This window comes from Lithobates pipiens, unplaced genomic scaffold, assembly GCF_037356315.1.
Source record: "Lithobates pipiens isolate NorthernLeopardFrog02 unplaced genomic scaffold, aLitPip1_a1.2 Scaffold_16, whole genome shotgun sequence".
Classification (NCBI taxonomy): Eukaryota; Metazoa; Chordata; class Amphibia; order Anura; family Ranidae; genus Lithobates; species Lithobates pipiens.
This window is the reverse complement of record NW_027507748.1, coordinates 525,595,096-525,667,184: the sequence shown is the minus strand read 5'-3', so window position 1 is coordinate 525,667,184 and position 72,089 is coordinate 525,595,096.

Here is a 72,089-nt window from a genome sequence, read left to right as displayed (position 1 = left end):
ATAATGTCCTACTGTTTGTAGATTAATATTTTAAGGAATATACTCTGTATCCCTTCATGTAATCCATGATTTTTACCCTTATCCTGTACAATTAGATAGCTTGATGTGTATTAGTCTAGGCCTACTTTACTATATACCAATAAATGTTTGTTATTGTGTTAAAGCTTTCAGTTATGGTCAAAGAATTCTCATTTAACCCAAATCATATCTGAGAGATATTAAATCTCAAATATACTGTAGTAACAGTTGCATGATTGCGCAATTGTTGGTTAAGGTAATGTAGTGCCATATTGCAAAAAAATAAAGGGGGGTAAATCTTCCAGAGTTCAAGTGGTTAAAGTATTTTTATCATTTAAGGCAGGGGTAGGCAACCTTGGGTCCTCCAGCTGTTGTGGAACTACATTTCCCATGAGACATTGCAAGGCGGACAATGTTAATATCAAAGAGCGAAAATCCAAAAGCTTGCTTATGTCTCTAACAAAGTAAGAACAAGTTGACAGAATCTACTGTAAAAGGGTGATGCTATTATTTTATCTACTGTTTCTTGAAATCTATTTTTCAGTAGAACTCAGTACTTATGGAATCCCATGTACTGATTATGGACCCCATTTACAATCCTTTCCCACAAGTTGTACATAAAAGTTTCTAGTGATACAATCACAGTGTAGTTAATAAACTGAGCAATGAACATCCGTAATAACAACTTAGGCAGCAAGTATTGAACCTTAAAAGAAATGCTGTTAGCTGTTTAGCTATCCTAAAAAAACATACTCTACCAAAACAAATTGCATTTTGTAATCAGATAAGCATCTGATTGGTGGTTTCCCCATGATTCTGGTTTTCTTGAGAGAAATTGAAGTTATTATCCTTCCAAAAAGTTCTAATTTCAGGTAGTAGAAAATCAATTTCTATCAAAGACAGCTATTGCCTTAATTCTATTGTATTAGAATAGTTTAGAATTGGATCACAGTATTCAAGTTGTTTTATGTTCCACAGCAAACTGCATTCCCTGGGCTGCTCATTAAGGCACAACTTTCTAAATAAACAATGATGCAGATCAGGGAGCAGTCAGTAGGGGAAAATCAATAGATATGGCTTATAAAAATATGTAATCACTTGCAGTAGAGCACACGGCATGAGCAGTAGATTCACTATTATAATCAATTATATTGGCACCTCTCTCATCTGTGGACAAATGCAGTTTATTTCCCCTGCTGGGAAGCTTCCCAGGTACTAACTCTTTCTCATCCAGAGACATCTACATAGAATTAATTTGACGCTTGCTTCCCATTCCTTAATACATAGTAAATAAAGAAAGACATGTTTATATTTGCTTCGCAGCATGAACAGCATTACCAAAAATCATTAGCCTAGTTGTAAGTCCTGAATTACGAAAGAGAGGTACAATTTTTCATGTCGGCCTATTAATAAAATTATGTTATTGCTACTTGTGATAGTGATATTACAATTTCAAGCTGGATTATGCCATTGGGGAAGTATAGGAATGGCTTGGTGGCACACTTAGACCTGCTGCAGTCCTGGTATCTTACTTTTTTTCCAGTTACTACTGTAGCTATAAAAGGTTTGTATGTACTCCTCCGTGTGCATTGGCTTCTTCCTGGAAACTGGCTGCTGATCATTAAACCTGGACATTGAGGATGTGTATTTTATGATTAGTAAGCTCCACCAGATTAGAGAATAGCATACACGATTTAATACTCTCAGTGCAGTGCATTACGTTGGCACCATAAAAAACTTAACATCAATCTGAAATAAATGTTATCACAGTAAAACCCCAACAAGGTGATATTTGCATGCATTTGAAAATAAATATAAGTGTATATTGTATATATAGCAAATTCTAGAAATCTGTGAAACTGTGAGAAAGGTTTAACATAATGATTTGTTTTCAAGGATAGGGAGACATTTATGTGCTCATTACAATCCTTATCAATGTCAGTTGAGGGTATGGTGTGGGGCAAATCTGGCACCTTGCTTAGGGCCCCATTCTACATTCATTTTTCACTGCTTCTGACTCTGTTTTGTGTCAAGACTGCAGATCTAAAGTTCCAATATCACTCTTTTTGCTTGTACATTAAAGTAAACCCTCCTATCATTTTCAGCCAAGGAAGCTGCCATCTTGGCCTCCCTTTAATCTTTAACTGACATGAAGCTGCACATGTGATCAGTTATGACACCAGCCATTGGATGGTTTGACAGTTTGGTTGAGAGCACAACCAATGTGACAGCTAACATTTCCGGCATGCCGGGAATGTAACTGTTTTTCCAAACTGTTAGATCGATGGGTTTACTTCCGCTTTAAGCATGATAGCCTGTGTAGCTTACAGAAGGGAAAAAAAAACGATTTCTTTGTTCATAATTACAGTCAGAAAATGTGAGAGTGTGGGACATGCTCCTTCACAAACCATCTCCGCAGCACCTGTCTCTGCCTCTTTTGAACTTTACAGCCCATCACTCTCTATTCCAAGTCTACGAGCATAAGCACCTTCTCTGCTCTCATTGGACAGTGGTGGCTCTACCCTATAGGCAATGCCCTCATTCCTAGAAAGCAGTCAGCTTGCCCTGCTCTACCTCCTCTGTCCTGATTAGCTGCAGTGCTGTAGCACTCTTTTTGAGCATAAAAGACCCAGGGCTGTAGGCTTGTGATAATGTTCTGCTTCTTGGCTCCTCTACCTGTGCCTTGTCTTGTCTTGGATCACTATTGACTGTCACTTGACCTGAACTCTTGTCTAAATGTTAATCAATTATTAAATGTATATAGCACCGCTAAAGGACTACATCCCCTGCCCTGCTTCTCCGCAATCTTTACACATAGATGGGTGCAAGCCCTGCTGAAATCAGGAACCTAGAAGAAAAAATGGATGGATGGCTGCACTCCATTGCAATCTCTTTTATTAGTAGATAAAAACATAGACCATACAGCAATGAGGGGGGAACTACAAGGATCAGCTGACGCATTTCACACCTAAAACTCGTGCTTAATCATAGCTTCAAGAGCTATGATTAAGCATGAGTTTTAGGTGTGAAACGCCCCAGTGATCCTTGTGACTCACCACCATTGCTCTAGAGTTATGATTAACCACTTCCCGTGCAACCGCAGCACAATGGAACTCCTGCACGAATCACCATAGCTGTACGGCAGGTGCTTTAAGGAGTATAGGGGGCGTGTGACATAGGAGCCAATGCTTCTCTGTGATTGCTCCTGAGAAAGACAAAATGGAGATCTATTAATGTAAACAGACAGATTTCCGTTCTGTCAGTGGTGAGACTGATCTGTTGTTCCCACAGCTTAGGAATAACGATCAGTCTTCTCCCCCAGTCTGTCCCATTCCCCCACAGTGAGAAACACTCAATAGGGAACACATTTAACCCCTTGATCGCCCCCTAGTGTTTACCCCCTTCCCTGCCAGTGACATTTACACAGTAATCAGTGGCTATTTTTAGCACTGATCACTGTATACATGTCAATGGTCCCAAAATAGTGTCAAAAGTGTCCGATCTGTCCGCCACAATGTCAGAGTCCCAATAAAAATTGCAGATTGCTTCCATTACTAGTAAAAATATTAAAAATGGCATAAATCTATCCCATATTTTGTAGACACTATAGCTTTTTATGCAAAACAAACAGTATGCACTTATTGTGTTTTTTTTTTTTAGCAAAAATATGTAGAAGAATACATATCAGCCTAAACTGAGGAAGAAATGTATATATGTATATTTTTGTATATTTTTTAGGAATATATATTATAGCCAAAAATATTGCTTTTGTTTCAAAATTGTCCGAATTGTTTTGTTTATAGTGTAAAAAATAAAAACTGAAGAGGTGATCAAATACCACCAAAAGAAGGCTCTATTTATGGGGAAAAGGGATGTCAATTTTGTTTGGGTACAATGTCGCATGACCGTGCAATTGCCAGTTAAAGCGACTCAGTGCTGTATCGCAAAAAAAGGCCTGGTCAGGAAGTGGGTAAATCTTTCCGGGGCTGAAGTGATTAAGCCCAGTTTTAGGTTTGAAACTCTTCAACTGATCCTTGTAGTTCACCACCATTGCTGTATGGTATATGTTTTTATCTATGAATAAAAGAGATTGCATTGGAGTGTGGCCATGCAGCATATTTTTTCTTCCTACGAATCAATTATTACTCTACTGTTTGCCATCTGCCCTGATCCTTGCCTGGATAACAGATACACAACTACTCACAGGTGGAATCAGATGTGAGTAGGACAGGAAGGGTAATTAGTGCGGTGGGTAGGGAAATTACAGGTACAATGCCCTGTGCAGCTCTCTGCAGCAGCTGCAAGACAGTTTTCAGCTGCTTCAGGGAGAGACACACAGGGTATTGTTCCTGTGATTCCCCTCCCTGACCTGTCCACATCTGATACCCCCTACTGTCCGAGTCCTCCTGTGTACCCCCCTGCATCACTGCTGGCTTCCCTTGGGGGGGGGGGGTGTTCAGGATGGAGAGTAAGGTATTGATTGCGCCTGTATCCATTCATAACTGAATCACAGTAAATTTTGTTTATGAATGAACATGAGTCTCTAGTTACTGTTCATTAGTCTTCAGCGTAGCTGTGGCTGCAGCAAAAGGAATTAAATAATTTGTGCCCTCAATTTCTTTCTATGTCTCAAAGGTGAGATGTCACTACCAATGCCAGAAGAAAAAGGAAGGTGTCATATGTAATAATGGTAAAAAAAAAAAATGCCATATATGACGCTTGTGTTCCATCAAATAGACTAAAAGTCCAGGAATGAAACACCCAAGAAAGCAAAGTGTTCAGACCAAGCTGTAAGCACGCCTTTTTTTTCTAGACAATATGACAGAATTTACCAAAATGTGAAACGAACATGCACTTTTTTTTTATCTTATGGAGAATCTATTGTCATAATTTCAAGAAAGCATTTGCCTGCAAAGAAAAGAGATTTTTGTTTTCCTTTGCCAAGGGGTGATAAGACTTGTTTTTTCTACATTATAGAACATCCATCAGGCAAGCAATATTTGCCTTTTCATTGACCACAGGAGAATTATAAAGTCCCTGAAAAATAAAATACATTTCCCAACAAGCATACTTTAGGTGACTGTTGGGCATTAGTTCACCTGCAACAAAATCAATTGAGCATTGTCTGTGATACTTCAATTTGCACCAACATCCAGATTTTAAATGCAAGCTTTCAGGATGCACCTCCTTCTTCAAGGTCAAAGCAGTATTAATACAGAAAGTTTTAGCAGAATGTAAATAGGACAATCTCTGAGGGACAAGAGCACAAACAAACATACGCAGTAATGGTAATTAAACTTGGATAGTTAATGAGATAAAGCAGGCAGACTAATATGGACTGGAGAGTGAGTAAACAAAGGTGAAATAAGTCAACAATTTAGAAAACTGAGGTCCACATTTAGTCCATTATTTTTGTGTCAAACAGAATTATCATTCTTAGTTTAAAAGTTTCCTTTTCCTGAGTAGTTTTGAAGTTCTCTTTAGGAAACAAAAACATTCATGTTTCAAGCATACAGAGCTGAATGGGAGCTGAATTTAGTGTATTATGTATGACTGTTTTAGAGTAGTTTATTTGACTCTGAGGGATCATAGACAACATAAACTTTCTGCCATCAGAAGATATGAACTATAGCACGTTAATATAAATGAACCACATTTTAGATGCAATTGTCTAATCACATATTAGACTGTTCCTGATGCTGCAATGTTAGGATAGTCAGCCGTCACCTCAATTTTATATATCAGAAGATGAAAGTGTGGATAAATGGTGACTCATCAGTAACTACTGATGAATCAATCAACCATAGCACATGAAACGTCTTGTCCCCGAAGCAGTAAATCACCGTCACACTCATATACAATTAGCATTGAAATATCCCTCCTTGATATTCTGACTTTTCTGCATACAGGCTGCAATATGGGACTGATGTTACATGATAGATTTCTTTGCAAGGTCTTGGTTTACAGAAAGATCAATTAGACCTGCTGTAGATATTCACATGCATATTTATATATAGTTATGTTAGGTTATACCTTAATCAGCTTTATTTGCTGCTATCTAGCTTTGTCTGTTTTTTCTCATTGCAGACTCTTATTTATGGGCAAAGCTAGAGTAGAAATTAAATATGATTTGTTACAGCTGTTTTTAAAGGGTAGGTTTATCTAAAAAAAAAAATACGATCTCATTATAGGTGGAGACCAGTGGGCTGAGACTCTGGCTCCTTTGGTATTTCAATCAACAGCAAGAGCTTTCTGACTCTGTTTCTGGCCATCTGTTTTTGATATTAATGCCCAACTTTGCTTAGTGACATCCAGCTATATATATATATATATATATATATATATATATAACGTTATATATACAGTATATATTTATAACAGTATAAAGCCCCATACACACTATTATTACTATCCGATTTTCTGCTGATTTTTGTCTTGAGATTTACCAAGACCATATACCGTATATACTCGAGTATAAGCCGAGATTTTCAGCCTCTTTTTTGAGGCTGAAAGTGCCCCCCTCGGCTTATACTCGAGTCACCGCTGTCTGACTGCCCGAACAGCGTGTCGAGCAGACAGACAGCGGCCATTCTACCTTTCAAAAGCCGCGCCTCCGCCTCCGCCTCCGCCTGTGATAGGCGGAACACTCAATTTCCCAGCAGTCAGTGTTCCGCCTATCACGGACATCGGCTCATCCTCGGATGAGCCGATGTCCGTGATAGGCGGAACACTGACTGCTGGGAAATTGAGTGTTCCGCCTATCACAGGCGGAGGCGGGGCTTTTGAACAGGGGAATGGCCGCCAGGGCGCCGACGAAGAGCGGCGATCCTGGCATGGGACGACACGGAGGCTCGGGACGGGACGACACGGAGGCTCGGGACGGGACGACATGGAGGCTCGGGACGGGACGACACGGAGGCTCGGGACGGGACCGGACGGGACCGCTCGGGACACAGGTAGGCTGGACACACAAGGCTGCACGGACACACACACACACACACACACACACACACACACACACACACACACACACGGATGGATGGATGGACACACACACACACACAGGGATGGATGGATGGATGGACACACACACACACACACACACACAGGGATGGATGGATGGATGGACGCACACACACACAGGGATGGATGGATGGACACACACACAGGGATGGATGGATGGACACACACACAGGGATGGATGGATGGACACACACACAGGGATGGACGGACACACAGGGATGGACGGACACACAGGGATGGACGGACACACAGGGATGGACGGACACACACAGGGATGGACAGGCATATCTCACCCTCGGCTTATACACGAGTCAATAGGTTTCCCAGTTTTTTGGGGGTAAATTGGGGGCCTCGGCTTATACTCGGGTCGGCCTATACTCGAGTATATACGGTAGTACAATGGCCTGCCTGAGTGCATACAAATTGAAACTCCTATTATATGGTTTTGGTAAATCTGAAGGAAAAATCTGCAGAAAATCTGATAGTGTGTATGGGGCTGTAGCTTAAAACCAGGCCAATAATTATTACTTTGTCAGGTTTTTTACTAGGGTATATATTTGTGCGTGAGACCACATTTTTTAATATCATACAACAAATATTAACTGCTATTCACTGGCAACAGCAACCAAAAATCTGAAATAAGGCAACAACAACAACAACAAACAAAAAAAAAAATCAACTGAAGGCGTTCTCTGCTAGCTAATATTATCCACAACAGATGGCTTCTTGTAAGGCTACTTCCCTCCTTCATTTGCAACAAGAGACATAAAACAACATAATGCTGTCATAATTAAATATATATTCTGTAATATTTATTTAATTTGTTTGTTTTGCCAAACCTTCTGATGAACTTCCACAAACTGAGCAATAACCACATTTATAAATGCTTGCTGAAAATGAGAATATGGAAACATACAGGCAAATGGCATAGCCATGAGCAAAATAATAATACATCGTAGCATGCTGATTAAAACAGGTGCATATAATGGAAGAGGCACTTAACTGTGTTCTCGCCAAGAAACCACACTTGGATTGAGAAGATTGTATCTGCCATACTGTAGTAGCAAAAACAATTATGTTGCGATAATTGATTCTGCATTGTATCTAGACTACGTGTCACTATCACACTCTCAACAGATCTCAGTCTGCAGCAAAGCATATGCTCAGTGAGTAAAAAGGACAGGTTTATGTGCAACAAATAATTAAGCATTTGCATAATGACATTTTATTCAATTGCTATACATACATGTGGAGCAAGTTTCCTTTTAAAGGAAAAATATCCATTTGTAGATTTCATTAGTAAGTGGCATAATTGTATCTCTGCTGTTACATTAGACTGTTTTATTCAGCAGTGACATTGAAAACTGAGCAGATGAATTTTCGGAGACCAAATATTTTGGAGATGATAACAATTTCATGCTAGGAATAAAGAAAAAACAAAAACAGCCATTTTGTATCAGAATGCAACCCAGCTTGCATTATTTCCATTATGAGGTCAAACCACAATCTTTTAGGCCCATGCCAAAACATTTAAGGCATTTTTAAATTGTGTTGAGCTTTTGACAGTTCTGACGTGCTGCCTTGGATGTCCTCCTATCCTTTTTTAAAATTCAAAACCTATATTAAAGTCCAATATGAAGACCCTTATGCTGTTCCTGGCAAGCCTGTGCTTTAAATTCCTTTACGACCCCCAGGTGTTTTGCACTGGTATGACGTACAAAAAAATTACAAGAAAGGATGCAAGAAATGTTTATTATTTCAGAGCAAACAGGAGTACAAGTATGAGATTTTATGTGTCTTTCTGTTAATTAAAGCGGGATAAAAACCCAGTTTCAAAAAACACTTACATTCCCGGCATGCCGGAAATGCTAACTTTCACATTGGTTGTGCTCTCAACCAAACTTTCAAACCATCCAATTGCTGGTTTCATAACTGATCATATGTGCAGCATTATGGCAGTTGAAGAATCATTAGAGGCCAAGATGGCGGCTTCAATGACTGAAAATTATAGAAGGGTTTACTTCCACTTTAATATAAATTCCCTGTATCCCATTATGCAGTACCCATATTGCAGGAGCACTGCAGTCTCTAATTGTATTGGAGATGGATATTTATTCTCAGTACTACTACTGCTGTTATGTGTCAGACAAATCCACAGTCTACTCGGGAAGGCCCTTTGGTTTGTGTGAGGACACAACACTAGGTAGTTGTTGGTGAAACATTTTCAGTACTAAAAGCAAGTGTTAAAGAGGAAGTAAACCCTGATGGGTTTACTTCCTCTTTTTTTCCCTGCAAAGGTAAAGCATAATGGACTACTATGCATCGCATAGTAGCTCATTATGTGTCACTTACCTGACACAGGAGCCAGCGAAGTCGCCGCTGATCCCTGTAGTCCGCCGCGTCCATCTTGCTGGTGGCGTCTCGCAGCTCCGACCAATGACAGCGGCGCAACCGCGATGACGTCACTCCCGCGCATGCGCACGGGAGTCGCGCCTCGCAGCTCCGTTGCTGTCATACGGCGAAGCCGCGATGACGTCACTCCCGCGCATGCGCACGGGAGTCGACAAATTTGGCAAATCCATTCTTGGATTTGCCGCATTTAGTGCGCCTGCGCGCCGCTGTCTACGGCGCATGCGCCGTAGACAGCGGTGCCCATTTTTGGGCAAATATCTCCTAAACCATATAGGTTTAGGAGATATTGCTTGGACCTACAGGTAAGCCTTAATCTAGGCTTACCTATAGGTCCAAGTTGTTTGGAAGGGTTTACTTCCCTTTTAAGTAAAGAGACCCAGCACTTCCTAATCTCTAACTTGACTCCCCTGCTGACTCTAATCTTAATTCTATCCCTAAAGTAACCTTAAAATGCCAAACTTGCACCTTGCCCCTAAAACTTAAAATTAAGGAGGAATGTAACTCCCTTTTTATTTTAACTTCTCTCTTGAATTGTCCTCAATTCACATATTCACTTCCTCAATGAATCCAGCAGATCTGCTGCCAAAGCCCTGGACTCATGCCACCACCTCGGTCCTTCTCTTTGATCAGGATTCTTGAAGCCAGCTTCCAATGATGCATGTCAAATCCATCCACTGGCATCTGTGAGTCCCTGTTTCTGCAGCCTTCTGGGATATTCTTCATGATGATCATGAAAATTATGAACACATCATTCTGGCCTAGTTAAGAATGGAAGCTGTGGAAGGGGGCTGGAGTAAACAATGTTTAAAAAAGGTAAATAAGCAGGATAAAGAAACCCTGGAGTTTTTTCTTCAAAGGGTGGAGAGGGATGAGTGCAGGAGGTTAAGTTGGTTAGTAGTGTAAATGTCCTCGTTAATGTGTATCCAAAGCCAACACTCTTTTTTGGGGATTTTGGAAAGAGTAGTGGGGGTTAGATACTCTGTCAAATTTTTATTACTGAGTGTATCTGTGGTTGCAATACACATGACAATCTAATCAAATTATTCTTCACAGAACTGGGCAATATGATATGAATCTAAGTGTAGCCCCCTTGTCTTAAACAGGGGCAACTAGTAAAGCTGTGCTAGGTGGCAATTAACCTGGCTGATATGTAGTCTTTGTGATCATTTGGGTTTTTACTAAGCCTGGTTTAGCTCTGGTTCCTCTCTTCTGTTAATAACGTGGCACTGTTGTCTTTCCCATTAGTATGATGAGCTGCAGTGAAGCTAAGTTATGATTATGTATATTTCTCTCCAGGATGAGCTGTATGGCCACTGAGCATGTTGGGAGATAGTATATATTTGGAGGAAGTCAAGTGATCTGGGTCTTCCCACCCAGACCTTGGCATGTTATGGATATGTGAGGAACAGCTGCGTTAGGTGTGGCCTGGATCTTAAGGCCTAGCCATGTGCTTGATGCTCAGACAGAGAGCCTGTTTGTTGCCTGAAGGCATGAAGAAAAGTATGGAGTTCTGAGATGAAGTACCAGAGGTTACTCTTCCATGAGTCAGGTACCATGGAGAGGCTGGGAAAGCATCAAGAGGTACTCATCCAGAACTTTAGGTACAGGCTTAAGGTCCTAGTTCTGTATTGCTGTCTACGTGACTGGTTTATGTCTTTGGAGTCTGCGGGTCTGTTTGCCTACTGTCCTTAGGTGCCCTGTGCCCTAACCCTCTCTCCCCTCATTTCTTGTTGTTGTAAGCAATAAACTCACTTTTGTTCAACATAAAAGTGACTGGCAACCATTTTTCCTGCAACTTTCCACACCCACCAAGCCTAGGAACCAGCACTCTCAGGTGAAATGTCAGCCCTCCCTGATGCCTTGGGTCAGGGGGCACTATATATGAATTTTCAAAATGACACAAACATACTGTGTCATCAATCGATTATAGGCAAAAATGAATGATTTCATTGAAATTATTCTGATAGGTCTGGACAGAAAATATAATGATAGTAAAGTAAATTGATTGATATGGTAATTAAGTGTATAGTGCGCCAAATTATATTTTCAATCTGCCAGTTATAGTTTTTTTCCAGACAGTAAATCAATCAGATTGCATATAAAATGGTTCCATATTTGCCCATCATTGGGAAGATTTACTATTTTTATTTAGTAGTGACCATAGCGGTCAATGTACTAAAACAACAAAATCTGGTGCAGCTGCATGGCAGGCAATGCAACTTGTTTGATTAAGCTTTGACAACAACAACAAAAAAAAACGCAAGCTGATTGGTTTCTATGCAGAGTTGCACCAGATTCTGCATTCTCCAGTTCTAGTTTTAGTAAAAAAATGAAAATAAAAAAACTTGAGTTGTGATCAGAACAAAAATAGAGCAACAATCTTCTAATGGGGATACCTGTTTGGGTGGCAGCTTCTCAAAGGGCATTTCCATTACTTTCCCTAATAGAATGCAGAGGGCAAGAACAAAAAATAAATAAATAAAAAGGGTCTTTAACCATCCCCTACTCCAAAATTTTTAAATATGAAGTTTTGGCTTTAGGCATACTCTAACCCTTAACCTAGTCCTGAAACGTTATGCATAACATTTATGCTGCGTACAGACGGTCAGACTTTCCGACTGGAAATGTGAGCTTGTTGTCGGAAAGTCCGATTGTGTGTATGCTCCATGGAGCATTTGCTGTTGGAAATGCCGGCCACAAATGTTTGAGAGCAGGTTCTTTAACTTCACCCTTTGCCAGAAAGTCTGACCGTGTGTACACAAGTCTGTCACACAAAAGCTCACGCATGCTCGGAATCAAGCAGAAGGAGCCGCACTTGCTATTGAACTTCCTTTTTATCGGTTCCTCGTATGTCTTTTATGTCACTGGGTTCTTGGCGTTCGGGATTTCCGACAACATTTGTTTGACCATGTGTATGCAAGACAAGTTTGAGCCAACATCCTTCTGAAAAAAATCCACGGTTTGGTGTCGGAAAATCAGATCGTGTGTACGTGGCATAAAAGTATATGCATATTCATACATTACAATCTCATTGATGTATTATCGTGCTAATCAAAAATCATTTCCATTATCTCTACATCTGCAACTTTTTTATTTGAATAATGCCTGGTGAAAGTTCTGTGAAGGTCCTGGATATGGCACTTCCTGTTATAGTGTGTCAGCTCTCTGTCCATGAGTCTCAAATTGTGCCCTTGTACATGTAAACAATATGTTTTACTTTCTGCTATAAAACATACCCAATAAAAAAATTTAAAAAATCGAATTTCTTCATTAATTTAGGCCAATATGTATTCTGTTACATATTTTTGGTAAAAAAAAAAAACAATAAGCACATATTGATTGGTTTTCGCAAAAGTTATAGCGTCTATAAAATAGGAGATAGATTAATGGCATTTGTATTATTATTTTTTTACTAGTAATGGCAGTGATCAGTACTTTTTAGCAGGATTACGACATTGCGGTGGACAGATCGGACACCTTACACTTTTTTGGGAACCAGTGACATTATTACAGTGATCAGTGCTAAAAATATGCACTGATATTGTACTAATGACACTGGCAGGGAAGGGGTTGACACCAGGGGTGATTAAAGGGTTAACTGTGTTCCTCAGTGTGTTTACTAACTGTATGGGGGATGGGCTGCTTGGGACTGCAACACACAGATCCATCTTCCTGCATAGCAGAAAGACGGGATCTGTGTGTGATCCCCTGTCAGAACAGAGATCTGAATTGTTTACACAGCAGATCCCCGTTCTGTCTCTGCGGGGAACAATCACAGGTGACGGTGGACATCGAGTTCACCAGACCCAATGATTGGCTCCCTCGCTGGCCAATGGACCCACGGTGATTTGCGAAGCTGGGCCAACCTGCTACAGTATGACTGCAGCGGCTGGTTGGCAAGTGGTTAAACAACTAAGAAGCACCTCCTTGTGATGTTGCCAGCCAGGGACATTTAGTGACGATGATGACACAAGGGAACAGTTATTTAAGAACTGTCAGACGGCCGAGCATTTTTCTTTTTTCAGGTTGTTGAGCACTGTGAATCACGATAGACTTACTTTGGGAGGGCATTGTTTTTGTTTTTTGATTGAATTTTAAATATAGGAATTGTCAAAAACTGCCTATTGTAATTTTTTTATACTACACTTTTTGTTGTGAATGAGTAGGATTTGTAAAGTGGGCTTCCAGATTTCATTAAGCCCCCAGCATGCAGACTCTCACAACCACCGGCCAGGGTTGCAGGGGAGAGGCCTTTGTCCCCATCAACATGGTGACAAGGTGCTTTGAGAGGAGCCCCCCCGCCCCAAAGCAACCCCTCATGTTGAGGGCATGTGTCTTGGCATGGTTCAGGAGGTGGGGGCTCACTTGTCCCCTCTCTTTCCTGTCAGGCTGCATGCTTGGATAAGGGTCTGGGTATGGTTTGTGGGGGGACTCCCACATCAATATTTTTTATTTTGGTGTCGGGTTCGCCTTAAATTCATACCAGACCCAAAGGGTCTAATATAGATTGGGGGGACCCCACACAGTATTATCTCTTATTTTTCCTTTGCTGGCAATTCTTTTTTTTACATTCAGCTGTCAGTGGGGAACCCTGCTGACAGCTGATGACTCAACGGTTGTTAAGGATGTAGCAGCCACCCACTCCTTAACAACTGGCTTTTAACAGTTTGTTATGCAGGGGGAAAAATGCAAAATGCAAACACATTAAAAGTGCAACACTTGCGATTTTTGTGCGGATCCATTGAAGTCTATTCCATGCAAAACACAATCTGCTACTGGAAAAAAAAAGTCCCTGACCTTTTCCAAAAACACAGCAGCTGAAAAATGCATTGAGGTGAACGTGTATTAGGGAAACCATTTTAAATGGACTGTACTGCGTTTCTGCAAAACGCACTAAAAACACATAAGTGTGAACCTAGTCTAAAACCATAAAATGCACATCCAGCTAAAAATGTTTGTTCTTGGTTTTGGATAGAGTTGGAACGAACCCATATCAGGTTTTTTACTGCTCTTCAGGACTTTGTTAAAGAAATGTATCCTCTCCTCCTTACCTGCTGACAATTTGTACAAGATAGAAATTAATGAGAACTTTCCAACAGCAACACAGACAAAGACTTTGCAAGAAAAATAGGACAAAGACTAGAACCCCTGTTGGATTTTTATTTTTGCTTGTGTCACTTTTGAAATTTTTTAACACAATTCATATCTGGTTAACAGCTCTCAGCAGGACATGAATTGAGGGGAAATCTATCTAATGGAGGTCTGTACTGAAAATTTTTAATAACTATCTCTAAATGGGGCACAGTAAAAATGTACCTTACAAAGGATAAAGCTTTTCCCAACTCTGTCACTCAAAACTGCGAAAAAGGTTTAGTCTCGAGTTCCAGTTAAAGGACTGCTGCAAGCTGCACTCGGGGATGAACTGAAAACTTATATTTGGAGACCTTTAAAAAAAAATGTATGTATAGTAAATTCAGATTGTGAGTTGAGTAGGGAAGGGTTAGAAACCCTGTTTTTATTGCTGTCTATGACCTCACTGGAGAAATTCACTATTTGTCCCCAGAATAGAAATAGAGGGAAACTCCACTGAGGACACCTGTCCTAGGGACAACTGTCTAAAAGGGGAATATCCCTGACTTTGTAGAGATTTCCCCTTTGCCTCCCATTCCATATCTATGATAGGAAACCTTGGAAAGTTTACCCAGTCAATAAAAAATACTCAATCCAAAACTCAAAACTGGAAAAAAGTTTCAGGTATGCATAAACTTTAAATGTGATTTTTAGGGAAATAATCTGTAAGGATTTGAACACCATTTTTTTTAATAATAGAACCAGTATGGAAGGAAAAATAACTTTACTGTCAACAAGAGCAGATGAGATCGTTTTTTTTGACAATATTCACTATATTATTAAAAGCATTGGGACGCCTGTCTTTACACGCACATGAACTTTAATGGCATTCCAGTCTTAGTCCGTAGGGTTCAATATTGGGTTGACTCACCGTTTGCAGCTATAATAGCTTCTGAAGCTGTTATAACTGCAAAGGGTGGGACAACTCAATATTGAACCCTACCGACTAAGACTGGAATGCTTTTAAAGTTCATGTGTGTGTAAAGGCAGGTGTCTCAATACTTTTGGCAATATCGTGTGTGGTGCCCAACAGCATTAAAACATTTAGGCTTCATTCACACTAGTGCGATTTAACCACTTGCCGACCGCCGCACGACGATGTACGTCCATTTTTTGAAGAGGGATATCTCGGCAGCTGCTGCCACAACCGAGGTGTCCATCTCTTCAGGCGGCGGTCGGCTGTACGATAACGGTGGTCTCCGCGGCGGATTCGCCGCGAGATCACCGCTATCGGCGGCGGGAGAGGTGCCACCCCCCCTCCCGCCGCCCTCCCGCACCTTCCGCCGCTTACCGGAGCCGTCGGTAGCGGCGGAGGCGATCGGGTCCTTCAGTCTGCTGGGCATAGAGACAAGTGAGGCTAAGATGGCCCCCACTCGTCTCTATACCATAGGAGGGCGGAAGCGACGTCAAAACGTCACTTCCGCCCATACCTCTTAAAGGTATATATTTTTTTTTAAATGTCAGATTTTCTTTTTTTTTTTTTTTTTTTGCATTTTAGCCCAAATATGAGATCTGAGGACCTTTTGACCCCAGATCTCATATTTAAGAGGACCTGTCATGCTTTTTTCTATTACAAGGAATGTTTACATTCCTTGTAATAGGAATAAAAGTGATCCATTTTATTTTTTTATTTTTAAAAAGTGTAAAAATAAATAAAATAAATTAAAATAAATAAGAAAAAAAAAAAAAATTTTTAAAACACCCCGTTACGACGAGCTTGCGCACAGAAGCGAGTGCATACGTGAGTAGCGCCCGCATATGAAAACGGTGGTCAAACCACATATGTGAGGTATTGCCGCGATCGGTAGAGCGAGAGCAATAATTCTAGCCCTAGACCTCCTCTGTAACGCAAAAAATGCAACCTGTAGAATTTTTTAAATGTCGCTTATGGAGATTTTTGAGGCTAAAAGTTTGACACCATTCCACGAGCGGGTGCAATTTTGAAGCGTGACATGTTGGGTATCAATTTACTCGGCATACCATTATCTTTCACAGTATAAAAAAAAATTGGGCTCATTTTACTGTTGTCTTATTTTTTTATTCAAAAAAGTGAATTTTTTCCAAAAAAAGTGCGCTTCTAAGACCGCTGCGCAAATACGGTGTGAAAAAAAGTATTTCAATGACCGCCATTTTATTCTCTAGGGTGTTAGAAAAAAAACAATATAAAATGTTTGGGGGTTCTAAGTAATTTTCTAGCAAAAAAAACAGTTTTAAACATGGAAACACCAAGTCCGAAAAAGAGGCCTGGTCCTTAAGTGGTTAAGATGCAACTTCACACAGAATCTCATGACAATGGAAATCACATTGCTTTCAATGGTGTCCATTCACACCAATACAACTCAACACAGAGGGATTTTGGAAAAGGTTCCTGTACTACTTTGGTGCGATTTCAGCATAGTTTTGACCCCATAGAATATGAAAATCAAATCCAAGTTGCATCAAAGTTTCACTAATGAAGTAAATGGTATAATGAATATTGTTGTACCTATGTATTAATTGTCTAAACCTATAGTTAGCTAGTCTATAGAAACTCTGACCACGTTACTGTTGATATCACAATAATACAAGGTTAGCTATGAAACCAAGCACATGGTTTATAAGTAATAAAGTCTTATTTATTTCCCAAGGAAATAAGAAAGCTAACATGAAATACTAGAGAAAGATATTACAATATTACAAAGCTTACAATCAGAACATATAATACAAGAATATCAAGGATACTTATCACAAGGCTCTCCACGAGGCTTTATATCATCAGCTATGCTCAGATGTTGAAGAGAGGGCCAGAGCCATAAGGCTTAGGCCCAAGCCATGATCCAAAGGGAAAGGGAAAGAGAGGGCTCTTGGACTCGTTCAGTCCTTTTTACAAACCTCAATCACACCTCATCCAAACCCCCTGCCATTGCCAGCCCAACTTTGAAGTTTGCTTGCAGAGTAGTTAATCAGGAATTCTCATAGACAGATCAGAGTCAGTATCCTCAGTATTGTCATGCAGAGTTAGGCTTAACTGGCTACATTCCAACCTAGGCCACCTAGCTGTATTAACCAGGAAGTAAACCTCCAGAAATATGATATTAATTCATGTTGAATTCCAACAAATACATAATAACACTGAAAATTCAAGATCAAAATTGGATCATCAAAATGATCCGATCATTATCATTGTTGGATTATTAAATTGAGTGATGTTTTGCTTGCATCAGAGCTATATATATATATATATATATATATATATATATATATATATATATATATATATATATATATATATATATATATTTTGTTTTTTATATTTTTTTACGCAGCGGCAATTCTATAGAGCTGAGCAATAAAACTGCCGCTTGTAAAAGCTCTTTATTTAAGTTGGAATTCTACATGCATGAATGTGGTAATGGAATAGTTCAGCATTTTCCAGTTCTGTTTTATAACACAGTTTCTTTGTCCGTATTTAGATTTGCCCTCTCTTTATGAGAAAACCTTCAGTACTACGTGCAGTTGTGGATAATTACGTTTGCAATCAAAAGAGGTTCCAGTTGAGTTATTATAATTTTGCAGCCTATCTACCATACATACTGTAAGATGATGACATTTAAATCTTCTTGCTTGGCTTTTTATCATACCATCATTTTTATGGATAACTTACGGCTTTTTCACTACTATTAGGGAAATGTCTCCCTGCACTCTCATCACAACCCTATCAAAAAAGTTTGTGTGCTCTTCTGTTACTATATATCTGACAAGAGCAATTTGCCTCTAAATAGTTGGCCTAGTTTTGTTTGAACATTTTTTTAGGTGTTCTTTGATCTTATGAAAAAATAGTATTAAAAAGATATTTTTTTATAGTTTATTTAAACTGTACTTCTAGCTATTAGCGCTCCCTTTGGACCCAAGAGACTTAACCTAATTTAAGTAATATGCAGTGAAAACATGGACTTTATAATCACCAAATGTTAAAACCATTATTTCTATTTAGAATACATAAATCCATAGAAAAACACCTATAAAGTTAAAGATAACATTGAATAATCAAATAAAGCTACTAATATGGCCAAATGACCCACACCAATCCCATGGAGATATCACAGAGCCAGCTGCTAGGCTTCAAGGTGGTTGCAGTCCAAAAGGGATTGGCAAAGGTCAGTGTAGCTTGTAGGAGCTCAACATTTTTCATGACAAATCACTTCCTCAGGAGCTTAGGTAAGTTTTCTGAATAAATACAAACATATAATAAGAATTTCCAACAAAATATTAATTCACATTTAACATACTATTAAGCATTATTTAGAAAAACCTTTTATTTAAAGGAGTTGTAAAGGCAGAAGGTTTTTTTTTTTTTTTTTAAAGCGAAGTTCCACCTCGGAAAAAAAAATGAAAAGTCAGCAGCTACAAATACTGTAGCTGCTGACTTTTAATATATGGACACTTACCTGTCCAGGGAGCCCACGATGTCGACATCCAACGCCAATGTTCGACTCATGAGTGCTGCCGCCACCATTCCTGGCAAGGGAATCAGGCAGTGAAGACTTCCAATTTCTCTTCTAGTTTCTTACTGCGCATGTGTGAGTCACGCTGCACATTCTGAATAGTCCCTGCTGTCTTCTGGGACCTGTGGGGGGAAGAAGGAAGGGCTGGACATAGCGTAGTTCGCCGCACAATGTGCAGCGCTCTTTTGCCGGATGTAGGATTTGACAGGTATCTGCTCCCCCTTCCCCCTTGAAAGGTGCCAAATGTGACACTGGAGTGGGGGAGGAATTCGATCAGCAGAAGTTCCATTTCTGGGTGGAACTCCGCTTTAATGCATTGTATGCATTAAAATAAAATATCTTCCATGTGTGACAGCCTCCCTAGATCCCCCTTAATACCTACCTGAGCCCCTTCTGTCTCCAGCGATGTCTGCGATCCCCTCAGCCATCCAGGACACTCTGCCTGATTGACTGAGACAGAGTAGGTTTGGCTGCCATGGCTGTCAAACAAAGTCAGTCAGCCAAAAAGGGGAGAGAGGTGCCCCCTGTAGCAAGCTGCTGGTTATGGGGCACTCAAAGGAGGGAGGAGCCAGGAGCTGTAAAGAGGGATCCAAGAAGAGGAGGTGCACAGAGGCGGTAAGTACAACATGTTTGTTATTTTAAAAAAAAAGAAAATTAGCCTTTACAATTACTTTAAATGCAAGTAACAGCAGAGTGATATAATAATAATAAAATTATTATTATTAATAATAATAATATTATTATCATCATCATATTTGGTATTGTCATTATTAATTCATATTATTATTTTACATCGACTGTGTTTGTGTATCAGAGAATCATAGGGGTAGAAGGTCTCACAGACACATATATAAAATTATCTACACCACGGCTCTGCAAACCAAAACAAAGGGCCAGTTTACTTTCCTTCAGACTTTAGGGGGACGGACTGTGGCCACATTGTTTGTAATTGTGCCCCTTAGTTGCTGTCATTTGGAGGAATTGTGCCCCATCGTTGGTGTCATTGGTAGGTTTTGTGTCCCTTCATTAGTGTCCGAGGGGGAGAATCCATTGTTGGTATCATTGGATTAAATAGGGCTCCAAAGGTCAGATGAATGCAAGCAAAGGGCCACATCTGGCCCTCCGGGCTACAGTTTGGGGGTCACTGATCTACATAATAAATATGCTAATATTTTTTATTTTGTTAGGATGATCATGTAGATCTTGTAAACCAAATTTTCAGTTTTATATACTGTAAACGGTATAGGATTACTTTCTAATTATTCAGATAAAATTATCCCTTCAATTGTGCTCTGAATGATTTAAAGCGGCTGTATAGTCTTTTTATTACTTTTACCTACAGGTAAGCCTATAATAACTGCAGCGGCACATGCGCAAAGGGGATTCTCGGCTGGAAGCCCGGCAGACGCCGGACCCTGCCGGAAAGAAATCTCCCTCGTGCGAATGCGCGGGAGTGAAGATATAGCTGCTCCGGCCACTCACAGCCTGGAGCCACGATACCCGGAAGACATGTCAACTCCCTTGGAGTGTATCGGGTGAGATGTCGGGGCCTCGTTCTAAGGTGCATACTAGCTCATTATGCCTTTTCCCTTGCAGGTCTGAAAAAAAAATGTCAGCGGGTTTACTCGCTACAAAAAGACTCTACAACACTACAGATTCCAGGCTTGTATGTTTTTTAAGGGCATACAAACAGCGCTTTGTACTAGCGTTTATTTTTTATTTTTTGCCACATCAGTGAACACTTTCGGGAGACTTACCGTATATACTCGAGTATAGGCCGACCCGAATATAAGCCGAGGCCCCCAATTTACCCCAAAAAAACTGGAAAACTTATTGACTCGTGTATAAGCCGAGGGTGAGACATGCCTGTCCATCCCTGTGTGTCCGTCCATCCCTGTGTGTGTGTCCATCCATCCCTGTGTGTGTGTCCATCCATCCCTGTGTGTGTGTCCATCCATGCCTGTGTGTTGTGTGTCCATCCATGCCTATGTGTGTGTCCGTGCAGCCGTGTGTGTCCGTGCAGCCTTGTGTGTCCAGCCTACCTGTGTCCCGAGCCTCTGTCCCGTCCCGAGCCTCCGTCCCGTCCCGAGCCGAGCCTCCGTCCCGTCCCGAGCCGAGCCTCCGTTCCGTCCCGTCCCGAGCCTCCGTCCTTCTGCCATGCCAGGATCGCCGCTCTTCGTCGGCGCCTCGGCGGCCATTCCACTATTCAAAAGCCGCGCCTCCGTCTGTGATAGGCGGAACACTCAATTTCCCAGCAGTCTGTGTTCCGCCTATCACGGACATCCTCTCATCCTCGTCCGTAGTATGAGGATGAGCGGATGTCCGTGATAGGCGGACCACTGACTGCTGGGAAATTGAGTGTTCCGCCTATCACAGACGGAGGCGCGGCTTTTGAATAGTAGAATGGCCGCCGTCTGTCTGCTCGACACGCTGATCGAGCAGGCAGACGGCGATGACTCGAGTATAAGCCGAGGGGGGCACTTTCAGCCTCAAAAAAGAGGCTGAAAATCTCGGCTTATACTCGAGTATATACGGTAAATCAACTCTATGAATCTTCGTAGTCCCAACTCGTTTTGACATCATTGTAGCAATTATCTCTTATATATATGTGGGGTTTTTTTTTTTGCCCTTTAGGCTACAAATACATCTTCTCACAATTTACCTGTGTTTACAAATTATTAACCCACCCACCCTAGGGCTCTCCATTTATCTAGTGTCCTGCCCATTCGGCCCAGAATCGTGTTATAATACTTCTGCCATCCTTTCAGCGTATCTCAATGTTTGTTGGTATTTTTCCCAATCTTTCCATCTCTTTACACACCCCGTTTCACCTATTTCTCCGCTGTACTTTAAATACTCCAAATTATATATTTTATTAATTTTACTAAACCAGCCTTTCAAAGAGGGACTCTCTGGATCTTTCCACTAGTGGGGAATTAAACTTTTTGCTGCATTTAATAGACATGGTGTCAATGATTTCTTATATTGTTTGATGGACATAGTGGTCCCATGAAGCAGGCACACTCTTGGATATTCTGAGATTTTTAACCCTGTTGTTTCTTCAATAGTTAACAAAACTTTCTTCCAGAATACTTTCATTTTAGGGCATGTCCACCAAATATGGAGCATAGGGCCTATTTCTGAGCACCCCCTGCAGCATAGGTTAGAGAGCCCTCCTTGAAACTGATATATTCTGTCTGGGATTATGTACCACCGGGCCATGCACTTGTAGTTCATTACCAGTAAACTACAGTCTGGAGAAATTGCATGTGGCATCCTTAATATTTTATATAGCTCTGCCTCCTTGCTTCCTGTCCCAATCTCTTCGTCCCATTTTTTAATTTATACGGGGGGCTCCGATATTTTGAATCCGTTCAGAATTTTATATATCTTCGCTATCCCTCTCTTTCCTTCAGTCACCACACACAGCCGCTCTAATGGAAGCAGGCTGTCTGCTGGTCTAGTCGGATGTGGAAGGGATTTCACAAAGTGTTTTAGCTGGGCATACCTCCACCAGTTTATTAACAACTCTTTTTTCATCTTAAGTTCCTGAAACGTACAAATTTTGCCTTTATTAGTAATATATTTTAATTGTGCACCCTTATTCTTGAACGACCCTCCTTATATCCCTTCTTTCCCTGGTGCAAAATAATTAGTGTTACAAAGTGGTATTAGTGGAGAATTATAATCCCATTTTTGTTTTTTGTGAACCCTATCCCATATAGCCATTGCTGTCCGTGTAATCGCGTGTGTGTATTGATCTAAATCTCTTAATTGTGGTGGGATCCATACCTAGCTTTACCTAAAGAAACGTGACTAATCCCCTTTTCTAACTTAACCCAGCTTTTCTCTTTAATATCTGTTACCCATTCCACCACTCGTCCCAATAAAATTTAATTATAATACATTTTAATATCATGGACCCCCAAGCCCCCTTGAGTCTTATCTCTAGAGAGTATTGCCAAGCTTATTTGTGGCTTTTTATACCTCCAGATAAACCTGCAAAATAACAAATTTAATTTATTAAAGTATGTTTCATGGATCTGGATTGGTAGCATTTGTATTTTATATAATATTTTAGGGAGTATTATCATCTTTAGGCAGTTTATCCTGTTAATCCAAGATCTCTGTCTAGAGGCAACGATGTTTAATTCTGTTTTAATGTCATTTATTAACGGATGAAATTTTGTTAGTACAACATATCATGTGTAGATGTTATTTTAACTCCTAGATACTTAATCTCATTGTCCCTCCAGATGAAAGGATAGTTCTGTTTAAGCATTTGAGATTCCTGTGGGGCCAAACTTATATTTAGAATTTCGGATTTTGAGGGGTTCATCTTGAAGTTTGAGACTTCGCCATACTTTTTTAGGGTGTTCAATAGAATCGGGAGGGTTGTCCTAGGGCTAGTAACATAAAACAAAACATCGGCATAGGCCGCTATTTTATGTACTTCATTGTCAACCTGTAATCCCATAATATCGGGATTCGATCTTATCCTAGCCAATAATGGTTCCATTGATAAAATAAATAATAAAGGAGAAATGGGACAACCCTGCCACATCCCGTTGAACATCTCAAACGGCCACGAAAAGGACCCATTTATTTTGACCTTTGCTGTGGGTTGCTTATATAGGGCCCTTATCCGGCCTAACATCCTGGGGCCAACTCCAAAAACCTCCATAGAGTTTTGCATGAATCACCAGTCTACTCTGTCAAATGCTTTCTGAGCGTCTATAGACAGTAGTAGCCCTGGGGATCCACTCTCTTTCAGTTTATGAATAACCAGAAGGCTTCTAACACCATTATCTCTACTCTCCCTCCCCGGAATAAACCCCACTTGATCAGTGTGTACCAAATCATTCATTACCGTCTTCATTTGGTTAGCTAAAATCTTTGCTTACAGTTTTAAATCAGCATTCAGTAAAGAAATGAGCCGATAACTGGAACACAAAGAAGGGTCTTTTCCTTCCTTAGGGATAATAGTGATCTCCGCCTCGAGCGCTTCCCGTCGTATCTCCCAATCTACGCCTATACCGTTCATGTAAGATACCATTTTAGGCACCAGGATATCACAACATTTTTTGTAATAAGCAATCGTGAACCCGTCTGGGCCTGGGCTTTTCCCGGAGGCTGACTCTTTTAGCATTCTGGACATTTCTAATTCAGTTATAGGATCCTCCAGGGGGCCGGCTTTGTCAGGGCACATTTTTTTTCCAGGCCACATCCTTCTAAAAAAAACTCTGGTGTTATCTATTCTATTTTTAACAATATCTGCTTTTTTTATTTTTATTTATTGAGTATAAATTCTCATAATACTCTTGGAAGGCCCGGGCGATCTCTGGCGTAGAGAAGACCTTTCCCCCTTTCCCTGTTTGTATACTTTCAATAAAGTTGGCATTCTTCCTCTTTTTTAGCATATTGCAAGGTATTTACTCCCCCCACTGGCACCTCTCTTTCTTATACCGATGATAGATAGCTCTATTTTCTTGTTCAATGACCTCTTTTAAGCGCTCTTTCTTTATAATAATTTCCTGTTCTACCCTTTTCTCGCCACTATTTATTTATTTATTTCTCTGCTCAAGGGCATAGATTTCCTTATATAACCCTTCCCTCTTCTGTCTGTTCGTCTTTTTTTTTTTTTTTGCAGTTTCAATTGAGATCAGGATCCCCCTGATATATGCCTTGTGTACCTCCCATACCGTAGCTTCCGATGTAATGCTACCACTATTTGTTGAAAAAAAAATTCCAATTCTGTTTTTATCTTTTCTACGACCTCTCTATCTTGCAGGAGTATGCCTATTAGTCCTCTTTCGTTCCCCTTCTATCTTTAATTTTATTGATACTGGGGCATGATCTGAGAAGACCCCGATCTCGATATTTGAACTCTTCACTGCATTTAGCATCCTATATTCAACTAAAAAAGAGGTCAATCCTTGAAAACATCCCGTGCACAGCGGAGTGGAATGAGTAGTCCCATAATTTTGCATGTTGTGTTCTTCACTCATCCATCAATTGATATTGGTGCAGTTCCTTTTTAGTAGTTTCCGCTGTTCCTTTTCCGTCCGCTGCATCTGGGATATACTATCTACCCCCAGTTCCAAGCTAAAATTAAAATCTCCAGCCAATAAAGCCCAGCCACTTCCCCCCCATTTACCACCCCCACCCAAGCCCACATCCAATATAGGAAATTGCCATGCCAAAGGCTCTGGGATCCATGGTCACCCTAGACCTTCCTGTTCTCTGGACCCCCCCCCCCCCCCAGAGGTTGAGTTCCAACTGTGATGCCCTCAGCAAGTCACTGCTTCCCCAATTGGGGTGACCCTACCCATCCCACCCCCCCTCAAGCGGCATCCCCCCTGCTCACCCCCCCATCTACCCTCCCCCTCCTCCGATCCGATCATCCCCTTCCCCTCTACTTTAGGCTTATTTCTTCTTAGGGATTTTCTTCCTCCTGTCCATCAAATGCCATTGTTGTTGGGCCATGGTATTTGGTGTTTTCTCTTGTACTTCCCACCAGTCCGGAATCTCTACTGGCGCTATGTCCAGTTTATTACAGAAAGCCTCCATGTCTTCTGGAAATCTCAGTGTTGCTGATCGCCCCTCTTTCTTGCCAATGAGAAAGGTGGGGAAACCCCAGAAATACTGTATATAACTTTCTTTTAGTGCTTCTAATAGGGGCTTCAGCAGTTTTTTCCTTCTAAGGCCGCGTACACACGGGCGGACTGTTCGCCCAACTTTGTCCGCTGAACAGTGTTTGGGCGGACAGTCCGCTCGTGTGTGGGCTTTCAGCGGACAGTTTCAGCGGACAGTTGGACGGACAAGGTTTTTCGGAATTTCCGAAAAACTGTCCGCTGAAACCTTGTTTCAGCGAACAGCCCGCTCGTGTGTAGGCTTGTTCGTCAAACAAAGTTGCGCGCATGCTCAGAAAGGATTTTCACGCCGAAAGCTATAATGCAGTGTATAGGACGTCGTATTTTTCGTCCCGTCGTACGTGCTGTTCACGTCATCGCGCACGGTTTCAGCAAACTGTTCGTTCGTCGTGTGTGGGCATGTCCGTCCATGCTAATTTTGAGCGGACTGTTTGCTGAAACTGTTGGACGGACAAAGTTGGGCGAACAGTCCGCGCGTGTGTACGCGGCCTAAGTGTTGCTGGTGCTAAATCAGACCGGTTTCCCCCTCATCTTGGGGGTTCCTTCACCTCACCTAGCTTTAGCGGAATATTTTACTAATTTTATTCACCCCTGGTTCTTCACACTTTAGCTGTTCTATACTGTCCACTATGGGCAAAACTTTAATATCGTGTGAGACCCATTTATTCAGTTAGGGCTACTAGGAGGGATATACGAGCGACTGAACGGAATGTCGGGCAACCGAGCAGGTTGCCAGTAAATTACAAACATGCTGCGATTCAATTACCACAATTGTCTCGCAGAACCCTGATTGAGCCGAAGCCCTACACCAGTGCTGTGTCTCGTACCTTCTAAATCCTTCTGGAAGTCTGTATACAATATGATAGAGTACTATGTCTGCTTCAGTGACTTAAATTTCATTAGGTGCTGAATGAGCATATATGACCTTATATTACCAGCAACCGCTATGACAATAATAAATAGACACTGATGTAAAAATATTATATGACCCTTTTTTTTTTTTAACCAACTCTTATGCAGTTCATTTTTGAAACTTTCTCCACTTGCTCCACTAGAAATCCCGGTAGTATTGACACACGCCACTAGGGGGAGCCTGGATTCATCCTACGGCTTTACACACACTTCAGTTTATCTGTTATGTATCTTACCCCTCTGAAGTCTTCAAAATATACCAGCATTCCAACTACTCACCCCGTCCTGGTAAGAATAATAATACTAATGTTATCATGTAGTTTGCTCTGCTGTAATCGGGGGAGCCAGAGAGAGAGGGAAGGTGTCCTCTATCATCCCGTATACTCTAGGACTCTGTGGCCGAGAATCCGACACTCCACTACTCCTGCCGCACACCATGCTGTACATGGCCACCTCCTCAGACGCATCACGCTCCTTGGCCGGATCTCCAACGCTGTAAGACGCTATTTCCTTTGTCCTGCACTCGGGGGTGGTACCGCCCGTTGTCACAACTGCATTATCTACCGCTCAGCCATCTGCTGCTTACCACCGGGGGCCTCCGCTGAGCCCTTGAACTATCTCAGGCGTGGGCTAACGATACGGCCGCGAGCAGGAGGAGGATGGGGGGGAGATTTGGTGTGCCCTGGGCTTAGCAGCACCTGCGTAACACCCACATCCGGCTCCTCCCTCCGCGACTACTAGCGTTTATGAGCGTTTTTTGTGTTAGCGTTTATGGGCGTTTTTAATAAAAATACATAGAGGACACTCCAAAAATCCCACAATGCAGTCCAAGCTCCCACAATGCATTGAAAAAATAGAACGCCGAACACGAGTTTATGAGAGTTTATGCACATTTATCGGCGTTTGTCTTTTTTGGCAGTGAAAAGCAGCAGTTTGAGCGCAAATTTCTGACGTTAAGACCCCTTTCACACCAGGGCGTTTTGCAGGCGCTATAGCGTTAGAAATAGCGCCTGCAAAACGCCCTAAAGAAGCTGCACCATTGTGTGTAGTGTGAAAGCCCTGAGGGCTTTCACACTACAGCGGTGCGCTGGCAGGACGTCAGAAAAAAGTCCTGCCAGCAGCTTCTTTGGAGCGGTGAAGGAGCGGTGTGTTTACCGCTCCTCCACCGCTGCTGCCCATTGAAATCAATGGGGCAGCACTGTAATGCCGCCGGCAAAACGCCGCTATTGCGGTGTATTGTCGGCGGTTTTAACCCTTTCGCGGCCGCTAGCGGGGGGTAAAAGCGCCCCGCTAGCGTCTGAAATGCGCCGCAAATCCGGCGGTAAAATAGCGGCGTTTTACCGCCGACGCAAGGTGCGGTGTGGTGTGAAAGGGGTCTTAGAAAAAAGCCCATAAACTCCACTGTTCATTAAAGCTAAAAAACTTCCATGTGTGCATGGACACATAGGCTAACATAGAGTGGAGTTTATGAGCTTTTAAAAAAAAAACACCCCAACCATCCAATAAACTGCAATTTACGAGCTCCAGTGTGCATAGAGCCTAAAGTGTATGTCCAGGCAAAACTTTTTTCTTAGCCTTTGCTACAGTGAGGAAATGCAAACCCCAGTTAGGTTTTTACTAATACCCACAGGTTCCCTTCAAGAAATCCCCCCCCCCCTTTTCCCTTTCCTGCTGACAACATTTTGCCAGATGGGACGTAATGGGAACTCTTCATCAACAGCACTGACAGAGATAAAAGCTTTATTTTAGGAAAGCAGGGAAAGGCTAGAGTCCTTGTCATAATTTTATTTCAATCTTTGTCTCTGATGCATATTTTTTTCATATCCTGCCTGATAAAACTGTATAGTAATTGAACAGAACATTGTGAGTCGGAGCCCAATATAGCAGTATTTTGTTTTGTTTTCTTTCAAGTAATATGTCACCTTTCTCCTTACAGAGCAATCTTTAGGTTTGAAAGCTCCAGATGTTTTTCATCTACTCCGATGGAGCGACAGAGAGATGTGGGTACGTGGGAAAGCTGAGTATAACTGGTTTGGTGGTGAGCTTTCATACTGCTCTGGGACATCATGCCGGCTTTCCAGGGATAACAACCGATGAGGCTAAAAGCTGCTTGATTGTTATCCCGGAGGAGCAGGAGGGGACATCTCCCCCTCCCGCTGCCACCTCCCGCCGCTCTGACCGGGATTACCGTCCCACGAGAGACCTGATCCGCGATCTGACACATTTGGCGTCCAGCCACAGACTGGAACAAAGTTGTAGCTTTGTTTCAGTCTCCTGAATGTAAACACGGAAGCAATGTCACAACATCACTTCCGTTTTTTTCGTGTGCCAATGGCGCCAGATTAAAAAAATTATACAGTATTCAGAATCACCGCTTTTGGTGTTCTAAATACTTTAAAGTGCAAATGAGGGATAGGAGGTCATCCAGTCCCCCGATCCCTCCATAAAGAGTACCTGTCATCACCTATTACTGTCACAAGCGATGTCTACATTCCTTGTGACACCAATAAAATGTATCTTTTTTTTTTAAACACAATTTAATAATATAAAATAAATAAAAAAAAATTTTTTAACCAGTTCCCGACCGGCGCACGCCGATGTATGTCGGCAGAATGGCACGGGCAGGCATATTGGCATACAGGTACGTCCATTTTAATATGCCGCCCTGCCATTGCGTGCGCGCCGGCGGCGATGCACTCCCATGCCAGTCGGGAGCCCCGTGAGTCCGGTCGCGGGTCCTGCGGACTCGATCGTGGTGGAGATACCCGCGATCACCTCACTGGGCGGCTGAACGGGGAGATGCTGTTGTAAACAGCATCTCCCCGTTCTGCCTAGCAACAAGTGACGCTGATCTCTGCTCCATGTGATTGGAGCAGAGATCAGTGTTCACTAACACAAAGCAGAGCCCCCACAGTTAGTAACACACCCCTAGGAACACTTAACCCCTACACTGCCACCCCCTGATTAACCCCTTCACTGCCAGTGTCATTTACACAGGAATCACTGCATTTGTTTAGCACTGATTGCTGTATAAATGACAATGGTCCCAAAAATGTGTCAAAAATGTCCGATGTGTCTGCCATAATGTAGCAGTCACAATAAAAATCGCTGATCGTCGCCATTACTAGTAAAAAAAAAAAATTATAAAAATGCCATAAAACTATCCCCTATTTTGTAAACGCTATAACTTTTGTGAAAATCAATGAATAATCGCTTATTGTGATTTTTTTTACCAAAAATATGTAGAAGAATACGCATCGGCCTAAACTAAGGAAAAAAAAGTTTTTTTTATATATTTTTGGGGGATATTTATTATAGCAAAAAGTTAAAAATAATGCGTTGTTTTTCAAAATTGTCGCTCTATTTTTGTTTATAGCGCAAAAAATAAAAACCGCAGGGGTGATCAAATACCACCAAAAGAAAGCTCTATTTGTGGGGAAAAAAAGAACATCAATTTTGTTTGGGAGCCACGTCGCACGACTGCGCAATTGTCAGTTAGAGCTACGCAGTGCCGAAAAAGTGGTCTGGTCTTAAGCCAGCAAAGTGGTCCGGTCTTAAAGTGGTTAAAGGGCCCTCATCCCTGTGAGTGTATGGAGCAAAAAAAATGCAAACAGAAGTCACACGTGCATACGTAAACGGTGTTCAAATCACACATGTGAGTCATCACCGCAATCATCAGAGCGGGAGCAATAAGCACTACCGTAGTTTGTTGCCATTCCAGGAGTGCGTGCAATTATAAAACATGACATTTTTGGTATATATTTACTCGGCGTAACGTCATCTTTCACATTATACAAACAAATTGGGCTAACTTTACTGTTTAATTTTTTTAAATTCATGAAAGTGTCTCTTTTCCCAAAAAGTCTCCTCCTCTCCATCTCCTGTAGTCACATTCGCAGTCTGGTCATCTCCTGTAGTATGTTGCATTTGCAGTCTGGTCATCTCCTGTAGTATGTCGCATTTGCAGTCTGGTCATCTCCTGTAGTATGTCGCATTTGCAGTCTGGTCATCTCCTGTAGTCGCATTCGCAGTCTGGTCATCTCCTGTAGTATGTCGCATTTGCAGTCTTGTCATCTCCTGTAGTCGCATTCGCAGTCTGGTCATCTCCTGTAGCATGTAGCATTTGCAGTCACTGTATTTTCTGTGAAATATATATATATGCATATGAACATATCTTTTTTTTTTGGTGGGGGAGTGGATCTTGGGTGGGAGTTCCCACACTTTTTTCCCCAGGACTTGACCCCTGGTGAGCCCAGATTTTGGGTGGGCAAACCAGCCAAATATGGCTGGTTTGTTCAGTGCTTCATTGAACTGTGAGCAGGCTGGGTTCGGGTCACAAGTCAGTCTAAATGTTATCACTAGTTTACATGACAATGATCCAATAAACTATAATAGCTGTCACAGTGCTCTCTATTTTGTAATTGCCATAGAAATATATATGTATATAAATGAATTAAACAATCTCTGCATCCAAAAAAGTGCTCAGTATTAAGTGCAATAGGTGTCACCGTCTCTCTATATCTATCATAAAGTTCTCTGTGCTCAAATGTGTAAAACTTACACAGATAAAACGCTTCCTCTTACACTTTCAGAAGTGAAGGTATGTGCCCCCCTCAAGTGTTCTCACACTTACCGGAGAGATATGACTTTCTGCTGTACAGCTAGAGGACTCTATCAGGCTTGTGAATCATCCAAATGGCTTGGAAAGATGTTCTCCTCTTTAGTCTCTGCACAGATATTTTCCTTCCTATGCTCTCTACACAGATATCTGCTGCTCCTCTCCTTCCTATCTCATGTACCTTATGGGATTCACAGCTCTGCACATATATGGGCAAAGAAATGGATTCCATCATCATTCCTCAATCTGCTGGTTAAGCTCTCTGGACAGTTCAGGTTCACCTGTCCTCCTCTCTAATTGGAGAAGGTAAAAAAAAAAGGGAGAGGGAGCCCACACAAGTATCCTCATAGCAAATGGCTTCCTACAGTGGGCACTTGGTGGGTCGGAGTAGCCAAGTGCAATGGCGGGGACCTGAGGAGAGAAGGATCAGGGATGCTCTGTGCAAAACCATTACAGTATATACCTTAACCCCCCTGACGGTAGTCCCGAGTCTGGCTCCGGGTGGAATTTTTATACCAAAAGCGGTATCCCCGAGCCAGACTCGGGACCGCATCGCTGGATCCAGGAGGATGTTTACTTACCTTCTCCCTCGGATCCAGCGCTGTCTCCCCGCTGTACGAGTGAGCCGTGTCTAGCTCGATCTATCACGGACCCGATCTCTGTTCCCTGCGAGCGTTGCGACGCACGGGGACAGAGATTGGCGCCAAATTCAAAAAGTGAAACACACAGTATACATACAGTATAATGTAATCTTACAGATTACATTGCTGTATGGAAATATTTCACCTCCCTTTTGTCCCTAGTGGTCTGTCCAGTGTCCTGCATGCAGTTTTATATAATAAAAACTATTCTTTCTGCCTGGAAACTGGAGATTGTCCATAGCAACCAAACTGTCACTTTACATCAAAAATGGTTTTAGACCAGCTAGAAAACAGCGATAATAAATTGGAATCACTTGCAGAATTGAGCGATAGCGATTTGTGGGGAGATCCGTCATCAAATACTGAAAAGTAATGACAGTGACAATTCTGCAACTGAGCAAATTTCAGTGTTTTTGATTTGATTACATTATTGAATAATTTTTATTATTGTTATATTATTATTTGGTACAATTATTTATAGTTATTTATTATATTATAATTTATGATTTCATTTTTCAAACTTTATCATACCCGGGATGTCTGCTAGACTCTGGTTTGGACAGATTTAAGAGAGTTATTCCTAAGAATTATAGGACTACAATATAAAACGCCAAATTTTCATGCAAAATAATGGTACCGCTTTTAACACCTAAAACCTGAAATAATCGTACCGCCAGGGAGGTTAGCACAGCTTTATCCTTATGATCCAATACAGTCAACAATTGGAGTTATCACATATGATTGAATGTTGCATTAACACTTGCACCAAACCATGTGAATTTAACAAAAAGAAGGAAAGAAATAGAAAACGAACTTAGAGAAAATGGATGTGACATTCATACCGCAATCTGCTCCCAGGGTACAAAGAGAGATTACAGCAAGAGCCTGTTACTTTCATACCAATCCGTCCATGGTTTCCATATTTTATGTTTAGACCCTAGTTTATTTTGGGACATGACATAACATGTTTGTTATAAATAAAAATAATATGGGTTTACAATCACCTTATTACCGCTTTAACAAGGACAATATGAGTTTCGTAAAGCTTTTTCCACTCAGATGTAACGCTTTTTCTTCTTCCATATAAAAGTGCTTGACATACAGTGCTCTTCTTTAAGATGTCTCACTTTGGAGAAATACATAATTAAATGAAGGACATAGTTTACAAAGGTTAAACAAGATTAAGTTGTTGTGCTAAAGAGATGTGAGCATTTGGAACATGTTATTGCATTGAGAGTTCTTCTAATCATTACATTTCTTTTATGTGAGCGCCACTTGAAGAGAGTTCTGGGTGAAACGCCTTTTCAATGACTTGCAAAGCCCCAATGAACTAATCAAAAGGAAAAAAAAGAAAAAAATCAAGGTGGCATCGTCACAGGACTTTTGATCAAGATGAAGCTGGACTGGCAGAAAATTCAAAAGGCAAGCTTCCCGAATAAAAGTGAAACTATAAAGCAAAGAATTAATATTCATTATTTATCTGAAGTGAATTAACATTTTAGTAAAAACAGAGTACTGCAAAGATGACATTTTATTTAATGAGATAGTGAGATCTGATTTATTGAAGTTCTTCTGCATGCAAGTGTGATTAGGCACAACATTTCTTAAAAAAAAATAAAGTATGTTTTAATTAAGATGATGCATGCATCTCAGCACAAATTAAATTCACAAAGTTCAGTTTGGGCAAATTGCTGCTTTCATTAACTTAGAAACATACATGCTGCCAGTTAAAGTAGACAGTTATTAAATACTTAGAAGCCATTTGAACGTCACTGTTAGGAATTCTCCAAACCAGCTCCTTCAGGCTAACTGAAAAAATAAAATAAAATATATGTTCAAAAGAAATAACCGTCATATGTCTTTTTTAGCTCAAAGCAAGACTTGTGGAACCAAACTCAATCTGGGACTAAGCTTTACCTCTGTTGTTAACCATGCCTACTAAGCATCACTTCAATAACCCATCAATAGCCCACTTCAGCCCCTGATTGTGATCCCTACAATTAGGCCCTGAAATGGGTGGAACAAATTAGAGACATAGCACCAGGTGGAAGGTCTGAAGTGTGTGCTGTATGTTCTTTCTGCATGCTTATTAAAACCTACCGGTGTGCGGGCCAGTTCTTTTAGGCTTGTCTCCAAAAACCTAGTCGCAGCAAAGTAGTCTTCTGGTTTGATTTACTAAAACTGGAGAGTGCAAAATCTGGTGCAGCACTGCATAGAAACTAGTCAGCTTCCAGGTTGTTTTTTTTTTTTTTGTCAAAGCTTAATTGAACAAGCTGACATTAGAAGCTAATTGGCTACCATGCACAGTTGCACCAGATTTTGCACTCTCCAGTTTTAATAAATTAGCCCCTTCACGTGCTAATTAAAGAAAGACTATCATGTAAGCTGCCCCACAACAAGCCTTTATTTACAAAGCCACAAGTCAGAGGAAAGAAAATACAAATATATACTGTGCTGTGAAAAAAAAATAGCAGCCAGTACAGCTATAGAAAAAAAGCGATATATATATATATATATATATATATATATATATATATATATATATATATATATATACAGTGGTGTGAAAAAGTGTTTGCCCCCTCCTCATTTCCTGTTCCTTTGCATGTTTGTCACACTTAAGTGTTTCGGAACATCAAACCAATTTAAACAATAGTCAAGGACAACACAAGTAAACACAAAATGCAATTTGTAAATGAAGGTGTTTATTATTAAAAGTGAAAAAAAATCCAAACCATCATGGCCCTGTGTGAAAAAGTGATTGCCCCTAAACCTAATAACTGGTTGGGCCACCCTTAGCAACAACAACTGCAACCAAGCGTTTGCGATAACGTGCAATGAGGCTTTTACAGCATCCTGGAGGAATTTTGGCCCACTAATCTTTGCAGAATTGTCCTAATTCAGTTACATTAGAGGGTTTTCGAGCATGAACGGCCTTTTTAAGGTCATACCACAACATCTCAATAGGATTCAGGTCAGGACTTTGGCTAGGCCACTCCAAAGTCTTCATTTTGTTTTTCTTCAGCCATTCGGTGGTGGACTTGCTGGTGTGTTTAGGATCATTGTCCTGCTGCAGAACCCAAGTTCGTTTTAGCTTGAGTACACGAACAGATGGTCGGACATTCTCCTTCAGGATCTCTTGGTAGACAGCAGAATTCATAGTTCCTTTTATCACGGCAAGTATTCCAGGTCCTGAAGCAGCAAAACAGCCCCAGACCATCACACTACCACCACCATATTTTACTGTTGGTATAATGTTCTTTTTATGAAATGCAGTGTTCCTTCTACGCCAGATATACTTGGACACGCACCTTCCAAAGAGTTCCACTTTTGTCTCATCGGTCCACAGAATGTTGTCCCAAAAGTCTTGGGGATCATCAAGATGTGTTGTGGAGAAATTGAGAGGAGCTTTGATGTTCTTTTTGCTCAGCAGTGGTTTTCTCCTTGGAACTCTGCCATGCAGGCCATTTTTGCCCAGTCTTTTCCTGATGGTGGAGGCATGAACGCTGACCTTAACTGAGGCAAGTGAGGCCTGCAGTTCCTTGGACGTTGCTGTGGGGTCTTTTGTGACCTCTTGGATGAGTCGTCGCTGCGCTCTTGGGGTAATTTTGGGCGGCCGGCCACTCCTGGGAAGGTTCACCACTGTTCCATGTCTTCGCCATTTGTGGATAATGGCTCTCACTGTGGTTCGCTGGATTCCCAAAGCTTTGGAAATGGCTTTATAACCCTTTCCAGACTGATAGATCTCAATTACTTTCTTTCTCAATTGTTCCTGAATTTCTTTGGGTCTCGGCATGATGTGTAGCTTTTAAGGATCTTTTGGTGGACCATACTGTGTCAAGCAGCTCCTATTTAAGTGATGCCTTGATTGTGAACAGGTGTGGCAATAATCAGGCCTGGGTTTGGCTAGAGAAATTGAACTCAGGTGTGGACAACCACAGTTATAGTATGTTTTAACAGGGGGGGCAATCACTTTTTCACACAGGGCCATGATGGTTTGGATTTTTTTTCACCTTTAATAATAAACACCTTCATTTACAAATTGCATTTTGTGTTTACTTGTGTTGTCCTTGACTATTGTTTAAATTGGTTTGATGTTCCGAAACACTTAAGTGTGACAGACATGCAAAGGAACAGGAAATGAGGAAGGGGGCAAACACTTTTTCACACCACTGTATATATATATATACAGTATGTGGAAATGTGCAGCGCTAATTTTGTGAAATAGACTATTGAAAAAATACTATGTTCGGGACTAAATACCAAAAACAATAATACAAACTAATATATTCCTTGTACCTTATGTGAATGCAAAGGAAATCACTCTGTAAATTTTAAAGTCCACATCACTCACAAATAAGATTTGACAATCATGAGAGAAACCAAATTAATAAAGAACAGTAATTCAGAATACTATAATTCCTAACACCTTATGTGAATACAGAAGAAATCACTGTGTAGATTTTAAACTCCACGTCACTCACAAGAGTGAATAACAATCGTGAGAGAAATCAAATAAATAAAAAAGTCCACAAATTGACATATTAAAAAGTGTAGTACATAAAACTTGAAGCAGGAAAGCGTAACCACCAGTGTGACCCTTTAGGTTAAAGGGATAGCCAGAAATGCCACCACCATAGATAGGTGGAGGCTTACCAGAACCCTTACCAGAAGCCTCCTCAAGTCATTGATTTGAGGAGGCTTATACCACCCAAGTCGCACAGGCTTATTAATCAGTAAACCTGATAGGTGTAGCTGGTCCTAGGTCTGGAACAATTAATCAACGGGTCATCAAAGGGCCGAAACATCAATAAAATGTAGATGGTGTAAACCAAACTTTCATGTAGAGGACAGAGGCTCAAAGTGGTTGTAAACCCTTACAAACCACTTTGACCTACAGGTAAGCCTAGATTAAGGCTTGCCTGTAGGTCCAAGAAATATCTCCCAAACCTATACGGTTTAGGAGATATTTGCCCGAAGACAGGCACTGCTGTCTACGGCGCACGAAGATGCCGCGCAATGCCGCACATCTCGGCTCCCATGCGCATGTGCGGGAGTGACGTCTTTGCGGCTTTGCCGAATGACAGCGGCGGAGCTGCGAGACCCACCGAGAAGATGGATGTGGCGGACTACAGGGGACAGCGGTGACTTTGCTGGCTCCTGTGTCAGGTAAGTGACACATAATGGGCTACTATGCGATGCATAGTAGTCCATTATGCTTTGCCTTTGCAGGGAATGAAAGAGGAAGTAAACTCATCAGGGTTTACTTCCTCTTCAATACCACATAGCATGTATAAGATAAAAAAAAGTGCACATTTAGATGGTTGAAAATAAGCATATCGTATCCCCAGATGGCAACTTGTTAGTTGAAACATTTTGGGTGGACCTACCTACATGCATCACTCTCTCCGTTTTTTATCCATGCGCGATATGCTTATTTTCAAGCATCTAAATGTGCGTGTTCATTTTCTATTAAACGCCATGTAGCATGTATAAGATAAAAAATTGCATAGTGTGATACCGTTTAAAATAGCGTTTAATAGAAAGTATTAAAATGAACGCTCACATTTAGATGGTTAAAAATAAGCATATCGTGCATGGATAAAAATGGAAAGAGCGATGCATGTAGGTAGGTCACCCGACAGATTTCAACTAACAAGTCATCATCTGGGGATACGATATGCTTTAATTTTAACCATCTAAATGTGCAAGTTTTTTACCTTATATATGCTACGCGGTATTGAGCCTCTGTCCTCTACGTGAAAGTTTGGTTTACATTTTATTGATGTTTCAGCCCATTGATGCGGATTAATTGTTCCAGACCTAGGACCAGCTGCACCTAACGGGTTTACTGATTAAAGCGGTTTTGTACAGAAAATTGCAAGTTCATCTTATTCAAATGGCTTTGGAACATAGATGCAGTTATGACCATTGAAATAAAATAATATGCAGTATTTACCTTTTATTTTTAATGTTTATGCCGACTTCCGGGCTCTCCTCCCGTGGGAGTAGGCGTGTTTATCGGCTTCGCAATGGTCCCTGGGAACTTTTTTTAGCTATTTCCCAGGAATCAGTGGGGGACACAGTCATGCCGAAATCTCGTGAGATTTCGGAAGGAGGACGACGGTCACGTGACAAGGGCATGTCCGAAATTGCCATTTTGAAAGTGGGCAGGCAGCTCTATCTGCCATTACCACTATAGCACACGAGGCAAGAGGAAGGAAAACAAAGAGGACACTCAATGAGCATGTGCGAGATGGAGCAGTGGATGCTGGGAGCTCAGCATCATCGCATCCAGGAAGTAAATGCCTGTGGGCTTCAAACGCCCACAGTGAAAATGGAAACCGCCGGACTGCTTTTTTAAAAGTTTTCCTTAGCAAAGAAATAGTCACGCCGGGGGTTAAAAAGACGCCGATCGTGACTGCAAAGACACCGTAGGAATCGCCCACCAGTGACACAGGTGAAAAAAAAAAAAAAACGGCAGCGGAATCCCGCTTTAATAAGCCTGTATGACTTGGGTGATATAAGCCTCTTCAAGTCAACAACTTCTGGTAAGCCTCCTCCTATCTATGGTGGTGGCATTTCTGGCTATCCCTTTAACCTAAAGCTTAACAGGTAACTGGTGGTGGTTGTGAAAAAGAGTGGCTGACAACACAGCAACTATTAAACCCCCGCGCCACTAAAATTAGTAATAAAAAATGTATGAAAAATTAAACAATCAAATAATCAATGAATCAAAATATGTGCTGAATGAAACACTAATAGCTGCTCCCTAGAAAAACAAGAAAAAAACCTGTAGTGCTATAAATATACTCATAAAAGGGGCGCTAGACCAAATATCAAACAATAAAAAATGTGAGACTAGTGATCATACAATATCTAAAATGGTACATAACATATCACAAAAAACTGCAATATACCAAAAAAAGTTGCAAACAAAATAAAGTGAACAACAATAGTAGGTGAAGTCCCAATTAGGTGCTAACACCAAACAAAGGAAATACAGATAAATAATTAAGTATAAATCCAAAAGTCCAAAGCAGTGGTTTTTTTTTCAGTGAAAACCTTCTTTTGAATCCATAAACAGAACAACTGCTGGGATCTTCTATAACGTAATAAAACAATGTCCCTTCACCAAGAATTTATGGACATAAAAAAGACACCCCACTCCGGTCGTCCTTGGTCATCGGCTGCCCTTCGGTGGAACGCACGCCTTATACCACGAGGAACTACGTATCCATTACGAAAACTTTTTGTTTTAAGCAAGCAGCCCCAGTGCCAGGTTGGGCACCAACTTATGTAAGCAGCCATTTGGCCTTATGTTTTATAATTTATGTTTTATTAAACGGTATTACGCTATGGATTTTTGTTTGGCTTTTTTTATGACCCATCTGAGTCTATGAGGAGAAGCTTCTGTCCATAGGAGGTCCACCTGATTCCATGTGAGCAGGGATTTTACCCTGCATAAGCCTATTTGACTATCTTTTTAATTAAAGTAGTCAACAGCATCTGGTAAGAAGACATCTATTTTCTTCACAAGTGGGGTGTCTTTTTTATGTCCATAAATTCTTGGTGAAGGGACATTGTTTTATCACGTTATAGAAGATCCCAGCAGTTGTTCTGTTTATGGATTCAGAAGAAGGTTTTCACTGAAAAAAAAACCCACTGCTTTGGACTTTTGGATTTATACTTATTTATTTATCTGTATTTCCTTTGTTTGGTGTTAGCACCTAATTGGGACTTCACCTACTATTGTTGTTCACTTTATTTTGTTTGCAACTTTTTTTGGTATATTGCAGTTTTTTGTGATATGTTATGTACCATTTTATATATTGTATGATCACTAGTCTCAAATTTTTTATTGTTTGATATTTGGTCTAGCGCCCCTTTTATGAGTATATTTATAACTGGTGGTGGTTACACTTTCCTGCTTCAAGTTTTGTGGACTACACCTAATACTATATCAATTCTATTCTTTCAACTATCAACTTTTCTATTTATTTGATTTCTCTCACGATTGTTATTCACACTTGTGAGTGACGTGGACTTTAAAATCTACACAGTGATTTCTTCTGTATTCATATAAGGTGTAAGGAATTATATTATTTTGAATTACTGTTCTTTATTTTCATTTCTCTCACAATTGAAAAATCTTATTTGTGAGTGATGTGGACTTTAAAATTTACACAGTGATTTCATTTGCATTCAGAGAAGGTGCAAGGAATAAATTAGTTTGTATTATTGTTTTTGCTATTTAGTCACGAACATAGTCTTTCTTCAATAGTCTATTTCACAAAATTAGCGCTGCACTTTTCCACTTGTACAAATCAGAGGAAAGACTGAACACCATATCTGCACACTTGTTCTAAGTCTGTGGCACACAAAGTTTTGAAGCCATTGGGCCGGCATGACAGCTAGTAGTAGAATTTTAAGGTAGAGGTCCCCTATATAAGCGCCTATACATATTCTGTGTACAGGTACTATAGGAGTTGTAAATTATGCTCATATTTATCCGCTTGACCCGTGGGTGAAAGATTTACCCCTTCGTGACCAGGCCACTTTATTGCCATACAGCACTGCGTTACTTTAACTGACAATTGCACTGTCCTACGACACTGCTCACAAATAAAATGTATTTTCTTTTTTTTTTCCACAAATAGAGCTTTCTTTTGGTGGTATTTTTTACACTATAAAAAAAAAAGAGCGACAATTTTGAAGAAAAAAAAAATATATATATTTTTTACTTTCTGCTATAAAATATATCTAATAAAAATCATAAATTTAGGCTAACATGTATTCTGCTACATATTTTTGCTAAAAAAAAATCCCAATAAGCATATATTGATTAGTTTACACAAACGTTATCTCGTCTAAAAACTATGGGATATTTCTTTTTAAACTAGTAATAGCGGTGATCAGCAACTTATAGTGGGACTGTGATATTGAGGTGGACAAATTGGACATTAACTGACTCTTTTTGGGGACCAGTGACATTATATCTCGCATGAGACGTATACCAAAAACATGCATAAATACACTCACATATAAATATAAATACAATACGTATACAATAAACATGCACTTATACCCAAACTTAATCAGGTAAAGCAAAAAAAAATATTAAAATTATCAAGTGAAAAAATTAAAACAAGTATAAAAATAGTGTTATATAAAAAGTCCAACAGCAGTAATCCACGTGAAAATTATGATTAGTGTCCAAATAAGGCGATTAATCCTTCACCACACCTTCAGTGACCGTGAATCCCCCAATGTGAATACACTCACCAGCTATTAAGCCAAACACTTTCGTGCTTGGCTGATAAGGCTTTTAACCCTCTAAACAGAGCCCATACACATTGGCCCCTCCTTGATGGTAAACGTGTGTATATAACCTTGCAAAATAAAAGGAAGCCTCCACTTGCGTAATACAGTTTCAACACACTCTTTAATAAAATAAAACTAATTCCAGTGCACTCACATGAACTTCATAAAAGATAAGCCAAATCACAAATAACTCTACATCACGCTTGAACTTCTTAATTAAGCTTATATGCTGGGGCATTGATGGTCACGGCGGACCTCGGATTCTACAAGTGATCAAGTTCCTTCTCAGCCCTCCTTATTTGCCACACTCGCTCTATTATAGCAGGTCCGTGGCGGTTGGAGTGTGCTGTATACCTCCCTTTACTTCCTCCATCCAGCAATCACCATACACTGCCCAGCACTCTAGATTAATGATACAATACGTTCCCTAAATAGCCACGCCACTACATGTTTCATCATCAGTCTGACTTACTCAGAGTTACTGTGCCTATTTAACAATAGTTACATAGTTAGTCAGGTTGAAAAAGTCCATCTAGTTCAACCAATAAATAAAAAATAGAAAAATCAAACAATCACATATACACAATCCTTACAATCCTTCACCCACAGTTGATCCAGGAGAAGTCAAAAAACCCCAGCAAAAGCATGATCCAATTTGCTACAGCAGGGGAAAAAATACTTCCTGATCCCCCGAGAGGCAATCGGATTATCCCTGGAACAATGAGCTTGGAAGGATGGCAACTATCAAATGCAGTTACTGTTCAGATATTCAGGCAGACACTGGTGTTGTGGCTGTTTGAATATAATAGCTTGCAGTGTCCATTCTTGCCTCCGCGCTGTTTGACGTGGATGGAGGAATCAAGTTAGTTTTCTTGTTCAGCCCACAAGAGAAATCTAAATGCATAGGGATAGCCTTTAGTGACAGTCACCTTACTGGAAAGGTGGCTTCTTGTGCACTAAAAGTGCTAAAGGTTTGAATCATATACACATGCATTTCTTCTTCTTTTTTTTGTTTCAGTGTTTTAACACATGCATTTCTTAAAGCTTAGAGCAGTTCAATCAATTTCTTAATTCTCATTGTACGCAAAATGGACTGCAACAAAATTCCATTGAGTTTCCATCTTTAATAACTGGTAAAGCTGTATATATAAAGTTACCAAAGGTATCACATATTTTGAAAGTCATGTTTATTTCCCTACTGTACATGAGAAAATATCCAACCAGGGAAAATATTAATAAAATTAAAAAGTCATATAAAGCTATGAACAAAAACAGCCATAGCATTATTTCTGTGTGTTTAAGTCTCATTGGGATCCAATGTGTAAAGGTATAAATGAAATAAATGCGAGAAGCAAGTAAATAACAATGGAAAATAGTAATTTTATTGCTGGATATGATTTTTCGGTATCATATCTTTTGTCATCCCTGGAAACAATTTTCTATTTATGTGTATTGCTATTGGTATTTTATTCTATTTTATTGACACACACTTCCAGGTAACAGCTGTCTCTCAGCCTGTATAGGAAATTACATTTGCAGCTGTGGATGTTCAGCTAGGCTCCAGATTATGTCATATTATAGTCATTAATATAACTGTTTCTGAAAGAGCAAATAGTGGCAATAGGCAACACAGCTATAATATAGCTTATCCATAAACAGATTCTAGCTTATGGCTTAGGAATCATTAAATGCAATGGGTAAATTAATTCAAATAAATATTCAATTTACTTCTAATATCTGTATTATTGTTACCATTACAAAAGACCATTTAATATAGACAGTGCCACCATGGCCATTCAGGGCAGGGTGATTGTGCACGTGTAATGCTCAGGTACTGACCACTTTATATTTATCTTTCTATCGACCCCCTACTGCTACATTTCCTGTTGTAGCTGCCACCAAAATACCTAGTGTCAGGGCAGAGACATTATGCCCTCATGTGACAGTACTTGGGCCTAGTGAATGGTTATAAAGTCTGTGTACTGCATGATGGTAGGAGAACACATGCTCCCCCATGCCTGAAAACAAGGGGTATTTTGTGAGGCTGGTGACCACAGAAGAAAAAGAAGTGGCGGAGAAATGATGGACAGGTGGGCATGAAGTATTCAGGTGGTAGGCTTTACACATCCACTGTCACTTCATCTTAACAGGGCAAGGTAACAGCTTTTTTTTTAATGATAGGTTTATCTTTTTTATATAATAACACTAATTCCTTCTTAGATTGTAAACTCACAGGAGCAGGGCCCTTATAACCCTCTTGTTCTGAATTGTACTGTTGGTGTATTATCTCCCTTTTATATTGTAAAGCGCTGCACAAACTGTTGGCGCTATATAAATCCTATGTAATAATAATAATAATAATAATAATTCAACCCTTATAAGATAATCCGCAATAATAATAAAGCTGTCTATACACTAGTAGAGTTTTAAATTAACATTTGTATAAATATTCATATAAACGTTTTGCATATTTGTTTGCTTTTACAATTCAATTTGGTAATGAAGGTAATTTCCAAACAAAAACTACATGTACTGTTAGAAATTTGTTCATTTGAGAAAACAATTCCACCCTGCTCCTTTGAATTTTCTCAGAAAACGAATGTTGATTTGACCCCACTAATGAATAAAACATTAAATGAATGTTCTTAAAATGAAAAATTTTGAACTCAATTGTGCTAATCTATGGCCAACCTAAAAGAGAATTTCCGCACAAAGAAAATACCAGAATACCAAAACCTTTTTTGTATAATAACACTAATTCCCTCTTAGATTGTAAGCTCACAAGAGCAGGGCCCCTCTAAACGTCTTATTCTGAATCGTACTGTTGGTGTATTGTCACCCTTTTATATTGTAAAGCTCTGCGCAAACTGTTGGCGCTATATAAATCCTCTATAATAATAATATATATATAATAATAATAATAATTCAACCCTTATAAACCAATCTGCAATAATAATAAAGCTGTCTATACACTAGTAGAATCTTAAATGAACATCGTATAAATATTCATATAAACGTATGCATATTCTCAATGCATTCGATGATTTGGCAAATGTTGTAAGAAAGTACTTCAAAATCTTGTTTGCTTTTACAATTCAATTTGGTAATGAAGGTAATTTCCAAACAAAAACCACATGTACTGTTTGAAATTTGTTCATTTGAGAAAAAATTTACATCCTGCTCCTTTGAACGTTCTCAGAAAATTAATGTTGATTTGACCCCACTAATGATTAGAAAATTAAATGAATGTTCTTAAAATGAAAAATTTTGAACTCAATTGTGTTAGTCTATGGCCAATCTAAATGAGAATTTCTGCACACAGTAAATACTAGAAAAGACTGTCATTGTGATATGGAGGTAATGTTAATGAGGATGTTTAGTGCATCAGATTGGGGAGGGAAGCTCTGTGGTGAAAAAAGTGAATACTCCCTGTCCCTTTCCCTTCTAATCTTTGTAATCAAGAGCACTGCAGTAGAAAAAAGTGACTATAGTGACTTTATAATGGGATTTCTTTACTTGTGTATTGCCACACAGAAACCAAAAAGCGACCTTGGGTCCAAGATGAATTTCCTGTTTTTGCGATTCGGTAAAACCCCAAATTGAATTGTCTGCCCCTCATGTGTTCACAGTTCTACAGACCCCGCTGTCGTTCTTATGACTCTTTTTTTGTGTATTAATAGCAAGTGTGCTTTTCTTTATTTTATTTTATTTATTAGGGTCATTTTTTATTTACAGTTTTTCTATTTTATTTTCTGCTACAATTAAAATACAATAAAAATAGTGGGCTTTTTTCGGTGATTAGTCGTATTGGGGGTGAGAAAATATCATATATTTATTATATTTAGTTATGCCTTGACAGGGCCTTTTTTAAAGCGGAACTCCACCCTAAAGTAGAGCTTCCGCTCATTGGAACCCTCCCCCCTCCGGCGCCACAATTGGCACCTTTCAAGGGGGAGGGGGGTGCAGGTACCTGTACAGTACAGGTATCTGCACCCACTTCCGGCATAGATATCTGCAGAAGCTACGCCTCTTTCCGCAGAATCTACGCCCCTTTCCGAAGGTCCCCCGCTGTCTGCTGGGAAACACACGGATCCCAGAGACAGCGGGGACCATCCTTATTGCGCAGCGCGACTCGCGCATGCGCAGTAGGGAACCGGGAAATGAAGCCGCAAGGCTCCACTTCCTGATTCCCACACCCAAGATGGCGGCGGCAGCACCCGAGAGACGATCGAGAGATCAGCCTCGGGTGCCGACATCGTGGCCGCGCTGGGCGGGTAAGTGTCATTATTTTAAAAGTCAGCAGCTGCAGTATTTGTAGCTGCTGGCTTTTTTTTTTTTTTTAAACGGCGGACTCCCGCTTTAAGTTTGGTATAGTATACCAATAAATTGCTGTGTGGTAGCTAGTTTGCACCAAATGTACCATAAATTCACCCTCCTATTACCATAGTTTCAGTAAAAGCTGGATCAGGATCAGGCTGAAAATGACTTGCCCAATACCAGTTGAAAATTCATGTGTATTAATTGCACAATTCTGTATCTACCCTTCGCCATGCCTCTGCCATAAATTCTCCAATTTAAAGAAGTGCTTTTAGAGTGCTTGTTTACTACATTGCATGATAAGGTTCCTTAATTGTTAGCCAACATTTCTCCACTACTGGTATTCCTGAAGTATCAGCAAAAGCAGCAGCCTAACCTCAGTGTTGTTTTGCATAGATTTTTCAAGCCACAGCGGGTAGACCTGACTAATGGCACCAATCATAGGCAGTCCTTGAACCTTATGATCATTAACTATATTGATTCCAGGGCTGATATTGAAATGCTAAAACGAGAGGAAGACCCAATGGGGGGGGGGGGGGGGTGCCCAGGTTGGACCAATGATAAGAATTTGCCTAATATGTTCTGGAGGTGATGGCTTTTCCTGCTACAAGTGTGACATCAGGCAGGGCCTTCAGCACAGCAGACAGGGCCTTCAGCAAGCTTATCAAAGGGAAGCAATTTCACCTGTCCCCAGGCAGACTCGACCAGTTGTATTAAATACAAATAAATCAGTATGGGAGTTCAGGAGACATTGAAATATCCACTGCAGATGCTAAAATATAATTTGTAATTGTACTACTGCCTATATTTACATTTAGCGTATTTATCGACATATAACACGCACAGGCGTATAACACTCACATTCATTTTTAGAGGGAAGTTTCAGGAAAAAACTTACATTTTAAATAAGGAACTTTGAAGCAAAATAAGGGTCAGTGCCCATCTGCAGCCTCCCAAGTGCTATCAATGCAGCCTTATCAGTCCACATCAATGCAGCAACCTCCCCATTGCCATCAATGCAGCAACCTCACCATTGCCATCAATGCAGCAGCCTCACCATTGCCTTCAATGCAGCAGCCTCACCATTGCCTTCAATGCAGCAGCAGGACGATCGTCGACAGATTACATACCTCCTCTCCTACGATAGACAGAACAGTAGTCCAATGGCGGCCCAGGAGAAGGGACTTCCTATTACAGAGGCCACCAAGTAAACAGGAGATTCTCACTGTATGTAATCTGATGCCGCTTGTTCCGCCCCCCTCCCTGTCCTCTCTGAGACAGCTAAAATTGAAGTATTGGCGTATAACACGCACACGCTATTTGCACCTGATTTTCAATGTGAAAAAGTGAGTGTTATACGCCAATAAATACAGTATTTTCTACCAGTATGGCAATATAGTCTTGAAAAAATATATATTTTAAAATGTTTTATGACAATTAAGTAACAAAACTAAAAAAGACAAATTTTTTGTTTACTTTGTTCGCTGTGTTTTTTAACAAAATAATACAACGTGAAATGGGTCTAAGCCACAGCAAAGCTGTTAATACAATCGCACATCAGCCTTCGCTGAAAGTACCCTTAAGAAAAACAAAAACAAAAATGTAAAATATAAAAACAACAAGGTAAGGTTAAGCTGTCCGTCAAGTGTTAGCCCTTGTACACACGGTCGGAGAATCCGTCGGAATGTGTCCTATCGGACCGCGTTGTCGGATAATCCGACTGTGTGTAGTATGCATCGGACTGATTCCGTCGGAATATCCGTAGGACCAAGTTTTCCAACTTGCTGGAAATATTTTCCGACAAACTGGTCCGATCGGAATTACTCCGATCATGTGTAGCCTACTCCGACGGACAAGGTGCCACGCATGCTCACATTCAAATTCCGACACGGAAGCGCTCTTTCAGGTAAAACTACTGCTCGTAAGCGATATAGCACATTCGTCACGCTGCAATGTTAAAAATTCTTTCATGAAGCGCATTCTCTTGTTCTTTAAAATGCTGCAAGAACGAACTTCTTTTGATGCTCATAGTCACACACACTTCTCCCGAACGTATTTCATTCCTCTTTTTTACCCATTTCAGCAATACAATTTTATTTTGTGTCACATCTACACAATTTTAGATTTTGTTTATTCTTTTTTAAATGCTATTTTTTTTTGGATTCCCTAAAAATCTCCTTTAAAGACAGTTTGCTCATTTATCATTTTTTTGGGGTGTTTTGTGTGTGTAAACTTACCACAACATTATTGTATTTATGAGATTTTGTTTTTATTTTTTAATCTACAGGTCTTGTGTATGAAAAGGGGACATAGTTTTAGTTTTTTGATCATCAATCACACCATTTTGTGCTCCTGGCTTTTGCAAATTGAATGATACCTAAGAGAACAGACTATCATTCTGAGCCCAGCATTTTTCTTTCCCGTCCCAATCATTTTTGGTCACTACTGTCTCTTGAGATGTAAACCACTTTGATAAATCACAACTTACTGATCAATAAGAACATCTAGTTAACATCATTAAATGTAACACAAGAAATATGTTCAACAATGCAATACCTGTCTCAAGCTGGGCCCCACCACATGTTGCTGCCTGGAAGGCCCAGGTTGGACATCAGAAGCCTCAGCTGGGGGTGAAGGATGCCTTGAAGGAAGACTGGAGAGTGGTGGCCTGAGTGGTGGCCTGGGTACCCCCTGGTCTACCAGAAAATGCAGCCTGTCAAAGTGAACCATCCTGGGGTAATAAACGGCATCTGTATCTCCTGCTCTCAAGGACTCCATGTGCTTCTTTCTCTCCCTGAAATATGTAATCCTGGCCCCAATATTCCTATTCAGATAGGCCATGTCTGCCGTGGGGACCATGATCCGCACCAAAGAAAGCAGTTTCTCCAGCGCTGCGTTCCTATTTGTTATGTCGGCATAAAACTTGCTGTGGAACAGCCACAGGCAGGGCATCTCTTTGTAGAGTTCTAGGAATAGCCCCATAAAATTTTCATTTTGGAATGGATCCATATTGTCTGCAAGACACAACACAAGACAAACCCTCAAATACTAATAATGCCATTAAAAACCCTCCTAATCTTGTCCCAACATCGGCCTATATAGAAGCAGTCTAGTCTAGTGAAGCACCAAGTTAAAAATGTTACCTTTGCACGTTCGTCACGTCTGCGCTTCACTCTCTTCCCAGATCGTACGGACGATACACATGTGTTGCGTTTTATATACAGTGTGCATGCGTGAAACTCCGCCCACCCCTGACGTTCTTTCTAGACTATTCCCCGCCCCTTCGCTTCCGGCGCAGTGGGGAGAGCACATGGCGGAGAGAACGCAGGTGCGCACTAATAATAGTTCCACTAACGAGGAGGAGGGTGAGGAAAGCCCGGAGCCTGAAACGTCCCGATCCAGGAAGACAAGATTTAAGGCCTCAAATATGTCTTTTGGAGAGATGTTGGAGATGGTGGACATATTGAACAGGACCGACTATGATGGGAAGTATGGACCTTACCCAAACCCAAATATCAGAAAGGCCAAGATCATGTCTAAAGTTGTGAAGAGTCTTCATAAGAATTTTGGGGTACGCCAATCCAAGGATCAACTGAGAAAACGCTGGTCAGACCTGAAACTGAGGGAGCACGAGCAGTACCTAAGGATCAAGCGTGTTCTTAAAAAAAGTAAGTAGTTGTCGTGTGTTCATATGATTATTCTTGCTTGCATACATGCTCCATGTGCTTTGATTTCATGTTGTGCATTTTAAAATGGCCACTTTCAAGTTCATGGTTTCATTCGTTTGTAAGAAACATCGTTCTGCAGGGAAGTATTCCAGCTTAACAAAGTGTACCCAATAATGTTCTCACCTTGTAACTCGGCCCAAAAACACAATTGTACAACACTTCCAAGCAATGTTTCAGATTCCTATTTCTGCCCTCTGTGTGCTAATTATTCTTTGTTTACATTCTCATAGGGGAGAGAAGACTCGGCAAGTATGACGACACCAGGGACCACACCCCTCCCAAAGAAGGCCAACTTCCAAAAGCACAAACAGAGGAGCAAGAGCAGGAGGAGGAGGAGGAAGGAGAGATCGTGGAGGTTGGGCAAATTGTCACCACAACAGGTGAGTGTCGGAGAACACAGCTTCCGGTAAGCTCAGCAATGTATATCACCATATTTTTATTACATGGTGTGTTTTTTTTGCTTTGTTTTGTAGGTGATGTGGAAGAAGATTCCCATTTTACAAGTGAAAGCGCCCAGATCTTGATCGTGGGAGATAATGGGGGGCAATCGTGATTTGGAAACTATCCAACAAAACATCAATGATGTAAAAAATAAAATGAAGAACATCATTGATGTTTTGGGGAGAGTGTGAAACAACAAAAACTAGATAGGGTTTTATTTTTGCTATTTTATTTTTATTTTTTTTCAAATAATTTTTATTCAGAGTTTTAACAGAAATATGATTACAGCAAACGTATGAATACAGAGTATACAATGATCACATAGTAGAAGGAGTCATATAGTGAGCAATTCAACACATTGTACACGAAAATGACAAAGTACCGATCTTACATTGCGAGAATAAGGGAAATTAGCTTACAATGTGTATTTCCATATGATCAGCAAGGGTAGAGGGGGAGGGAGAAAGAAAAGATGGGTTGGGAAAGAGGAGAGAGGAGATGGAGGAGAACAGTGAAGTAGAGTTAGTAAGCTAGAGTTTGGATGAGCAAGGAGGGGACCCATGGATAATAACATCCCTATATTCGTCAGAAAAAAAAATTGGTAAGGTTGGTAATATTCGTAATCAGCATTATATAGAAAGGAAAAAAGGAACAACAAAGAAAGGGAAAGGATCTGTTCCACAATCAGTTCAGTGTAGACCAATCCACCCAAGAATTCCTATTTTTGCTATTTTAAAAACAAAATGTATTTATCGAAATTCCAAATTTGGAAGATGCACAGAGTGTGTAAACATGCGCTATCTCCCATCATGGGGGATCAATGTACATGTTTTGTGGAAAGTGTCTGAGATGAAGGGGTTGCAGCCCCAAAGCATGTACATTGATCCCCCATGATGGGAGATAGCACATGTTGACACACTGTGTGCATCTTTCAAATTTGTTTTTTTCAGGGGTGACACCCCATGTGATGAAGGCAATATCAGCCCAGTTTGTACATACTCAGGTCTGATATTGTCTTCACTTTTCAAAGTTGAACTTTGTAAGTTCCTGTGTTCAGTAGTTTACGGTTTAATACATGCCTGTTTACACAAAAACAACAAGGAAACAAAATTCTGATTAAACTCTGTTTTGGATACACACAATTTCTTGGTTTGTTGTAAAAACCTTTTCGAAACGCACATGTGAATGTGCTTGTATTAAAAAGTTTAATTATCGACAATGTGTGGCTTCCTTTTTCATTGCGCATAAAATGTATTTGTAGTCAAATTTTAGTTTGTGCTGAGAAGGAGTGTGATTTCCTAAAGGCAACTCCACTTTGCACTTGTAGTGCAGTTTCAGGTGTACTTTTGCAGTGCACTTGTAGTGCATAGTGGATGTGCCTTTAGTAAAAAGCACCCACGGTGATGTGTAAATTTGGACAATCATGCCATTTTCCTGCCATGGTGCTGAAAATGAGCACAATTATTGTCAGTAATGCACTACATACATTAGTTACAAAAAGAAGGTGTGTGTGTAGCAGACCCACAACATTATTAGATTATCTGAAGAAGAGACTGTCCCCTCATCTCACTCTGAACTTGAGTTTGCACTGTTGGTGAAAAAGGCACAACTTTAAAAAAAATGGCAAAGTGGGAGGCCACAGTCTGCCGTTCCTGTGGCGTTGAAAGACACTGTGTAGTGAAACAAGAACAAAAATTAGTAATTTGACAAATCAACATTGCAAGCAGATTAGATTTTTGGTCTAAATTAGTATAACATTTTGGGAACTGAGTATTTAAAGCCTAAAGTATAAGGTCCCCTTATGAGAGTCATCACCCCCCCCCCCAATATGATGGGCCCTTGCTAAAAAATGAGGGAGGATGTTTAGGACAGGTAACCCTCTCCACTTGATTGAGAGCTGAATGCCTAAATTATGTGTGATACTTTGTGAAGCCCCTCCTTACTTACACTATTGGCAGCCCACGGGACAGGTAAGAAGTGTCATAATAACAAAATGAAAACAAAATGGAAGCACATTTTGACATTCTGCTATTACATAGCAAGAAAATGAATGTGTTAAAAAAAAAAAATTGCATTTGAAAGTATTGAGGCAGGCCCTTACACTACATGCTTTGGTGAATTCGTCCATAAATGTGACCATCAAAAAGGTAGGTATAGTGTGTATTGGGTTTGGTCAAGTCATTAGATAGAGGATTGCTATCAGCTGAGCTAGCAGTTGGGGGGAGGGGTTTTCCTAATGAGTTTGGCACAACCCCAAAAATTTAAAAAAGGTCACTTTGCATGAATTGAAGCACACGCATCACATTTGTAGAAATTTTAGGGGGTGTTTGGGGGAAAGCAATACTATGGAGCTGACAAAAAACATTGTTAAGTGACTAGACTATAGTTTTATGGGCCAAGAAGAGCATGGTGGGGAAGTTAGTGAGGCAAATATGCATGAGGACAAATGGGGCAGAGCATATGAATTAGAGCATATTGCAATGATGGTAATTAGGGAATGAGGAAAGAAATGCAAGACATTAGCAATCATGAAATACATAGAATGTGATGTTTAAGGATAAAACGTAGCTTCATATAGTCCTTCTGCAGGACCTGAATGATGGCAGAACAGGTCTCTGGAATAATGATCCCCAGAGCCTGGGGGGAGATGCCTGTAGAGAACTTGAGGTCCTGAAGGCTTCTCCCTGTCGCCAAGTAGCGCAACGTGGCGATGAGCCTCTGCTCCCGAGTGATGGCTTGCCGCATGCAGGTATCCTGCCTGATGATATAAGGGGTCAGCAAAGCCAGCAGACGGTGAAAAACGGGGTCCGTCATCTGGAGATAATTCCTGAAATGATCAGGATTATTCTCCCGGATCTCACGGAGCAAAGGCATGTGCGAGAACTGGTCACACTGGCGCAACCAATTCTTGGTCCACAAACGCCACCCCTCCCTGTTCATGGACCAGGCTTGTGTCAAAGTAAGAACCCCAACATGAAGCCCCTGCACAGCACAAACTCTACGACGAGTACGTAGACGAAACATGGTTTGGAAACGGTCGGCTCGTCAGAACGGACACCAGAAAGCACCGATAAACAGCAAGGCCTGAAAGAACGACCTGAATAGCAGAAGCAAGCAGACAATAAAAAATGCTTTTCAAAGCGTACTATACCAAGATATAGTCCACAATGAGAAACAAATAATGACTGCACGCACTGATTATCAGATACGCAAAGACAAGCAGAAACCGAAGAGCAGTAGCGATCTGAATCACTAATGTGAAAAGCGCGAATCGTCTCTCTCCAAACTTCTACTAACACGAGATCAGCAGAAGGAGCCCAAAGGTTGCCGGACGTGGTGCTGAACTTCCCTTTTCTAGTCCCGCCATACACGGCTTACGTCACCGCGTTCTTGGCAACTGCAAAATCCGATAACTGGGTCCGACCGTGTGTATGCAACAGTTTCGGACACACAGATTTGGTTGGCAGAATGTCCGACCGTGTGTACAAGGGCTAAGATGAAATGACAGTTATGCAATACTATTACAGGGATAGAAGCATGGGTGTACAAAGCCTATATTTCAAATATGTTGCAATTATTCACAATGCAGTTAGGATGAAACAACCTACATCCATATAGAGAGGTGTCAACTGGGGGGAGTGGCTCAAAAAAGGGGGGGCTATACTGCAGCTTCTGTAGAAAGGGCGGGGACAGGGGGTTGACAAGAGTCTCGGATTTTCAGTTTGTCCAATGATTTGGTGAGGTCTGCTTTTAAATACCAGTCTGTATATTGAAACAGGTTCATGGGGAGTGAGAGTTCTGTTCTCGAAAGAGAGTGCTCCATAAAACATCAGAGAGGATCATTGTTAGTTTTAAAACAAATACTGCAGATTTAAAGTACATTTTATTTAAAGGGTAACTCCACTTTCATGGGGAAAAAAATAGCAAATAAATAAAAAATAATATAGCACTTAATAATTGCAACAAAATGACCTTTCCTTTTTAATCTGCAGCCAATGTAATTTTCTGAGACTACATTACAATATGGCTACCTGGCGTTCTTCTCTACACAGAATGTGTAATGACCACTCCCCAGAAACATAATTCCCTGCTTGTGTGATCGGCTCACCAATTTTCCCAGAAGTCTGCCTAAGATACAAGTCCGATTTCAGTCATCCCCTGCAACAAAAATTTCATTTTTTGAGAGATATTTTCAATAGGAGCACGTCTAAAGGGATGCAGGCAGGCCCGGACTGGCCATAGGTGGGCCGCCCGCTCCACAGCCTGTTGATCAGGCCGCACAGCGGGTGGTAAGCGGCGACCGCGACCTGGACAGGGTTAACACAGGCCGCGGCCGCCGCTCGCCAACCGCCATGTGGCCGCGGCCGCAGCCTGTGCCTTCTCCAGCGGAACTAGCGGCTGCATGGGCTAAGCTGTGTGTCTCTCACACACAGCTCAGCCTCAAGGCCGTGCTGAAAGTTCCGCTCTCGGCCCCTACGGAATACTGTTCCTCCTCCTCCAGCCATAGCTGTCCCTCTGCGCAGTGGAGGGGGGGGGTGTAAGCTGTGGGCCGCTGTCAGGATGCCCCCCCCCCTCATGTCGGGCTTGTTTGCAGCATGAGAGCTTCCTGCTTGTTCTTCTCTCCCGATTGGCCACAGCAGAGGGCCAATCAGAAAAAAATAATGGGGCATCATGGGAAATGTAGTAGAGATAAGAGGCCCAATTGATCTCAGCAGGGAGACGGCTACATTAGCTAGCATGCACTCTGCTGGGGGGAGGGGAGAAAACCTGGAATCAAGCAGTCACTACAGGAGACATGTAAAAAGAGGACTGTGCTGAGGAACTAATAGCCCCAGCACCACCAGATAGAGCCACGCTGTACCCACCCCACCAGATAGAGCTACGCTGTACCCACCCCACCAGATAGAGCCACGCTGTACCCGCACCACCAGAGAGCCACGCTGTACCCGCACCACCAGAGAGCCACGCTGTACCCGCACCACCAGAGAGAGAGCCACGCTGTACCCGCACCACCAGAGAGCCATGAGAGCCACACTGTACCCACACCACCAGAGAGAGCCACGCTGTACCTGCACCACCAGAGAGAGCCACGCTGTACCCGCACCACCAGAGAGCCTCGCTGTACCCGCACCACCAGAGAGCCGCGCTGTACCCGCACCCCCAGAGAGAGCCACGCTGTACCCGCACCACCAGAGAGAGCCACGCTGTACCCGCACCACCAGAGAGAGCCATGCTGTACCTGCACCACAAGAGAGAGACACGCTGTACCCGCACCACCAGAGAGAGAGAGCGCCACACTGTACTTGCACCACCAGAGAGCCATGGGAGCCACGCTGTACCCCCACCACCAGAGGGCCACACTGTACCCACACCACCAGAGAGCCATGAGAGCCACGCTGTACCTGCACCACCAGAGAGCCACACTGTACCCGCACCACCAGAGAGCCACGCTGTACCGCAACACCAGAAAGAGAGCGCCATGTTGTCCAGGACCACAAAAGAGAGCAGGTCAGTGTCACTGGGCAGCATGGGCACAATAGGAGACAGACAGTACTAGCATTGTATGGCCACAATAGGACAGGGACACTGTGATATAAAGGGGACTGCACTGTAATCATTACAGTGCTCCTTTACAGTGCAGTCCCCTTTATATCACAGTGCCACCCCCACGAATGTCTACCGACATCCCCCCCCCGGTCCCTGGAAAAGTTGGCTGCTCATTCTAAAATACCCGGGCCTATTTTTTATCCCAGTCCGGGCCTGGATGCAGGCCTAGCAGATTTCCTCATTAGACCCCTTTCACACCGGGGTGCTTTGCAGGCCTTGTCTAAAGGGATGCGGGCGTAGCAGATTTCCTCATTAGACCCCTTTCACACTGGGGTGCTATGCAAGCGATGCAGCGCTAAAAATAGTGCCTGCAAAGCGCCCTGAAACAGCCGCTGCTGTGTCTCCAATGTGAAAGCCCCGAGGGCTTTCACACTGGAGCGGTGCGCTGGCAGGACGGTAAAAAAAATCCTGCTAGCAGCATCTTTGAAATCAATGGGGTGGCTATACCGCCAGCTGCAGCAGCGCTTTGCAGTGATTTTAACCCATTCTCGGCCACTAGCAGCAGGGGGGTAAAACAATGGCTGAATACCACCACTAAAACGGCAGTAAAGCGGCGCTAAAAATAGCACCGTTTTACCGCCGACGTCGCCCCGGTGTAAAAGGGGCCTTAGGGCCCCGCAGCTGCACACCTGACGGTTAATTATGAATCCACTCCCATTAGACCCACTCAGAACAGAGACACAGACAAACACACATGGATTTCTTCAGAATGACAAAAGGTAGGAATCTGCAACAAAGGTAGTTATAATCCTTGCAATGTACATTGATCACCCAGAGAGGAATGTTTTTTTCTCAACAAAAGTGGAGTTACTCTTTAAGATTTATTCCTTTTTAAATTACACTTAAATTATCATTCTGGTTCAAAGCATTGTGAAGTTGCTTACAAAATAAAGGATTTTTTAAAGCAAAACTAAAAAAGTTTAAGGAAAAAAAACATAATTAAATCAAATTTACATATGATTGACTAGAAAAAAAGAAACATAAAAAAAAAAGGGGGGAAGGAAAGGGAAATCTGCAGAGGAAGAAAACGTTAATTTGATTTAATTAATTTAAGCAACCTATTATTAAGGGGTTAAATAGGAACAATGTTAATCAAGAGAAAAAAAGGTTTTTTACTTCTTTTAGTTACAGTATATGCAGATCAAAGTTCATTCTTTTATATGCATATGAATAAAACAGAGTAAGCCCCGGTTACACAGGTGCGAATTGTCATGAAATTTGATAGTTTCAAATCACATGACAAGTCACACTCCGTCGGAGTCACACCAAATTTCGAAAGTAGTTACTGCACTACTTTTTGCAAGGTCCGGATGTGACGTGCATTGACATTTGTGCATGAAGTCACAGATGTCTTCCAAGTAGCACCCGAAGTAGCATTACTTTGAAATCCTGCTACTTAAAATTAAATTGCACGATTTCAATGTCGCGGTTGGTGTGACTGGAGGCTAAATTCAAAACAATGCTACTTTGTATTTCCTGCAGACCAATGACCACAACAAAAAAGCATATTGCCAATAACAGCAGTTACAGCAAGGTTCTCTTATATCGCTGTTATTGTTAACTGCATGCTGACCAGCCACTGCAGTTGTACTGCGGAAGCATGGCTCGGCAGCGCGAATCACTGTTATGCTACGTCGGTAGCATAAACAGCTATTGGGGGGGCGCTTGCATGCCGCCGGAGGTGCGCCCCCGCTTTCTCCCCGATTGCCCAGCGGTCTCGATTGCCGCCGGGCTCCCGCGATCGCTCGGGGCACACAGAGAACTGGCAGCTGTGTGTGTAAACACACAGGTGCCGGTTCTCTAAGCAGAGAACTGGCAGATCGTCTGTTCCGAGAATGGGCAGCAATCTGTTAGTTTCCCTGCACAGTCCCATCTCCCCTTCAGTTAGAACACAAACTACTGTAGGATACATAATAACCTCTCCCCTGCCCCCTAGTGTTAACCCCTTCACTGCCAGTGACATTTTTACAGTAATCAATGCAATTTCAATCACACTGATCGCTGTATTAATGCCAATGGTCCCAAAAATGTGTCAAAATTGTCTGACGTGTCTGCCATAATGTCGCAGTCATGATAAAAATTGCTGATCGCCGCCATTATTAGTAGAAAAAAATAATATTAATAAAAATGCCATAAAACTATCCCCTATTTTGTAGACGTTATAACTTTTGCGCAAACCAATCAATATACGCTTATTGCTTTTTTTTTGCCAAAAATATGTAGAAGAATACGTACAGTATCAGCCTAAACTGAGGAAAAATAGTGTTTTTTTATATGTTTTTGGGGGATATTTATTATAGCAAAAAGTTAAAAATATTGCGTTTTTTTTTCAAAATTGGTCGCTCTTTTTTTGTTTATAGCGCAAAAAATAAAATCCACAGAGGTGATCAAATACCACCAAAATAAAGCTGTATATGTGGGAAAAAAATGACATCAATTTTGTTTGCGAACCATGTCGCACGACCGCGCAATTGTCAGTTAAATCGACGCAGTGCTGAATCGCAAAAAGTGCTCTGGTCTTCGGCCAGCCAAATGGTCCAGGGCTTAAGTGGTTAATGAATAAAAATTGTCTTATTGGACTATAAACAAGTATGCTCCTAAGCAATTGGAAAAGTTGTTAGCATGTTCTGAGTTCATCCATGGTTTGAAAGAAAATAAATTACATAGCAAAACATCCATTTATTAGGCAGGTAGAGATTTCTGATTACAAACTGTTGGGCTATGCAGGCCCAGACTGAAGATAACATCAGCTTCTATGTGTGTAACAATGCTGCCAGATGCCACCCCTACTAGGCTGAGGAAGAGGAGGGTTGGACATCTGTAGGGGAGGAGGAGGAATGGGGACAGGCTTCCAGGGGATTTTTCAACCTTCCTCAAACTGCCCTAACTGCAGGCTTTTCGAGTCCACTGCCGGTATGTACAGACACTAGAACCTGCTCTTTATACCTGCAGATGTTTTTTTCTCTGACTGACATTCATATACAATACCACTCTATTCACATCTATCAAATCCAGTGTTATGGTTTCAGCAGTCATTTTTAAAGACTTGTTCATATATAAGAGTGTCACTTGTATTCGTATCATCTATATTTCTGTCACCTTCTTTGTACAGTTTAACGAGAGATGATTGTGCTATGAAGATCATTAATAGTAGCAATTTTCAATGGATTGTGCCTATTGTTCTGCTGTCTATAAGTCATAACTTTCTAAGCACTCAAAACTTTAGATTTTATTTACTAGATGTCATATCCTATATTCATAAATATGTTTTCCCCATGGGTAAACTGAGCTGTCAAAAACTGAACTTTTAAACCCTGAACTTTAGAAGGAAATGCTATCACCTCTAGGCCTTCAGATACTGCCTGAATTGGTTCAGTTCATCCCTTGTCTGAGCTCTGCATGTGAAATGGATGATTGGTCAGTTCTTTCAGGTCCAGTTTGAGCACGTAGTCTAACTATTCAGGATACATTTATTTGCACAGTAGTTATAGCTCTAAGAGTTACATAAAAATAAACATATTACACACACACACATATACAATATAATAATAATATATATATATATATATATATATATATATATATATATATATATATATATATATACATACATATATACAGTCTTATTGAGTAAAAATATATGTTAGATTGCAAGCTCTAATGAGCAGGGACCTCTGACTCCTCTTGTGTTGAACAGCATTGTAACGGTACTAACGAAGAGAAACATTTCACACTTTCCTTGCTCAGGTGTTCCAATTAGTAAAGCCCACAATAGATATAATGTTCTGCTTTTAGCGCCTATTCGCCTGCAGCCATCCATTTTGTGATGACAAGAAAGTATAGACAACTTGGAAACAGAAAAAAAAAGAAGAAAGAAGGAAAATGCATGGCGTAGCACAATGAATCTATTTATTAAATGCAAATATTAAATAAAATGGATGCACTAACATTCCCATAGTATCATCATGTCTGTAGCAATCATTAGCAGGGTCCAAATTAGCCTGGACAAAGCTACAGTTTGTTTGGCAGTCGCTGTATCCCTCCCAAGTGTTACTATGTCTCTTCTGTGCCGATATTCCGGGAGAGGAGAGCTGCATGCACCCAGAGCATTTATTTCTGAATCCACAGAGGAATCATAGAGGGCTAAGCGGCCATGCCATTCCAATGGGTAATATAAAAGAACTAAGGTTAAACCTGGGTGGCTAAACTTTAGCATACAAAGGCATATAAAAGAGCAAAACATGGCCTTTGAAAAATATAAGGCCAATGGGTCATTGTTGACATTCCAACACTACAAGGAATGCAATAATAAATGTAAGAGCACAATCTGAGCAGTTAAAAAAGACCAAGAGAGACACATTGCTGGGAAGAGTAAAACAAATTCCAAAACCATTATTCTTAATTTTTAAGGATGGATTAGTGACTGAAATGGCACCAGCTGATTGGTAAAAAGCCAACGTGAAGAATTTGCAAGAAAACATTATCACAAGTACAACGTAGCAATCAGCATGAATTTATGAAAGATCGTTTTTGCCAGACCAATCTGTTAAAATTCTATGAGGAAGTGAGCTGTCATCTAGATAGAGGACAGCCTGTGGTGTATCTGGATGTTGCCAAAGCATTTGTTGCAGTTTTTCATAAAAGCTTGACTTACAAAAGGAGGTCTGTTGGCATGGGCAATAGTGTATGTACCTCGTTAGAAAATTTGTTTCAGGAGCATGACCGAAAGGTGGTAATAAATAGTGTGTACTCAGAATGGTCTGGAGTTGTTAGCGGGGTACCCAACAGCTCTGTTTTGAGACCAATTCTGTTTAACTTGTTCATAAATTATATAGAGGGGGGTATACTGTAAATAGTTCAATCTCAGTGTTTGCTGATGATAAAAAGCTAAGCAGGGTAATAATTTCATAGCAGGATATAGAAACTTTACAAGCAGGTCTTAAAAAATAAAGGGGTGGGCAACTACATGCAAATTAGGTTTAATTTAAAGAAAGTAAAGTAATGAACTTGAGGGCTAAAAACATGAACACAAGTTACTCGCTAGGGGGAGAACCTTTGAGGAAATGATGGAAAAAGATCCTTGCTCCCATGTTGCCAGCTTCTGGGATACCTCCTCCCCTATCTCCTCCATTTAATTGAGGGACTTTGACTTTTTTGGATATGGACTCATAAACCTCCACTTGTTACAAGTACCGCTTGGACTTCTCAAAAACCACAATGAATGGCTAAGCGTATTTTCTCTACTTGAGTGTTATATGGCTTGATATTCCTCTTTGATTTATACCTATGGCTCCCACGCTGGGCAATAATGAATTATATACCACACAGTTTGAGGAGTTCTCCTGTGTCTATCCAGTTGCCAATAAAGGGAGGGCAGAAGATGCCATGCTATAAGCTATACGAGTGCCATATGCGATGACAGTGGCACCTTTCCCTGGGAGTTTTACAGTTATGCCTGATGTTTGATAAGTATGCCATTATACACTGTGTCTGCATGCTGCCTATAAGGGGGCTGGTCCTATAACACACTTTATTGAAGGACACCCTTGTGGACTTTAAATGCCAGTAACCACATATAGTGGCCCATCATATTGTTCATATGTGGTTTGATCTCATACTACCAAAGGAACCTAATACCACTGGCCATATGGAGTGGCCCACTAATATTGCCCATATGTGGATTGGATTCCCTTATAATCCATGAGAATATCCTTTAATGGACTTCGAACAATATTCAACTATACACTAGTCCTGGAATATATTTTACCAAAGGACTATACATTATATATTGGAGGAGGAACTTTTATGTTTTTGATTCAGTTTATGTAGACTGTGCCTCCCGCTGGGGCACACGCATCTACAAACATGTGATATCATATTTTTTCCAATTTTCTTTCCCCGTTTTTTGGGGGGAGAGGGTATGTTTATACAACTTCCCTGCAGCTGCCATGGTTGTGTTTTTAATAATTGGCCAATTATGATTTTATTTTTTTAGCTGGATAGTGTATTTTGTATGTAGTTTTTAGTGTTCAATAAAGTCATTTTCTATATTGCTACATGTGTCAGACTACTTTGCTAGGTCTTTTCATAATATGTTTATCTAGGGACGCACTGCACATTTTTTCACATTGAGGTTGAGCTCTGTTTTTTTCTTCCTTAGCCCTTGTACACATGGTCGGACATTTCGACAACCAAATCCACTGGATTTTGTCCGAAACTGTTGCATACACACAGTCGGACAAAGTTGTCAGAAAATCCGATCGTACTTAACGTGATGACGTTATTTTGTTAGGACGGGACTACGTTCAGGCTAGTAGCCAATAGCTTTGGTCTAGGAATTTGATCTGAGCATGCGTGGCACTTTGTCCGATCGGAATTCTCTACACATGATCGGACAAAGTCCGATCGGATCATGTTGTCGGAAAATTTTATAGCCCAGCTGGAAAACTTGGTCCATTGGATACTCCAACGGAAACAGTCCGATGGAGCCCACACACTGTCGGATTATCTGACAACACGGTCCTATCGGACATTGTCCATCTGAATGTCCGGCCGTGTGTACAAGGGTTTAGACTATTAGCATGTATTAAAAAGGGTATTTACGGTATTTTCCACTTCATAAGATGCACTTTTTCCCCCAAAAAATATAGGGGAACATGTCTCTGTGTCTTATGGAGCCAATATACACCAGGCTGCCATCTTAGTAGCGGAATAGAGGCAGGAGAGCGGAGGACAGACATCCCAAGTCCCCGTGAGCACTGGACGATATCCTGGCTGGGCCTGACACTGTTGCTACACTGTTGCTGACACAGAAGACAGAGCAGCCCAAGCGCCCGCCTGTCAGGTGGATGTATGGCACTAGTAAGGCTGCATGTATGGCACTAGTAAGGCTGCTGCTATGGCACTTGTAAGACTGCATTTATGGCAATGGTTTGCAGCATTTGCCACTTATTTTTAACCATCAATGATGTAGCGATGTAGTGTAAGGGCCTGCCTGATTGGATATAGAGTGATTGGCTAGATAGGTATTTCCTCCTATTATATACATTTGGTAAATTTAAAGGAGATTGTACAATCAGATTGTATAGTGTATGGCCACCTTTATACACCTAAAATTACTAGTTGCACTTTCAGTGCCATTAATTGTTAACCGCACACCAAACACAGAAGCAAACACACATTTTGCCATGTGAAAAAACAAGTGGCAAATGCTGCAAAATGCACAGTAAAAACACGCAACACACAATACACCAAAATGTCCCATAAGCCACATATAGCACAGCCAATTGAAATCAGCAGGTTGCCCTATGCGTGTCGCAGGAAAAACGAGCCACAAAACATTCACTCCCACTATGCTAGATGTGAATGGGGCCTGCAAGTGAAATTGGTGCCATAACACAAGAAAAATGAGGCTCCGTTCACATCTGTGCATTTCCTTGCATTTCAGAAGTACGCTGCACCAAAAATCCCAGTAAGAAAACGCACCAAGCTCCGATCTAAAATAAAGTTCTGAAGCTTCTTTGTGGAGATTGCTGTGTGTAGGGCAGCCCATTCAGGTGGACAGGCTACCCTATGTGTGATGAGTGAAAATGCTCCAAAACACCTCCCCACCTCGCTAAAAAAGAAAAATGCATGTGGGAATGTGAGTTCCCGCTATGCAGAGATTTGAACAGGAATTGACAGATGAGTGTTTCTGTCCACTCCCTCTTATGTACTTGTATAAAGATGGCCATACACTATGCAATCTGATTGTATATTGTGTATTTAGTGAAAGGTGATCACTGATTGCATTTCATTTAAAAAACGTGCACCTGGGAATGGATGGGTAGATGATGCAGGGTGTGTGCTAATGAGGTCAGCTGGTCAACTACTTCCTGTGTCATAACCTACAGTCTGTAAGGACCTAAGACAGAAGCAATAGAAACGTTGGGAATCATGGATGGAGGACAGTAAAGTAAGTGTGTGTAAATTTTATGGAAAGCGTTGATATTTTTGCAAAAAAAGTACATGAATGCTATACTGGTACAAAGGGGGGGGGCTGGAATTTAGAAAAAAAAAAGTGAACTGAGCCTTTAAGGATTTAGAGAAAATCTGTGAAGAGTGGATCAAAATCCCACCTGAGATGTGTGCAAACCTGGTCGCCAACTACAAGAAATGTCTGACCTCTGTGCTTGCCAACAAGGGGTTCTCCACCAAGCACAAAGTCATGTTTTGCTTGGGGATCAAATAATTATTTTACTCACTGAACTGTAACTTATCAAATAGCATTTGTTGTGTGTGTTTTTTTTCTGGATTTTTGGTTGATAGTCTGTCTCTATCATTTAAAATACACCTATGATGAAAAGTATAGACCCTTCATTGCTTTGTAAGTGGACAAACTTACAAAATCTGCAGGGGGTCAAATAATTATTTTCTCCACTGTACTTTCTTCTCTACTGTGAACTTATCCTATGTGTGACAAATTCACTTTAACCACATGCCGACCACTCGCCATCGTTTGATGGCGGCAGAATGGCTCCCCTTCGCAAGTCGCCGTGGCTGTATGGCGGGCGCTTTAAGAGGTATAGGGGGTGCATGCTCGCCCGCAGTGTCACTGAGAAGTCGATGCACATGACCGCAGCCGCGATGTTTGTCATGCACCCGTGATCGCTTGTGACAGAACAAGAACGTGGATCTGTGTGTGTAAACACACAAGTCCACGTCCTGTCAGGGGAGAGGAGACAGATTGTGTGTTCCTAGTACATAGGAACACTGATCAGTCTCCTCCCCCAGTCAGTCCCATCCCCCCACAGTTCGAACACACAGTGTGGGAAATCATTTAACCCCTTGATCGCTCCCTAGTGTTAACCTCTTTCCTGCCAAGGACATTTATACAGCAATCAGTGGCTATTTTTAGCTCTGATTGCTGTATAATTGTCAGTGGTCCCAAAAAAGTGTCAAAAGTGTCCGATCTGTCTGCCGCAATGTTGCAGTCCTGATAAAAATCGCAGATTGCCGCCATTACTAGTAAAAAAAATGAAAAAAAAAAATGCCATAAATTAATAATCTATTTTGTAGGCGTTATAACTTTTGTGCAAACCAATCAACATACGCTATGTAGAATATTACATATGGGCCTAAACTGAGAAAATATATATATATATATATATATATATTTTTTTTTTTTAAACATATTTTTATTGAAAGTTTGAACAATACATATCAGTATGTCAATCGACAGTATTCATAGTATAAAGGGAAAAGAAAAAAATATAACATCCTTGTGACCTGAAAGGTCGTGACATCATGCAGGTTAGTTGTGAACAAAGAGGAGAGAGAGAAAAGAAAGAAAAGGGAAAAAAAAAAGAAGAAAGAAAAAAGAGGGGAGGAGGGGGAGGGGGGGGGGGGGAGAGGGGGGGAGAGGGGGGAGAGAGGAGGGGTAGGGAACGGTACCCAGGGAGGCGACAACCCCCTCACAGCTATGGTGGTGAAAGCCAGTGAAAGAGACAGCCCTCGGCAGGCGTGACACCCTTACATAGGAATAAAAACAAGAGCAAAAACACAAACACATGCTTCCTACATGTAGGACATGGGGACAATACTAGCAGGAGCATATCTACGATTCCAAAGAGGATTATGGAGATATGGAGGGATGGGCAGAGGATTGCATAGCACTCGATTCATCGGAGATAGGGTCGAGTACACAAGATGGTAATTGGTTCAGCAAGAGGGCAGATTCCTTTGAAGGAGAGGAGTCGGCTTGTGAGGTCGCAATCTTGAGTCTCCCCAGCGTGTTGCCGATATTGCGGCGTAGGTACCAGCTAGTATATCGAAAGGGATAAACAAGAGATGTGATCTCCTCCGGGTTGAATGACTGCTCGATAAAGTTCCTCCATCTAACGAAGAAGCGGGGAGTAGAGTTGAAATGGGAGGAAATAACATCAAGTCGTTCTATATGGAACAGGGAGAGCAGGGTTTGTTTCACCCCTTGTAGACTCGGTGGAGTCGTGGAAATCCAGCAGTTCATAATAGTTCTGCGAGCTGCCAAAAGGCATATATGGGACCAGTGGGTAAGGGTGGCCTGTCGAGGAGACGTCTGCGACAGAGGTGGAGGATCACAGCTAAACAGGCAGGTAAGTGGGTCCTTAGGTACAGGTGTTTTGTCGATGTTTAGGATATAGTCCAGTACTGAGTCCCAAAATGCTGATATTGATGTGCAGTCCCATAGACGATGAAGCAAAGTGGGACAATCCAAGGAGCACCATGGACATTTGGCTTGCGAGGGATCCACGTTGTTCGTGCGGAAGGGGTAGTAGGCTCTATGAGTGATTTTAAATTGAGTTTCCCGCCATTTCTCTGAGATCACAAGTTTGTGAACGAGTTTGTATCCTTTCAGGATTCTTTCCGGTAAGTTCGCATCATTGAAGATAGAGGCCCACTGCTTAAAAGGGGTAATGTGGTGTTTGTCTGCATGGTAGATGATTAGGTGGGAATAGAGGGTAGAGATGGAGTAGTCACCTTGTTGGAGCACAGAATCCAGTTGCGACTTGTGTAGGCAGTCCGGGCGCAAGCCTCCAATCGATTTCAGATAGCTCAACAGTTGGTAGTGGTGAAACACATGGGAAGAAGGGAGCGAGTATTCCCGAGACAGGGTTTGAAAGGATTTAAGTGTTCCACGTCCAGGTTCGTATAGGGAGGCCACCTTGGCAAACCATGCTTCCCCCAGAGATCAAAGGCTGAATGAATGGTGGAGGGTGGAAACATAGGGTTGCCTTGGATGGGTAGATGGATGGAAATGTTAGCGGGTAATCCTAAGAGCCTCCGAACCTCCCTCCAAGCCACCACCATGTCCCGGATGAGGACATTCGACTTAAGATGGTCAGGTAGAACGTGAATATTGGAATGGAGAACCGCAGGAAGCGTGTAGGGATGAACCAAAGCCTTCTCAAAGTTGGGATTCGAATATCTAGATTTACCCGCTATCCAGTCAAGGCCCTGTCTCAATAGGCAGGAGAGATTATAGAAACGGAGATTGGGCAGGCCTGCACCCCCGTCTGGTTTTGGAAGGCATAATTTCTGAAGGGCAATGCGAGGTTTCTTGTTGGCCCAGAGAAAAGTGGATAAGGCCTTATGTATTTTCTGTACATCCGAGTGTTTAAGCAAAAGCGGGATGGTTGGCATCGGGTACAGCAGTCTCGCAAAGGAGACCATCTTGAAGAGATGACATCTTCCAAAAAGTGATAGCGGCAGGCCTGCCCAAGCTTCCAACTCTTGCGTAATCTTAGTAATCAAGGGTGGTTAGTTAAGGGTATATAGAGAAGAGGGCTCCCGACCTATGCGCACTCCCAGGTAAGTAATATGGTGTTGTGCCATTGCGAAGGGTGAGGATGAATGCCAGGCAACGGCCTTTCGCGGATTTAGGGAAAGAACCTCACTTTTATCAAAATTAATTCGGAACCCCGAGCACAGGTGATACGACGCAAATAGGTCACGTAGTGTGTCAAAATCAGCTGGTGGGTTGGACGAAAAAAGTAGAATGTCGTCTGCAAAAAGGGCACACTGTAAGGTCTGGTCCCCAATTGTAATGCCGCTGACGCCGTCGGGGGAATTTAGAATTCTGGATAAGGGTTCGATCGCTAAATTGAACAATAGGGGAGACAAGGGACAGCCTTGTCTCGTCCCTTTGGTGAGAAGGATAGTGGGCGAAACAAAGTCCGGAGTAACTAATCTGGCAGTCGGGGCACTGTACATCTGGCATAGGAAATGCGTAACTGGGCCCGAAAAGCCAAAGGCTTGTAACACTTTAAATAGCCAGGCAAAACTAATATTATCAAAGGCCTTTTCGGCGTCAATGGATATGATGGCTAAATCTTGATCTGGGCATAATTTCGCCCTTTCCAATGCCAGTAGTACTTTGCGAATATTCAAGGTTGCAGATCTACCAGTAGTGAATCCTGATTGGGCCTGGTGCAGGAGAGTGGGGAGAATGGTGGCTAGGCGTGAAGCTATAATTTTGGACAGAATCTTAACGTCAACATTTATAAGGGAAATGGGCCTATACGAACCTGGGTGTAAGGGGTCTTTGCCATTTTTGGTGATTAACTTAATATGGGCCTGTGAACCCGTAGGGGGGTATGACCCACCTTCCCAGAGGGCGGTGAATACTTTGCATAGGGTAGCGGGGATAAAGTCTTGGGTTAGTTTATAGAATTTTGCTGAGTATCCGTCGGGGCCAGGTGCTTTGGAAGGGGACATTGATTTTATCGTAAACCTAATTTCATCCAGGGTGACGGGAGCATTGATAGCGTCTAACTGTGGTCCAGTCAGTTGTGGCAGGCTCACCCTAGCAAGTAGCTGGTCAGCGACTGTATGGTCTATGGGGTCTTCCGCGTAGAGGGATGTGCAATAGTCGGTCAGAATTTTGCTAATCGTCTTGGGGGTAGTCACAATGGAGCCATCGGTGTGTTTCAGGGCGTGGATATGGGTGGGCCGTTTGAAACCTGCACATAGCCGGGACAAAAGCTTGCCCGCTTTATTGCCATATTTGTGAAGTCGCATGTTCGAAAAGGAGGAAGCGATCTGCTCCTGCCTTTCTGCCCAAAGGTCAAAGTTCTGCTTGGCTAACTGCCAAGCAGCAATGTTAGCCTGCGTGCGGTTGCGGAGGAGATTGAGGTGCAGGGAACGTAGCCTTTCGCTGGCCTGCAAATAGTGTTGTTTTGAGTGTTTCTTATATTGCGTCACATATGCTATGATTCTGCCTCTTAGGAAGGCTTTTCCAGCCTCCCAAAAGAGATTCGGAGTGGAGATGTGTTCACCATTCGTTTCCACATAGTCGGTCCAACTAGTAAGCAGCATCTGTTTAAAATCCTCATTATAAGCTAGATAGGAGGGGAAGCGCCATATGGGCGAAGATGAGGGAGGTTTCACATTTAGTAGGTTGACCGTAATGGGGCAGTGATTGGAGATCACCATGTCTTTGATGTCTGGATCCCCTGACAACGGCAAGAGAGCCGGGGACACAAAGACATAGTCAAGACGCGAGAATGACTTGTGGGGGGGTGAGAAAAAGGTGAATTTGTGTTCTGTAGGGTGGGATAAATGCCAGACATCAGTGAGGTTCAAGGAAGAGATCGTATGGGCAAGGAGGGTGGCGTCAGTGTTGGCGAGGGCAGTGGATGTAGGTGTAAGGGAATCGCGGTATGATCTATCTTTAGAAGGGCACATAACAGAGTTGAAGTCTCCACCGACTAGGTGGAGAGCCTCGGGTGCTTGGGAAATCCAAGCTCCTAGTTCTTGGAAAAATGTGGAGTCGGGGGAGTTGGGAGCATATATATTAGTAATAGCAATGTCTTTAGAGGCCAGGGTAAGGTGTAACGTGATCATACGACCACATGAGTCAGTACGAACGTTGCGGGTGGTATATTGTAGGCGTTTGTGGAGCAAAATAGCCACACCCGCCTTGCGGCCTTCAGCTGGGGATCCATGAACTTCGCCAACCCAAAGTTTGCGGAGGCGTGGAAGATCTCCAGCGGTTAAATGGGTCTCCTGTAGGAGCGCCACATCAGCCCTAAGCCTCTTCAGGTGACGAAGAACTTTCATGCGTTTGGTAGGTGACCGAAGGCCCTTAACATTCCACGATACTACAGTAAATTGGTCTCTGGTGGTGTCAGCCATAGGGTTCAGTAGGGGTGGTAGTAAATGGAAACAAAGCCATTAAGTCAAGTCTGGGATCGCTTGAAAGGCACCTGGGAGTACGCATAGATAGGAGAGCCTCTAAGGGTGACCATGTACAAGAGGGGGGGAGAGGGGAAGGAGATGGGGGAGCAGGAAACAGAAAAGGGGGGAAAAGGGGACAGAACCAAACAGAAAGTATCAGAAAATAACAGTTTTGGTGTATACACCATATAGTAGCCGTAGCCCACTTCACCTTTTTCCACATGGGATGTATCTAAGGTACAAGTCTCCCAGCGGGTGCCTGTACCCCCTGGGAGAAGCTGAATATGTTCCTCGGGGAGGGGAAAGGGCAAGGGGGGAGAGTAAGAGAGGGGAGAGAACACAGATCAGTGTCCCAGGGGAGGGGGGGAGGGAGGGGAGGGCTGAAAAGGTGAGAGAGGGGAGGGGGGAAGACCCTAGAACCCTAAAAGGGCAGCACGATATCGTCGTGCCGAAAATGGTACGATATAGCGTGAAGGTGAACTAGGCGGGCTATCTCAGGAAACCAAAAACATATTATGAACAGTTTAACAATAAGGGTAAATGCCCCTGCATTAGATAAAAAAAGCCAAACATAACAACAGTGTGTAGGCACAGTCTCATTGGCAAGCAACCCATGAAGGACCGCACAACGAGATCAGTGGCAGACAGTACCAGCAATGTGGAGTACATCCTAACATTACCAACACCCAGGTCAGGAACGAGGAGGGAGGAAGGATCGAGTTCAGCGGAGCTCAGCACGTGGATGCTGGGTGGTCGAGCGACTGCGCTTGTACGGTGGTTTGGCAGGGCTCAGCTGGTTAACGGCGGGAACCTGAGGATCAGTCGCCGGTCCAGAGGAGGGAATCTTCGCCGAGGGGTCATTCGTGGTATCCATTTCTGTGGGGTAGTTAAGAAAGTGCTCTGCTTCAGAGGGTGAGTTGAAAGTGCGTCGTGTGCCATTGGGAGAAGTAACATGAAGAACCGCCGGGTAGGCCAGAGTAAACTTGACATGGTTCTTGAAGAGGGTGGCACAGATTGGTGAAAACGCTTTTCTCAACCTCATAACTTCAGCCGAGTAGTCAGCGAACAGTAGCAAGTTGACGCCGTCAATAGTTAGGGTGCGCTGGGAACGGAACTTCTGCAGGATGGCATGTTTGTCCGCGTAATTAAGGTATCGGGCAATGACCGCTCTGGGCTTGTTGCGCTGGTCTGAGGGCTGGCCTAGGCGGTGCGCTCGTTCCACTACGCACGGAGTAGGGAGGCCCAGTTGAGCAGGGATAGCTACCGCGCAGAGATCCGTCAGTTGTGCGGTGGAGACAGACTCAGGTAGTCCCACGATTCTCAAATTATTCCTCCTTGCGCGGTTCTCAAAATCGTCCAATTTGATCCACAGATCCCTGGTAGTACGGGTGAAGCAAGCAAGAGCTGCAGCCTGAGCAGTGGTGTCATCCTCCATAATGGAGATCCGCTCTTCGGCCTGTGTAAGGCGTTGCGCCTGGGCCTGCAATTCGCTGTGATATTGCTCCATAGCCTTTTGTATGGCTGAGTCAATAGAGGATGTCAGCGTGGGCGTAAGTAAAGCGACCACTGCTTGGGCGGTGTCAGCCGAAGGAATCGCTTCCGTGCCTGGGAGCAGAGGGCATGTCTGCGAGGGCTCCGTGAGGCTGCGAGCCGGCGCCATATTGGCCGAGGATTCGGCCGCGTCCGCCGTCGCGGACATTGCGGCGGCCAGCGATCGGTGCCCGGATCGCTCTACAAACCGGTCCATCAAGGGCACAGAGTCTTCCCCAGAGAGGCGGGTGGGTCCCCGAGGTGGATGGCTGCTTTGTAGCTGTCTTTTAGGGGGGTATGCGGCGGGAGCTGAAACCGCTTACCTCCTCCTCATGTGGCGCCGGAACCGGAAGTATATATATATTTTTAATGGGATAGTTATAGCAAAAATGAAAAAATATTTTTTTTTTTCAAAATTGACGCTATTTTTTTGTTTATAGCGCAAAAAATAAAAACCACAGAGGTGATCACATGCCCCAAAAGAAAGCTCTATTTGTGGGGAAAAAAATACGTCAATACTGTTTGGGTACAACGTCACACAATTGTGCAATTGTCAGTTAAAGCGACGCAGTGCCGCATCGCAAACAATGGCCCGGTAAGGGAGGGGGTAAATCCTTTCGGGGCTAAAGTGGTTAAAAATAGTAATTAGATTGTGTGTACTGCGGGGAGTAAAACCTTGGTGTTTCAAAAACAAACCTTTTTCTCATAGCTCCTCTTGGCTTGAACTTTATTTTTCTGTATTTCTATGCACCAGGTCATGCAATTCTTTTTTACTAAGAAAAACATTATTGGCATTGCCTGTATAATCAGAAATATATAGATGCGGGCATCATTTTAAATCTTCAACTATACTGTAGAAAAAAAACCTTAATTTGTTGAGAAGAACTGAAGGCATAGCTGTAGCTCCTTGATGTCACCTTAGCCCTACATACTTCAAAGCCATATTTTCTCGGAAAGTGTCATCTTACTTCATTGCTGCAGCTCTGATGAACCATACGATGGCTCTGCGTAGGTTTACATATCAGCAGCCTCAAAACTTGTACATGCCCACCGCAGCATATGTTTAACTGTGATAAAAACACTAGGGGCACTGGCAAGCCAGGATTAAATATAATAGCTATGGGCAATATCAAATAAACATGGTGTTACAACAGGTGACTCGCTGCATGCTGCCTGTTTACAGGAATAAATCCACCCTTCAAATGAAATCACAATATTCAGAAATAACATTCCTGCTTGCCTTGATTCAAGGAAATTTCATATGCGGAACGGGTAGAAAAAGCCGAGACTAATGAGAGGCATTTGTACTTCTTTCTGCAGGCAGCTGCTTTGACCCGCAATAGAAAAGGCAATTGTTCTGGCAAGTTACATTTTAAAACCGACATTTAGTGCCACCTTACATTCAGCATTCCTTGTGCAAGGTGCTAGAATGGGAACATTTTGTGCACCTTTCAATTTAATAAGCTCCGTATTTTCTTCCCGTATTCACATTCGCAGCTGCTGAATAGCTAGTAGCGTCTTTATATACAAGAAAATCACAAAATATAACAGCTACA